The 71,886-nt window shown below is 41.1% G+C and overlaps 2 protein-coding genes across 3 annotated transcripts; both read left to right on the top strand.

The window, feature by feature from the left end:
* The first annotated feature begins 13,130 nt into the window (after positions 1-13,130).
* OBI1 (ORC ubiquitin ligase 1) lies at positions 13,131-57,280 on the top strand. 2 transcript variants are annotated; one of them, XM_055360745.2, is made up of 6 exons: positions 13,131-13,424; positions 27,580-27,715; positions 30,370-30,461; positions 32,815-33,063; positions 36,704-36,792; positions 54,445-57,280. In XM_055360745.2, exons 1-6 carry the CDS (start codon positions 13,296-13,298, stop codon positions 55,985-55,987), a joined length of 2,238 nt encoding a protein of 745 aa, XP_055216720.2. In that variant the 5' UTR covers positions 13,131-13,295; the 3' UTR covers positions 55,988-57,280. The 2 variants fall into 2 exon arrangements, with proteins under 2 accessions (XP_055216720.2, XP_004054674.2); XM_004054626.5 differs by having other exon boundaries at positions 13,374-13,541.
* A 10,707-nt stretch (positions 57,281-67,987) lies between these two features.
* On the top strand, positions 67,988-70,348 carry POU4F1 (POU class 4 homeobox 1). Its single transcript, XM_031001298.3, has 2 exons — positions 67,988-68,356; positions 69,006-70,348. Exons 1-2 carry the CDS (start codon positions 68,234-68,236, stop codon positions 70,146-70,148), a joined length of 1,266 nt encoding a protein of 421 aa, XP_030857158.1. The 5' UTR covers positions 67,988-68,233; the 3' UTR covers positions 70,149-70,348.
* The last annotated feature ends 1,538 nt before the right edge of the window (positions 70,349-71,886 follow it).

Raw genomic sequence — 71,886 nt, 5'->3', positions numbered from 1 at the left:
GGACATGCTGATCATTCAGCCTAAACTTGTATACTATGATACCGGCTCTGAAATTTTTTAGTGTAAACCACAGTCAGAAATTTATTGTACATAACAACCAGCACAAAGCCATACTTACCATTACCACATGCAACGCACTGTGTATTTGTATTCCATTCTCTTTTCTGGAAAGTTTCTTAAAGTATAGGTTGCAATCAGGTGAAGGTGAGGGGATGGGAAAGGTGGATAGAGTCAGTATAAATTACTAAGGTTCTGCGGGCTGGTGGGAGTGAGGAGAAAATACAAATCCCACATAAAAATTTTCAACCCATCCACCCTGGCTTGGGGGAGAGAGGTGAAGGAGTTTTTTTACACCTGAACCTGCTCTTGTTTGCTCTGCTGTTCGCCCACTAATTGATTTCATGATCCACTGATTGAGATGTGACCCATGGATTGAAAAAACCCAAAAACTTCCCAAGACAGCACTTCTTGTAGTGCCCAGGACTTAATATTCTACAACAAATCCTATAATTATCTTGGACAATGTGAACTAACTTTGTTACATTATATTTTTGTGTTAAAGAAATTCATTTGTTAAATGTAAATCTTCAAAATATACTACAATACTGTAATACTGTGTTGGCATTTTCTTTCATTAAAAAAAAAAAAGTATACTGAGGAGCTTAAAAAATAAAAACCAAAAACCGAAAAAGGGGCCCTGCCTTTTGACTTCCGAAAAGTCCTTCTTATACACCTGTAGTTGATAAGGAGTTTCCCTCAATGACTTTCAACATAAAAACCAAGTCTGCTTCTGAAAGACAAACTTGCACCTCTAACATACCTTCTAGAAGAAGATAGTCTCTGAGGCCCACAGGAGTAGAGGGGCTGCAGCTGATCAGTAATGATGACCTATTTCAAGAACAAACAGGTAATCAAAGGGGGAAAGTGGGAAGACCCTGAGGCACAAAAGCCTATTTTCAGTAGGTGTGTGCCCAACCCACTCCAGCAGAGAGAGCTACTGATTGCAAAGATCAGAGAGGAGAAGTCTCCTTGGTCCTAACTCTATAGAATTCTCGCACCCCAGAAGCAGCATACCCTCCAGACTCTCCATTTTCCTTTGCTCTAAAGTAACGGCTGCTAAATTAAAGATGCAAGTCACCAGAAAGGGGTTTCCTTCTTTGTAAATTCATGTATTTGCATTATTCTTTATGTATCTGTGGTGGTCAGTTTGATTAAAGTGAACCTGGTAAGTATTGACTGAACTGATATATTGCAGTTTCTGGACTTTCAAAGCTGAGAGTCAAATCTGAAGCAAGCTGAGTTTACCAACATAATGCCAACTGTGGAGAATGATGGCACCATTTACAGTGTTCTTCTGATGCTTCCATCCATGTCCCAAAGCTCTTGGGTGTCCCACTGGTCCCTTGGAATTCCTCAGCCACTTATACCCTCCCTAGAACTATAAGAGGAACTTCTATATTTGGTAGCTGTTTTTATGCTATAATTAGATTTAGCAATTAGATTGAATGTTTTAGGCTTCTTTTAAGACCTGAAAAAACCTTTGGAGGTTGTTTTGCCCAATCTCCTTGACATGCAGCTGAGAGTACTGAGGCCCACAGAGGTGCGATGACTTGCCTTCTGTCATACAGGTAGGTAAGGTGTGGTGCCAAGGTAACCTTCTACCTCCTGGATTCCCAGGGTAGTTAATGCTGAGACTGCTGAGAATCGAATGTGTAGTCAATACCCTTACAGTAAAATGTGTTTAGGTTGTCCTAATGTCCTAATGTCCCTGCCTCCATTAGTCTCCAGGTGTGAGCCACCCCCAGAAGAATATGACCTTGATTGAGATAGTTCTCTGTAGTTGAGGCCAACCCTGAAGGGGATGAAGGTTGAAGAGTGTCTGCTGACAGTTCTCCCAACAAGTGGGGTAGCAAGATCCCCCTGAAATAAAATCTATGTGGTTTATCTGTGTTCAGCACATATTTTTCCAAAAAGGGCTAGCCTGTACTGTATACGTAGACAGAGACACATATATGGTCTCACAAAACATGAGCACTTAGAGGGCAGGGCTGTTGTATTGGAAGGATGAGCTAGCATTTGTAGCTATTGAAAAAAGTCACCCCAAAATGTCAGTGGCTTATAACCGTAAAGATTTATTTCTAACTTATGTTTCAAGCCTGTTGCATGTGGCTTGAGTTTCTTCTCTATGCTGCCTTCACTGTAGGAGCCAGGCTTACAGAGAAGCCTCTACTGACGTACTTCCAGTACTCACAGCAAAAGAAAAAGTGGCATGAGGAAGTAGACACATACTTCTAAAGTTTGAATGTGGAAGACACCTATCTGTATTACTTCTGCTCATATTTCATTGGCCAAAGAAAGCACCATGATCAAGACAACTTCAATAGGACTGTAAATATAACTGTCTTCCAGGAAGGGGAGGAGAAGCAGATTTTGGTGACCACTATTATAAATTTTTCACAGCTACATTAATCTCAAGGAACACTCTAGAGAGACCAAAAACAATTCTGCAAGTCACCATTTAAGTTCATGAAGGACAGAAATGGTATGTGTTATAACTGTTGAAAGACAGGTACGAGATTTGTGTGAGGCCGTTAAGTATAGCACTTGTTAGGTCTTTGGCTAGACCCAGCAGGTCCTCAATATATTTCCATAAAATTGAATTGAAATTTGGTTTTCATGTGGATTTTCCTTGAATTTTTCTCACTATAAAGATAACATAGGTCACATATTTAGTAAAATATAGTATAATGATGATCCTTTTAAGGTTGATTTTTTTTTTACTGTTAAAACTTTTGTGGTTATGAAAGTAATTTTTAAGTTTAAGAAAATCAGAAAAGCATAAATAAAAATCATAAATAGAAAAAAGTATAAATAAGTAAGAAAAAGACATAAATAAGGAAAAAAATGTCTTGGTTCAGCCTGCCATAACAAAATACCATAGACTGGATGGCTTAATCAACAGAAACTTATTTTCTCACAGTCCTGGAGCCTGGAAGTCTTTTCAGAGTGACAATATGATTGGATTTTGCTGAGGGCTCTCTCCTTGGCTTGTAGACAGCCCTCTTCTGCTTTTCTCCTACATCCTGATATGGTGGGGAGTAAGAGAGCTCTGATCTCTCTTCCTCTTCTTAGAAGGCCACAGTCTTATAAGATGAGGTCCTCACCCTTAGGACCTCATTTATCTTTAATTACTATCTAAATACTATCTTCAGATACTTTCACATTGGGGGTTATGATATAAGAGTTAAGGAGAAATCACTTAGGCAGATAGCAAGGATATGGGAGTCCTTGGTAAGGCTTTTCTTTTTAATGGGTATATTTAAAAGGCCTTTATGTTTTTCTCTTCATAAATCTTGTTTTTCTGGAAGAGGTTTTTTTCTGTCAACTGAATTACTTTTTCCACTGTTGCTTGCCACTCTTGGTACATGCATGAAAGGCCATAGAATGACTTCTGGTGGCCTAGGACTCCTTGGGAAAACAGAAAAGACACCACAAATCCCATTTTGGAAAAAATCTGGTTTCTTCATGGAACCCCTGGAATTAGAGGTGAATAAGGACCTCTCAAAATCTGTCTTTGTCTTCTGGGTATGCTTGTCTGCTAGGCCCTGGAAATTGTATTCCTAGCTCTTTTCTTAAAGGGTCTCACCAGGAGGCCAATAATCCAATTGAGAAATTAGCAAATAAAAAATCTTATAAGAACTGGATCTTCTTCTGTTGGTCTGTGTGGTTATATATGTGCTATGAGTGTAATGTTTATTTAAAAAGAGCTCTAATTAATTGGGCTAAGAACATAAGTGCTTAAATCAAATATTTTTAAGGGAAAAGTAAAAGCTATGGTACCTTTCAGTTCACGTAACTTTAATCTTTAAAAATAAAAATAGTTTTAGAAATTATTGGTAAAATACAAATGTCTTCAAGGTGTAAAAATGTGGTCTAAATTAGGCAGGTCAGATACTACAGGTTTGCTAAATGTTTTGAGGTTGTAAACTACTTCTTTAGCCTTTAAAAACTGTCAACTTGCTTGCTTCACAATTGGTAAGGCCTAGGAATATATGGAAGCAACCATGCCCCTAACTATGCTAAAAGAAGTCAAACTTTATCCACATCTAGCACATAATTAAAACAACCTTCCGGGTTTTACATTAAAATTGAAAATTGCTAAGAGTTACCATTATGACATGTAATTGAAACTACTGAATATAAATCTACATGCGAGGTGTGTAAAAACCAGTAAAAGGTGTTTTTATTTAAAGAATATAAAAAGGCATGGAAATGTACATTTTGCCTAGAAATAAAGGATTGTCTTAAATTAAATAAAATAAAGTGAAGAGTTTAAGGAAATTGTGAAAAGATTGTAAAAATCTTGCAAAAGAAACTGTGTGTGTGAACATATTAACTAAATTCAAAAGGGTATTATATTTTTTTTCTGTAAATTAAACACTAAAATAAAAGCACAACAAGGTTGTTGGGGTTTTTTTTCTTTCTTTCTTTCTTTCTTTGAGACAGAGTCTTGCTCTGTCACCCAGGCTGGAGTGCAATGGCGTGATGTCGGCTCACTGCAACCTCTGCCTCCTGGGTTCAAGTGATGCTCCTGACTCAGCCTCCTTAGTAGCTGGCATTACAGGCACACGCCACTACGCCTGGCTAATTTTTTGTGTTTTTAGTAGAGACAGAATGTCTCAATGTTGGTTAGGCTGGCCTCGAACTCCTGACCTCGTGATCTGGCCACCTTGGCCTCCCAAAGTGCTGGGATTACAGGCATCAGCTGCCGCACCTGGCCCAAGGTTTTCTTAAGATGACAATCTGCTCTTTAGCAAAACTTGCAGAGAGTTATAAAAGGTCTGTGAAAATCTCACTTCATAGTCAAACTGGTTAAGATTAAATAGGATTGTCTGTAAGGTTTCATTAAAAATTAGGGTTAACATTAACAGCAAACTAATGCAAAGGTGAAATTTAACTTTCTCTCTTGAACAGGATTTTCATGTAATACAAAAGGCTGATGGATGGTTTTTGCTGTTTCAAATTTTTGACTCATTATTTTGGCAAAACAAATAACTTATGGTAATCTAAAATTCTATTTCATAATATCAAGTGTTTTAAATTCTAAACATATTTAACAGGTTTCCCAAATCAAACTTTAGTCTCAAGCTTGTCTTTCCTAATCCCTTAGCTTTCGGGTGCTGCAAAGGGCCCCTGGAGCATCTGGAAGAAAAGTAAACAGAATTATTTAACATGTTTAGGTACATAGAATTGCCAAAATAATGTCTAATACTCTTCAGGTTATATTTAGGGAATAATATTAGCATGTGTTCCAAAACTGTATGGGATGTCTAATGTCTAAATATGTGCTATCAGTCACAGTTAAGGTTGTTATGTTGCGTTATTGTCAACCACAAAAATAACCAAATTTCTTTGTCAATTGTGTTTCTGACTGTATCCAAACTGGACATTTTTGTCATTTACAGACAATTGTTGTCTTGTTTTAATTCTCTTCAGAATATGGTTTATAATCAAGCTGTGAAACCTTAACAGGTGCTCTAATAATTCTAATAATAAATGCAGGTTTCTAATAACAGAAAAATGTACAGGACTCATTAAAAACCTAAAATGTTTATGAATATCAAGCAGAACAAGAGTTAACAAAATGGACTAAACTAATAGAAAACTAAGGCAATATTCTTAATTTATGCTTGGAACACTGCTAATCCTTATTTTGTTTTTCAAAGTCAAGGAAACTGTCTTAAAAGTTTTCAACAACTAAACAAGTTATACTCCCATAAACAAGATTTAAAGCATGTTTGTTTCTCTCTGCCTAGTTCCTCTAACATTTGGAAACTAGTTATAAGTATTCTTAAATTACAACAATATAGTTGTTTGCATAAGTGCAACAAGAATCCATTCTCTTTTGCAACAAAACACAATGGGAAAAACTGATTGTTTTACCAAAGCTTTGACTGGAAGGGTGTGAAGCAAGCTTGACTTGCAAAGCCAATAAAAGCCTCTTAAAAAAACTGACCTCATACTCGTCTACACAGTCTCTGTACAGGGGGGTTCCTGACCTGTGGTAAGTAAAGAATGTCACTTTCTAATAGGCCAAAAACCCCATGCTTCTGGAACCTCAGGAAGAAAGTCTACCCAACTCATGTGTATTTAAAGGTACAAACCCATGTCTGGGCTTCGTTTTAAAAATCCTATCTAAGATTCCTTGTGGAACAGAGTTCCATCAAAGTCAATCAAAAAGGCCCGTATAGAGGTAATTATTCTTGCTGCACTTTATGCAAATAATCAGGCCAAGTATAAGACTAAAGTTTATTTTGCAAACAGCTCAGTCCTATCATAAGTTGTTTTTAACAAAAATGATGACTGGAGAGGGAGAAATTATTATTTTTGTTGTTGTTGTTTGTTTGTTTGAGATGGAGTCTCACTCTGTTGCCTAGGCTGGAGTGCAGTGGCACATCTCGGCTCACTGCAAGCTCCGCCTCCCGGGTTCACGCCATTCTCCTGCCTCAGCCTCCCGAGTAGCTGGGACTACACGGTGGCCCGCCACCACGCCCAGCTAATTTTTTTGTATTTTTAGTAGAGACGGGGTTTCACTGTGTTAGCCAGGATGGTCGCTATCTCCTGACCTCGCGATCCGCCGGCCTCCGCCTCCCAAAGTGCTGGGATTACAGGCGTGAGCCACCGTGCCTGGCCATAAATTATGTTTTAAAATTTATCGGCCGGGCGCGGCAGCTCACGCCTGTAATCCCAGCACTTTGGGAGGCCGAGACGGGCGGATCATGACGTCGGGAGATGGAGACCATCCTGGCTAACACGGTGAAACCTCGTCTCTACTAAAAATACAAAAAATTAGCCGGGTGTGGTGGCGGATGCCTGTAGTCACAGCTACTCGGGAGGCTGAGGCAGGAGAATGGCGTTAATCTGGGAGGCGGAGCTTGCAGTGAGCCGAGATCGCGCCACTGCACTCCAGCCTGGGGGACAGAGAGAGACTCCGTCGCAAAAAAAAAAAACACACACACACAAAAAAAACACAAAAAAAATCTTATCATACATCTGTCATTAACTTCTAGTTTCATTAGTCATTTTTAAATTCTTGCCTACATTTTAAACTAACCAAGTTTATTCCTATAAGCCAACCACCAATCTTCAGCTGTGGCTCAAAGGAAACAGAAAGGGACGGGTAGAGTAAAAATCCAGAACAATGTTCTAGTTCTGGGCAATTATCCTATCCATCCTGCCGGGTAACCTATAACCCAAAGTTTCCTTTTTTTTTTTTTTTTTTGCGCGGGGGGTGGGGGCGGGGGTGGAAGTAAAACCAAGAAAGCTTAACAAAGACAAAGCCCCATACACCCACTTACAACAGCACAACCCACAAACCATCTAAATGGCTCACAGGTAGAAAACTCTGTTGTCATGGTTATGGCCTATAGTGCCTCCACTAATAACGGTAGTCTTAATGCTCATATTTAAACCCTATATTCTAAACCTCCTTGTAAAGTTTATCTCTTCTCACCTACAAACCATCAAGCTTTAAATGGTGCTGCAAATGAGGCCAAAAATAAAACGGCTTTTCTACCAGGGACCCTTAAATCAACCCCAGGATGAGCCCTAGCTGCTGTTCCCATACCACGCCCCTCTCCAGCAGGAAGTAGCCAGAAGTCGTCGCCCAATTCCCCGAAAGGCAGTTAGTGATTCCATTCCTGAGGCAGGAAATACTTATAGGAGACAGAAAGAAATTATTAGGTAGACAGGGTAAAGAGAGTCCCCGGCAGAAAACTGTCCTTCTAACAAAAAGCAGCTAAGAAATTTTCTAACCTCATGCAGTTCAAAGAAATCACTTTTCTTCTAACAAAGAACAGCCTGAAAGAGCAGGCTGTAAAAACGCAGATAAACAGGTTGGGCACAAAAGAGTCGGGGAGTCTCCTGGGTAATCACCAAACTTCACACTCATACAATGGGCCCCAGTAAAAACAGTGGGCCTTAATAAGCACATCCCTTTCCCTTTAGGCACACTAAGATAGGGAAGCTAAAAGCGGACTCTGGGATGAGGTGGGGGCGATACCTGCAGCTGCAAGAAGATGTCTGGGAACAGACACAGAAACCCTCACTCCTACATAAGCAAAACAAAGCAGCACAGACGAAGAGTTTGCCTACGGCCGGCCGCCGTGGCTCACGCCTGTAATCCCAGCACTTTGGGAGGCTGAGGCAGGCAGATCACCTGAGGTCAGGAGTGCGAGACCAGCCTGGCCAACATGGTGAAACCCCGTCTCTGCAAAAACACACACAAAAAAGCCGGGCATGATGGCGAGCGCCTGTAATCTCAGCTACTAGGGAGGCTGATGTGGGAGAATTGCTTGAACCCGGGAGGCGGAGGTTGCAGTGAGCCGAGATTGTGCCATTGCACTCCAGCCTGGGCGACACAGCTTGACTCCGTCTCAAAAAAAAAAAAAAAAAAAGAGTCTGCCTACATAATCAAGGAACGGAGTGAATGGGGTGAGAACTGATAGAAATCTCTGCTCTATTCAGACAGCACACCTGGCCCCAACTAAATCTTTGGGCCTTAGGAAGATAAGTTCCCCACCCCCCCACTCCTCACTAGCCCATTTATAAAAACCCTAACCTTTTTTACCACGACTTGGCAACCCGCTTGAGACCCTTCTCTGTGACAGAAAGCTGTTATTTCCTTTTGCCTATTGAACTCCTGCTCCAGTCTCACTGTGTGTGTGCGTGTGTTTCCGCAACCTCAATTTCCTCGGCCGTGAGATCAAGAACCTTGGTATTTACCCCGGACAACGAGTCTGCTTCACAATGACTGGTAGCATTGAGTGCATAAAAGAGGTGTTGAGCCCTATTTCCAGGAAAAGCAAATTGAGAACTCCATGGTCAAGTTTAGCGTGCCTTTGTGGGAGTGGTACCCGCAGACAGAATGCAATTATTTGTAGAGCTTCAGTAAATAGAATGAAAACATCAGTTTTATTAAAAGGGGACTGACTTTGGGTTCCTATGGCGGAGCGGCACCTTGGAATTTCTGTTCACACATAAAATAAGGTAGGAAGAAAATGAATATGCTCTGATGGGCAACTTAAGAGACAAAAGCAGTCAGTATCTCAGAGCTGGGTTCCCTATTCTGCTAGTTTGCCCCACAACCTCTCCGCCTTGGTAGTTCCTGTTACAATATTCCTAGAAGTGATATTTCCTTCATTTATTCTCCAGCACTCAACAAACATTTGTGAAGCACCACTTAGCCTTAGGTAGAACTAAAATATTCTTTTTCAAATGACCTAATTTAAAACAATCACCCAATTTGCAACATTTAAAAATATTTAAAATTATAACTTGCTGTGTCACAATGGCCAGAGGCTAAACAAGAGAGAAATAAGAGCATCCAGAGAGAAATTACTATACAAATGGGCATTTCATGATTGAATAGAAGAGTTGGGCTCAGTTGTTCCATTTATAAAGTGGTTCATTAATAGTACAGTGGATGGTACGTCATTGGTAGTAAATAAAATATTTGTTGAATGAATAAATGAAGGCAAGGATCTTGTTTGTTTGATTCACATTTGTATACCTACTCTTACACCAGTGTCTGGCACATGAAAGAAGTTTAAAATATTGGTGTATTGAACAAACAAATAACTAATTTTATTTATTTATTTTGCAATTACTATACTGTGATTACATACAAAGTTGATGTGCGGGTTCAGTATTAAAATCTCAACTGCTACTCAAGAGGCTAGAGTTAGTTCCAAAACAGTGCCACATAACTTTTCCCACTAAAATGTAAGCTCCATGAGATGGAGTTTTGTCTGAGTTAGTTGTGCCTTAATGCTTTTAATAAAAATACATTAAATGAATGACTGCTAACTTCTAGGAGTTTTACAGTGAAAGCAGACAACATGTGTCAATCTATTCTAAAAAATCAAAACCCAAACCAAAACCCACTGTTTAAGAGAAACCCAAGATTTCTGCTGCACTAACAGGTATCTTTCATGCCAACATCTTGAGACACCTTAGTTCAGAATTCCCAGCCTGTGAGAGGACGGTACCATACCTGACATTCATGCTACTGGGCCAGCACCCTTGATTAATTTTTAATGTATCTTTATGAGTTTCCTCAGTGTTAACCACAATCCAGGTGGGGTGTACAAATTTAAAACAAACAAACAAAAGTCTTTCAGGAATGAAAAATAATGTAAGCTGAAATCAATATTTATGAAGTTGTGATTAATTGACTGACGACCAAATGATTACAAAATGTCTGTCTGAAACATCTACTCAAATTTATTAGCTTTGACCAAAAAAATTAAAAAACAATCCAAACTGGGTCAATGAAAGAATAATGCATTCCTAATCAATTTTTAATAGCACTTAAGATTTTATATTTTTTAAACTTGCTTTTAAATAATTTATCATCAAAATGAATCTGATTTAAACATGGGGTAAAAGGTGTTCCATAGCTATTTAATGGTTTTCTTAGCAAAGAAATTCAATTATGACTGACTTTTTATTACTGAGACACTTTATTAATAATAATACATCTTGCACTTACACAAAGGCATTGGGCCAACATTCTCAGAGAGTCCAGCAAGTGTGATCTAGGATTTAGCCCCAATTCTACTGTTATCTGGTGATTTACCTTATGTAGGCCTTGATTTCCTCATCTGTGAAAGGAAAGGCCTGCATAACAACCCCTAAGAGCCATTTTAGCTCTAAATGTTTATAATTCTAAGGATGTAGGACAGCTTTAGCCCATTCCAGACGTCAAATGTAATAGAACTCATCAGATCACAGGGCTGCTCAAAAAGCTACCAAGATGTGGTGATCAAAATTAAGCAGCAGTGAACCACGTAATTTTTGTTTTCCTATTAGGGTAATGGTAGGATCATTTAGTGATTTGGGCCAAACGACATCTATTTAGAACATGAATTGTCAGAAAATGGGAAATGTCCTTCACAGAGCAGAGAAGAGATAATTCCTGACCTTAAGCCACTTGCATTATTAAAAGCAAAGCCTGGGAACTAGCCTGGCATTCATCTGGACTGAGGAAGAGTCCTAATCAATCTATATTGCTAACAATATTATTTGGATATGTGTGTGCATGTGTGAGGGCATATGTGTATTGATTCATAAAACATTAAGTGAATAAAGCAGGTATGTTATGCTATGACCTTGTTTGTGCTTATGTATACAGTAATAGATGAATTAGTATGTTTTAAGGATATGTTCTAGAATGTTAATAGTGATTTCTACACTGGATACAGAGGTGAGGCAGAAATATGGAGGAACTTTTACTTATTTTATATACTTTTTAATGGCTTGTTTTTCTTAAAATGAGCATGTGTTATTTTTATAATTCTCAAAAAGCAATAGAATCTTCCATTTTGAGATTAAAAACAAGTAAAGAAATTGTTTAAAATAAAACAGCCTGGGTTTATTATAAAGGTAGGCTGTAGCAAATGAGAATATTACTATTTGTGGAACAGTAACCTATTACAGACATTAGATAAATTGGATGCAATCCCTGATCTCAAGAAACATAGCCTGTTGTGGGGACAAACACATCATCAACTATAATACAACGTCATCAGCACAGAAATGGCTGTATGGACTGTGCACTGAAACACTGAGAAGCTGTGACAATGGTATGAAATGTGGAAAGAGATGTTAGAGATAGTCTAAATTTTAATACTTTACTTAAAATGCAGGATATGATTTTTAAAATTATCTTTGTGACTACATATTGACACCCATCAACAAGATGATTTACAAGGAAATGAACTTGCCCCATTAAGTAATGGGAAATGTTTTGAAAAGAAATGTCTTTACAATAGAATACTATTGAGCCATAAAAAATAATAAAATCCTGTCATTTGCAACAGCATGGTTGAACCTGGAGGACGTTGTGTTGAGTGAAACAAGCCAGACACAGAAAGACAATTACCACATGATCTCACATGTACAATCTAATAAAGTTGATCTCACAGAAGTAGAGTGCAGAATAGTGCTCACGGCTGTAATGCCAGCACTGTTGGTAGGTCAAGGAGGGGGGATCCATTGAGCCCAGGAGCTCAAGACCAGCCTGGGCAACATGGGGAAACCACTCCCCGACCCTCGAGGCAGGCGGATCACTTGAGGTCAGGAGTTGGAGACCAGCCTGGCCAACAGGGTGAAACTCCGTCTTTACTAAAAATACAAAAATTAGCCAAGCATGGTGGCGCATGACTGTAATCCCAGCTACTCGGGAGGCTGGCTGAGGCAGGCGGATGGGATCGCTTGAGCCTGGGAGGTCGCTGTGTTGGCACCTAGTGGTGACAGAGCTAGACCCTGTCTCAAAAAACAAAACAAAAGTTGCCAGAAGCCATGGAGCTACCGTTTAGGTAGGAAGTTGTTGGGGGCAGGGATTTCCGCTGAAGCAGCCCAGGTCCAGAACCCCTTTCTCTTAACCATGAAGCTGCTTCTTGAAGTCATACTGCGTCTTTTTCACAAAGATTAGTAAAAGTTGTCCCGATGGTCTTGTCTTTAAATCTCTCAACTCACAGATTTTACTTGTTAGCATAATTTATCACATCAGCTCTTCCTCGCTTCAAGTAAGTTGCAGATGAATTCCAAATTTGTTATACTGCATTTAAGATAAATTTAGGAACTTTAAGGTTTTTTTCTTTTTTGTTGGTAGGAAACGCAACTTATAACCTCACAAATTCTCCCTTGGGGTTCAACAACACAGCGGTACATTTCATATGCAACCATGCACCTGAAATGAAGACGTTAAAACGTTAAATCTCCTTTTGGTGGAAAACCCAGAGAAGCCCACAGTAAAAATGTATTTTCAGGGAAAGCTGCGATTAAATGTATCAGGATCGTCTCGGACACAGATAAGGAGACAATCACTGTTTTCTTAAGTGAATTATTGTGCCCTCTGGAAGCACATTATATTGAGTGGAAAGAGAACTGACAGAGGTGGAAAGCTGTTTTGAAAAAAATTGAAACGTGTAGATAATGTCTTTTCTCTATGTTTTGATTACGCTGTGTTGGCGGATGTGTGGGGTTTAATAATTAGGCGAAAAACTCTCCATCCTTCACCCCATCCAATCCCCGAAAACAATTTGGGGATTTAAAAAATCGCCTTTCCGCATCTTCCTCTTCTGTCTCCATTATTCCGCTTTCCTTTAGAGTTTCCAAGATCCTCGATACTTGTAGTAAACTACCTTCCTACACATTCGCAGGAATCTTGCAGTTCCCTAATCAGTGAATTTTCTTTCTTTCTTTCTTTTTTTTTTTTTTTTTTTTTTTCAATGAAAGGAAAACCCCTTGGAGATCGCGCGTTTCGAAAGCGCGTTTTCGTTTTCTCTCCTGGGCGGGTTATGGCCCTACCGGGGCGCCGTAGCCGGCCCGCGCGTGCCCAGTCTTGGCGAGGAGTAGCGGTAGGTCGGCGGGACTTCCGTGTTGGCGGGATTCTGAACGCTGCCATGGCTCAGACCGTGCAGAATGTTACATTGTCGCTCACTCTGCCCATCACGTGCCACATTTGCTTGGGGAAGGTAATGGGTGATTGTGGGCACAGCTACAAAACGGGGTTGGATAAGTCGCTCGCCGGGGCCGAGGGCGGTCTCGTGCGGGGGCGGGGAAGGGGCGTGAGGCGCCGAGATGGGAGAAAACGCTAACCCGCGTTCTTGATGGGAGGCCGCGTCCTGGGAGATGGGGGTAGCGCACCGTGATTAATGGATTCATCTGGGCGCCTTTCGGAGGATGGTGACAGCGGCCCGTGGTCTGCCGGGAGGGCGGCGAGACGGCCCTGCCACCGCCCGCGGCCTCACACTGGCAAGACACCGGCCTCGAAGGAGGCCCCATCAGAAACGCATCGCAGGGATATTTAACTTCCCTCTGCAGCCTCGCGTGGCGTGTAGTGAAGCCCATTAAAACACATATCCTGGGAGCCTCACCTCGGTCTTCTTAGTCCTCTGTAACTAGTGTTCATCCTCTGGGGCCTACGGTGCTGTGTATTGAGTCTTTTCCATTTCCAAGACCTTTTGCCTTTATCCTGGCCTTGAGGATGACCTTTGCTCTGAATTCCTAATTTGAAAAGTAAATAGTAAGTGCTCCTGGAGGGTATTAGAATAAGAGGTGTGGCCTTTAACTCCAAGAATGGGTCAGTCAGGAGATAGAATACTCTCTCTTTGTGATGCAAGAGGTGCCTAGTGTGTTTGTGAAACAAGGTAGGGAAAGTGGTTCTGAATTAGAAACGGAGCTTTGAATATTCTAATGCATTCCTCTCCTCTTTCATTTCCATTTGTGCCTCACTTTCGGTGTTTTAAAGAGCGTTTCTTTACCGAATAGATAAAGAAGGGGAAAGATAAACCACCAACTTTTTTCCACCCTGAATTATTTTTACGTCTGTTGTGTCAGGGTGTGTGTTTACCCCCCAGCGCAGACTGAGCCGTAGACTTAGATTTGAGAAATACAAACTTCTAGAGCAAGCATTTGAGTGCTGGCCAATACGATTTGCCTGGGGTGTTTGAAGTTCTGTGTGAATTTACTGGGTTCAAAAAGTAGAAGAAAGTCAGCATTGGAAGCAACTGATAATTCTGGATAGCAGTCACAATGAAATGCCAATGAAATAGCAAATGTGCTGGGAGGTCATGTATTGGGGATGGCTTGATCAATTTGGAGAGATCAAGGATGACCTCATCGAGTATGGTGTTTGAGCTGGCATTTGCTATTACTTACTGCCTGCACGGCTAGGGGGAGGGAAGAGGCGATGTTTCTATTTGCCACAGTCTACATTTGGCTCCTGACATAAAGTTCCTGGAAATATGTGTTAAATTCTGAGTTAATTTCCTCCAACACTTGCTTTAAAGGCTGATAAAAATATTCTTGGGAAGTATTTTGTACACATTATATATAGTTTCCATTAGTTATAGGCTGTCTTTTGCAATTGTACTTACAGTGTTCTGTTTGATTTACCAAACCTATACTTTTTGTATTTAACGAGAGTTATACCTCATAGAATATAGTGATTTGCAGACTACAGAGTGCTTTTGTATGCATATATTATTTTGTTTGCTCTTCACACCAATGCTTTAAGATAGGGCTGGTTTTTCCATTTTTAAAATAAGAATACTAAATACTAAAGCTTAGAGTCTGTGGTTGAACCTCTATACTATCATTTGTATCTTCAGAATACTAAGACTTTGAGTCTTCATAGTTGAACCTCTATCATTATTACCATTTGTCTTCAGATTACTTCGTAAAACCCTCACCTAAGTTCATCCATGACATCAGGCATTTTTAGTGTTTTTTTTTTTTTTCCTGTATTGGTTAACTTTATTCTAAAATAAAAATCAGATAATAAAGATAAAAAGATTAAGACTTTTGTCTTAATCTTATGTGCCAGACTTTATGCTAAACTTTGCACATGCTTCATTTAATCTTCTGAAAACGGAAAGGATGGGGAGTTGATGTTATTACCATATTTCTACTGTTACAGATAAGGAAACAGGCTCAAAAAGGTTAAGCCAGGCGCGGTGGCTCACGCCTGTAATCCCAGCACTTTGGGAGGACGAGGCGGGCAGATCGCCTGAGGTCAGGAGTTTGAGACCAGCATGGCCAATATGGTGAAACCCCATTGCTACTAAAAATACAAAATTTGCTGGGTGTGGTCGCAGGCGCCTGTAATCCCAGTTGAGGCAGGAGAATTGCTTGAACCTGGGAGGCGGAGGTTGCAGTGAGCTGAGATCGCGCCATTGCACTCCAGCCTGGGCAACAAGAGTGAGACTTTGTCTCAAAAAAAAAAAAATTAAAAAATTAAAGAAAATTAATTAATTAATTAAGGATTTTTAAACAGGCTCCCCCCGCCCCCCCCCCCCCCCCCCCCCGGTACCATGGAAGCAGAAAGGTGATGTGACTGAGGGCCTGAGTTCTACATTCAGGCTAGCCGGGTTCTAATCTAATCTACCACTTACCACTCATACAACCTTTTACAAGTTACTTAACTCTTTTTTCTTTTTTTTTTTTTCTTTTCTTTTCTTTTCTTTTTTTTTTTCTGAGACGGAGTTTCGCTCTTGTTGCCCGGGCTGGAGTGCAATGGCGCGATCTCGGCTCACCGCAACCTCCGCCTCCCGGGTTCAAGCAATTCTCCTGCCTCAGCCTCCTGAGTAGCTGGCATTACAGGCATGCGCCACCACGCCCAGCAAATTTTGTATTTTTGGTAGAGACGGGGTTTCTCCATGTTGGTCAGACTGGTCTTGAACTCCCGAACTCAGGTGATCTGCCCGCCTCGGCCTCCCAAAGTGCTGGGATTACAAGCGTGAGCCACCGCGCCCAGCTTAAGTTACTTAACTCTTTTGAGCCTGTTTCCTTATCTGTAACAGTAGAAATATGGTAATAACATCAACTCCCCATCCTTTCAGTTTTCAGAAGATTAAATAAAGCATGTGCAAAGTTTAGCATAAAGTCTGGCACATAATGTTTAATAACTGTTAGCTTTTACGATAGCCATTGAGGCCAGCCCTCAAACTGAGGAAACCAGCCTTTTCCAGTAATTGTTCTTCCCAGTTGCTTTGTGAGGCTGGAGCACTTCAAAATGAAGATTTGCATTCCCAACCAAATGAGACCTGTTTGTTCTGGAAATTGCCACAGTACATCCAGAATTTTCAGCTGGTTCCATGTCTCTTTTCTTTTTTATAGTGAAAGCAAATTCAGTATGATTGTGCTGCTCACCCTCCTACACATATTATACTGTGAGATACTAAAACTGGCGTGTCCTCAGGTTCACTTCTGCTTCCCTGACATAGAGCATCTCTGGCCACTTCTAAGAATGTTCCTAAGGTCCTTCATGACTAGCTCTTTTTAAAAGATAATTGTTCTTGTGCCACTGTTACCATATTTCCCCAGATCTCACAGTCAGCATCTTCTCTTTTGATTATTCAACAGAATTAGGGACCATTATCCCTGGAGGGTCACAAAGTGGATACCATGAAGGGGGAGAGATGAGGGCAGGGCATTGAATCTGAAGAGATAGATGCCAGTGGGGATGGAGAGGAAGGAGAGAGAGCCCAAGTATTCACCTGTTAATGCTTTGTCTTTGCACTTAAAATTGGAGAATTTAGACCTCTGTCTCTACTTCAGTCTTAAAGGTGAATTTTCTCTACCCAATAATGTTTTTAGTTACTTTGCCAATATTGTAAGTAAGAGCTCTATGTGGCCTGAAGAAGTTAGGTACCATCCCATGGGATGATTTACGCATAACATATTTTCTTACCTATTCTTCCCTGTTTTTTTTTGTTTGTTTGTTTCTTAAACTAGTGGGCCAGCAAGCAGAAATGTAGTAATGATCTATCCCAGAGTATCTGTTAAGTGACATTTTGATAGTGCCACCAGGCTGTTACAAACCGGTTTACCTCTAGATAATTCCAGGGTTTATCTTTTCAATTGGGACTCAAGCTGTGAAACCAAATTATGGCATGTAATGCTTTTTATTGGCCGTGCATGCATTTTGCCATGAGTGAAAGCCAAATGTGGCCCGCAGTTGGTTTTATGAAAGGGTGAAGGAGATTCTCAAGAGAAATGCAAAGCAACTAATGCTTTTCAGCATTAATGTATCATATTCAGTTATTTCTCATTTGACTTTGAGTCCAGTTTTGGGTCCTACCCTTTAAGATAAACAATAAACCAGAGTATTTTGAAAGCATTTGGGGGAGAATGAAATTGGGATTGGAATGTAGGTGGACTGGAGTAGTGCTGGAATGAATGGATATGATAGAGAATCTTTAAATAATTAAAATATTTTTCATTTGGAAGGGACTCAAGCCTTGTGTGGCTCCATAAAATTATGATTTCTACTTAACATTAAGGGCAAGTGTTCTGGCTGAAATAACCAGAAATGAAATCAGCTTCCTTATAATGCAGGAGTTCCTGTGTCTTGGAGTATCCTCTAGTAGACTGACTGTTTCCCATAAGGAATGCTATCAAAAGGATCCCTTCTTTCAGGGATGCCTCTCTGCTTCTCACCCATATTGTTTATTTAAAATATTGAACATATAGGGCTAGAGACAAAGCCTTATGCAACTTAGAGTCCTCACTCTAGGATGACAAAATTCATTAATCACTGTTCACTTGGAGCTGTTCATTGACCAGCAAGTCATCCACGTCAGTACATGGAGCCCATGTTTGAGTCCTGATTGCCTCTCAGTTCCCAAGAGTGGATTTAAGAACCAGCCTTGTACATAATTGTCATAAGTAATTTGCTTTGGAAAAAAGCCATATGGACTGCAAGTTCTACATTTTTCTCTTTTTTCCAGTTTAAAATAAGTTTGAAGGATTCACTTTCAGAAAGTATAACAATATTGCATTTTATACATAGTGTATAATAAGTTAATTCAAAAATCGTAGATGTATCCTAGTAATTATCAGGGTTGGTATGTAATAGCTGACATACTTACTTGACAAATACAATTCCAGTTTATCCCAAAGCATTTCTGGTAGGGACGAAGGTAGAAGAGAAGAGATGTATCATCTCTCCTTTTACCTAGACAGGAATGGGGAACCAGTTCTATAGGCATTAAGTGACTTATTTCACACAGGTTTTTTTTTTTTCCTTAAGTTATAGGACCTAAATTCTGGCCCAGAGCCAGGGATTTCTAAAACATTACCAAGAGCTATCCAGGAATTTTGTTTTGGAAAGTTTCCAAATTCCTAATGTTGAAGTAGTGGTGCCCCTACCATAGTCATTTTTACACTGAGGACTAATCCTTTTCATAGTCTTTCCAGGTCTTCACTAGAGAAACCAATAAAGTTTTGACAAGGTGCAAGAAAGAATAATATTCTTTCTAGAAGCACAGTTGGCTCTTGTCTCTAGTGAGGGGAGGATGCCAGAAGAGCAGGGGAGTTGGTTTTATAATAGATATAATTGCAAGACCAGTTGGTAAAGTTCATCAATACCGTCTTCACTCCCATCACCTCCATCAGTGTCCAGGATCTCACTTCCTTCAGGCACATCATCCTGTATTTATTTCTCCCAGATTATTGTTCACTAACCCTGCTCCAAGGAAGAAAGAACTGTTTCTTAGTTCAAAGAACACATGATTTTGCAGTTGAATCACATTGAGTACAAATGCTAGCTCTACCATTTATAACCCGTATCATTATTTCTTAGAGTCTGAGTTTCCACAACTGAAAATGGATTTGATACTAACAGCCCCACTAGCTTATTAGTAAGATTCCTTTGAATATCCCATACTAGTGGTTCTCAACTAGGTGGAGGTAGATTTTGTCCCCCAGGGACATGGGGCAGTGTGTGGAGACATTTCTCATTGTTTTCAAGGGGCTGCTACTGGCATCTAGTAGGTAGAGCCCAGGGATGCTGCTAGCCAGACATCCTATAATATGCAGGGAACCGCCTAAAACAAAACTTTCTTCAGTCCAAAATGTTAGTAATGTCAAAGTTGAGAAACGCTGTTTGAAGCCAATGTGTAACTCCTAGTGGGTGAGTCTAGGATGATATGGATATTAATGAACAACAGCCTTAGGCATGTCTCTGCCCAAGTATACTTGCTTTTTTAAGAAAGGGGATTTGGTGGTAGAGTGGACTCTCTTAAGACTGGAACATATTTAAAAGAAATGAAATATCAGAGTAACAGATTGTAAGGTTAATATATCTGCCCCAAGAACTGCCCCCTCAGGCCCATTCCAGTAAGAAGAGCCCATCCTTTACACCTGGAGGATATACCCTAGGGCAGGAGTCTCCAGTCTCCGTCAGGTACTGTTCAGTCAGTGGCCTATCAGGAACCAGGACTGCACAGCAGAAGGTGAGCAGGGAGTGAGATAGTATTACCACCTGAGCTCCGCCTCCTGTCAGATCAGAGGCAGCATTAGATTTTCATAGGAGCATGAACCCAAATGTGAACTGTGCATGCAAGGGATCTAGATTGTGTGCTCCTTAGGAGATCTAATGCCTGATGTTCTGAGGTGGAACCCCCCAGTCTGTGGAAAAATTATCTTCCACGAAACCAGTCCCTAGTGCCAAAAAGGTTGGGGACCGCTCCCTAGGAAACCACTTTAATATGCTTACTCCAGATGAGTTTGGAATTGTATGTCACTTACCATTGCCATTTTTTTGTCTTGTATTTTTATTTCATGAGTACTGTTTTATTGCCACAGGTCTCATTTGAGAGTAAATTGGATAGAAAGTCTAATAATGTGACAAATGATGACTTTTTTTTTTTTTTGTCTTGGGAAGATCTTATTAAAGAAAATTATGTGTGTGTTTTGTTCTACCCAGAGCAGGATCTGGGTAGAAGAGGGTGGGTGCTAGATTCTTTGTGTTTTGCTACCACAGATTACAGTCAAATATATAACAAGTAACTTGTTTTAGTAGTTCTTTAGAAATTTCTATTCTCCTAAGATAAATTCATTGATTGCGTTGTCTAGAAATCATCATCTGATAAATACTCATTCCAATATTCATTTCCAAAGAAATGAATTAGTCACCTGTTTCCGAAATCGTCCCAACACAAAGGTGGTGATAATACCAGGTATCCAACAGTGCAGAAAACTTTCCTGTGGGTGACATTGTTAATGACTCTTAGCAGACAGAGCCAAGCAGTCGGCCTGTGGTGGTGGTTCTGTATCATTTTGGCGTATTAAATGGGAAGGTTAAACTTTTGCTTTTTTACAGTTTGACAGTGGCTGTTAACCTTTTGCTGCTTGAAGCACTTTTAGGATTGTTATCTCAGCCTTTCATTATAGTACATCAAAATTCACTTTTATTAATCTTGCAGTTGTTGTTAGAGATGAGAAGGACACTCACCCTGTTGTCAGTGAGCCTGAAATCTAATAAGGAAGACAGGATGTAAGCAGTTTCTGAGTACAGCACAATGCAGAAAGAGGTGAACATTAAATAAATGAACAGAGAGTGCCCTATCAAAGACTTGGTTAATTCTGAAAAATATTAATGAAAGGCTTGCAGAGGAGGTGGCATTTTATTTGCATCTTAAAAGGAGGGAAGGAATTTTTTTTATTACTGTCAGGAGAATGGAGAGACCAGGAGGATATATCAAGCTGAGAAATGGGAGCTCCATAAATAGGGAGCCCCATAAACAGGGAGCCCCCAACGTTCATATTCTTATTGGTGAACATAAGTAGACCTATGAGGTTGAAGTGTGCATTGTGTCAAATATTGAAATGGTAGATAAAGGGAAATGGCTGTTTAAGAATTAGATTATGTTCTTTGAAGGCTATACCTCGAACTATGAGCAGGAAAAAAATCATTACTGTTTTGTAGGAGAGGAGTGAAAGCTGCTTATTCATATTTTAGGAAGGTAGCTCTGGCATCATTGTGAAACATGTACTGAAATGAACATTTGGAAGCTTGGGAGGTGGTCATTGCAGTAGATCAAAGATAAAAGAATGAGAACCTTAAATTCATTGGAGTGAAGATGCACAGGAAAGGATAGATGAGAGGTGAAAGAATGTTTGGAGGTAGATTTGTTATGTTTTGACTATTCTGAGATGTACTTTTTTTTTCAAATTATAACATCTCTGGAATCTGATTGTATCTTAACAATTGTAATTGACAGTTTTTCATTCTTAGTGATACATAAAATATTGGTGAATCTTCAAACCTGTGGCTTCTTAGACTTAATGTATAATACCAGCATCTGGTGACAGTTTGGATGGTGAGGTTAAGTAAAAAGAGTGATTCAGAGATAGCTCTGTTATAGCTCAAGTGGAGAAATAGTGATCTCATTAACTTAGGTGGGAGGGTGTGCAGGAAGAGGAGCAAGTGTGTAGTGGAGGCCAAATTATGGTTGAGACAGCTGCAGGATCCTTATATGTAGTTGGCTCCTAGGCACTTGGATATAGTAATATTACCTTTTTTTTTCTTGAGGGATTGCTATGTAGAAATGTCTGTGCTGACATCCATTATATTATCTTAAACCTGAATGAAAAGGTTACTAGGTTAAGCCACAGTTTTCAGAGGCAGAAACTGATGCCCACAGTAGCTAAAGGGCTTACCCAAGGTCAGACTGCTCAATAAATGGCAGAACTGGAGTTGGCCCCAGGTTTGTCTGTCAGAGCCTAAGCTCTGCCACTTACTGAGGTCCAGTTACAGAGGGAGACTTGGGAGTTGTCAGCATAGAATAGATGTTAATGCCATGTGACACATGAGATTGAGAGAGAAAATAGAACACATCAGATAAGATGGCCCAGAACAAAACATTAGAGAAAGCAGTTATACCACCTTTAGTATCTTGACTATAAGCATCCCACTCTCTGATCCTGTTTCTATCATACTTATTCTCTACCATTACTTCAACCTCATCGAAACATTTTTGTTGACCCTATCACTTTTTCACTGTTATCATTACCACTTATGTACTTGTTTCCCTTATTATTCGTGGTCATTTGTTATCATCAGTCCCTGTCTCTTCCTCCTTGGCAAAACCCCAACTCTGGGTAAACCAAACTACTCATCTACTTCCTGCCTGAGTCTCCACAGCTAAATATTGATAAGAAAAATACACACCTACGTTAATTAATCTTACTTTGCATTAGAAACCACAGACCTGGAAAAGGAACTCAACAATGTATAGCAATCTGCTACCTATCCCTAGTAAATTTGCTTTCTCACTTTTCAAAATTACTGCTTTATTCTCCTGTCTTCTCAAATCTGTAACCCACTTCCCTTCTCGTTTTCAGCTGATAACTTCACCTCATATTTGATGACAAAAGATAAGCAGCTGAGATAGTGGGAACATGAATTTCCTCATTTTTCCATCCACAGATCTTCCAACCCCTTTGTATTTGTTCACACACCCTCTATTTTCCCTTCTGTTGCAAAAGAAGACAAACCCTCACTCCTGTATATGCCAAAATGTCCTTTTGTGCTTTGGATCCCTTTCCCCTCTTGACTTCTTACGGACTTTGTTGCCTATCGCTGTAATACCCCCATCACTGTTCCTCCATCACTAATATCCTCTCTTTATCATTCCCATTGGCATTCCTAACCGTCGTCTCATTTTTATGCTCTCTCCTTTACAGCAAAACATGAAAGAATTGTCTGTATTTTCTGTCTTCACTTCTTCATCTTTCATTGTCTCTCAACCTCCAGTCAGGTTTCCATCCCCAACATTCGCTGAAACAGTGCTTGTCGGTAACTGATCACAGTGACTTCCAAGCAGTTAAATCCCATAGTCACATCTCAGTGCACATCAAACTCAATCTCACATCAATGTTTTACTTATCTGGCCGCTGCCTCTCTCTTGAAAAACTTTCTTGCCTTGACTTCTGTGATATCATATTCTCCTTTCCTACATCACAGGACCCCTCCTTGTCAGTTTCCTCTGCTGGTTGCTCTTCCTCTTCCTTTGCTTGCTGGAGTGCCTTTTCTCCAGCTGTTTTGTCCATTCATGAGATCTCCTCCAGTCCTATGGCTTTATATGCTCATATCTTTTATGGCAGTGACTCAAAACCTGCCTTGCTGAACTTGTCCACTTAAAAATGGGCTTAGCATCACAAATTTAGCATAGCTAAAACAGAATTCTTGATGTTTACCTTGTGCGAAATCTGCTTTTCTTGTCTTTGCCACTTCAGTATATGATAACACCAACTACTGAGTTGCTCAAAACCACTTCATAGATTGGGGAGATAATATTTAACCTTTGTTGTGGGAGCAAATATATGAAAAATACTGATTCTTTTTTTTTTTTTTTTTTTTTTTTTTGAGATGGCGTTTTGCTCTTGTTGCCCAGGCTGGAGTGCAATGGTGCGATCTCAGCTCACCGCAACCTCTGCCTCCCGGGTTCAAGTGATTCTCCTGCCTCAGCCTCCCAAGTAGCTGGGATTACAGGCACACGCCACCACGACCTGCTAATTTTGTATTTTTAGTAGAGATGGGGTTTCTCCATGTTGGCCAGGCTGGTCTCAAACTCCTGACCTCAGGTGATCAGCCCGCCTCGGCCTCCCAAAGTGCTGGAATTACAGGAGTGAGCCACCGTGCCTGACCTACTGATTGCTTTTAAATGTGTTTTTTTAATGGAAAGATTGGCAGAGCATCTTGAATCCTCTCATATAACGTGCACACTTTTATGTCTTGAGCATTGGCTTTTATCCATTTTCAGATGAGTTTATAACTTATAAAAAATAACTTACTATAAAAGTAGATAACAGTAGATAACTTCCTTTTTTACCTGAGCTTCCTAATTTTGGGGCATATAGTACTTCTAGGAATATTGCAGGGATATGATATGTATGTGTGTGTGTGTGTGTGTGTATGTTTGGGGGAAGTTACAGGATAGATAAGGCAGTATCTTCTTGGTTTGGGATTTTTGTGCTCTTAAAAGATTTCATGACATAAAGATGAAATTAAAACATATATGAATATATTATGGTCTGGACTTGCAAATCACATGAATTTTTAAGAAAAAAAATAGAACCTACAAAGAAAGTTCAGGTTTGTCTGCCATTTGAGACTCTGACCAGGAATACTTTATAGATAAGCGTTCACTCCTGGCTGCTGGTAGGACCACTTTGGAAGAAGACTTTGAAACACTATGGTTCATGATTTTTTTTTTTAATGAATCTTGTCAAACCAGTTGAAATGAATGCTTAGAATTAAGTTTCTCCAAGAAGTTTAAATCTATTCCAAATGATCTTTGTTTAGTTTTCTTGGGTTAGTGTTCATAATCAAGGGAGAACCAGAATGTTCAGAAAGCCAGACTGAGACCAGAGAGCTCTTTGTAATGAGACTCAAATGATTACTTGCCCATCATTGAAGGGAGCCAGCCCCTCCACACCTGTGGGTATTTCTCATCAGGTAGGACGAGAGACTGAGAAAAGAAATAAGACACAAAGACAAAGTATAGAGAAAGAACAGTGGGCCCAGGAGACCGGTGCTCAGCATACGGAGGACCTGCACCGGCACTGGTCTCTGAGTTCCCTCAGTATTTATTGATTACTGTTTTACTGTTTCAGCAAGAGGAATGTAGTAGGAGAGCAGGGTGATAGTGGGGAGAAGGTCAGCAAGAAAACATGTGAGCAAAGGAATCTGTGTCACAAATAAGTTCAAGGGAAGGTACTGTGCCCGGATGTGCACGTAGGCCAGATTTATGCTTCTCTCCACCCAAACATCTCAGTGGGGTAAAGAGTAACAGAGCAGTATTGCTGCCAACATGTCTCGCCTCCTGCCACAGGGCGGTTTTTCTCCTATTTCAGAACTGAACAAATGTACAGTCGGGTTTTATACCAAGACATTCCATTCCCCGGGGCAGGCAGGAGACAGAGGCCTTCCTCTTATCTCAACTGCAAGGGGCCTTCCTCTTTTACTAATCCTCCTCAGCACAGACCCTTCACGGGTGTCAGGCTGGGGGACGGTCAGATCTTTCCCATCTCATGAGGCTATATCTCAGGCTATCACATAGGGAGAAACCTTGGACAATACCCGGCTTTCCTGTGCAGAGGTCCCTGCGGCTTTCCGCAGTGCATTGTGCCCCTGGTTACTCAAGAATGGAGAATGGTGATGACTTTTATCAAGCATACTGCCTGTAAACATTTTATTAACAAGGCACATCCTGCACAGCCCTAGATCCCTTAAATCTTGATTCCATGCAACACATGTTTCTGTGAGCACAGGATTGGGGCAAAGTTACAGATTAACAGCATCTCAGGGCAAAGCAATTGTTCAGGGTACAGGTCAAAATGGAGTTTCTTATGTCTTCCTTTTCTACATAGACACAGTAACAGTCTGATCTCTCTTTCTTTTCCCTACCGTCATGAATAGCTATGCATCTATTAATTCTCTGAGAGGTGGGGGCCCCTTTTAAATTAATGAATACTCAGTAGATCCTTTTAAGGCAGACATAGAGTAGCACAAGCATTTTCTCTGAGAAAAGTGGTTTGTGGTGGTTCTGCCTCTTCATTCTCCCTCTACTTACTCTGCTTTCCCTTGACCTAGTCTTCCAGTTCCTAGTGCAGAAGGGTTCTATACTGTAATTACTATTAGGGAAATATTGAAAATGGCTATGAAATGTTTTGAGTCCCACCGTGAAGATACCATGTAAATCAAGTGATAAGACTACATTTTTCTGTGCTGTTTTTGTTTGTATTGCTAAATTTGTGCTATTTCAAAAAATATTTCCTTCTGACAACTTTCCCAACTAGTTGAATGTTAATACTATCTTAATAGCAGTTAATCATTCAACAAACCTTTGTTGAGTACCTGCTAAGTACCAAGCTATCTTCTAGGCACTAAAGGTTTAGTTATGAATGAGAGTAAAGAAGTTCTTGCTCTCATGGAGTTTCCATTCTGATAAGGGAGATAGACAATAAATATGTAAACACGCATATAATATCAGGTAATATAAATGCTGTGGAGAAAACCAAAGCAGCTTCTCTTTTCTTTCTTCCTCCTGATAAAACAACTACAAACAGTCAACACACCCAGTTAACCCTGAGCAAGCTACCTAATTTCTTCATGCCTTTGTTTTCTTATTTGTAAAGCATATTTACCCGGTTTACCTCACCAAGTTGTGGTATTTTTAAAAAGAGAGATGGAAAAGGGTTGGGGTGGTGAAAGATGCATGTGAAAGCCGTTTGTAAAATATGACTACAGGCCAGGCGCGGTGGCTCACGCCTGTAATCCCAGCACTTTGGGAGGCCGAGGCGGGCAGATCACCTGAGGTCAAGAGTTTGAGACCAGCCTGACCAATGTGGTGAAACCCTGTCTCTACTAAAAATAGAAAAATGAGCTGGCGTGGTGGCAGGCGCCTGTAGTCCCAGCTACTCGGGAGGCTGAGACAGGAGAATTGCTTGAACCCAGGAGGCAGAGGTTGCAGTGAGCCTAGATGGTGCCACTGTACTCCAGCCTGGGTAACAGAGCGAGACTCCGTCTCAAAAAAAAAAAAAAAAAAAAAAAAAGCTATAAATGTATAAGGTATTATTATTTGTGCTTGTTTAAATGGAGCCTGGAGTCAAAGATTTGTGTATTTGGTGTATCTCAGTAATTCTGTCTGCATTATTTGCTGTTTAGATTATAAACTACTTGAGAGTGAAGCTCATGCCTTTTGGGTTGTTTTAGCTTTCATTACTGTTTGGTTTTGGGGAATTTCTAGTAAAATATCAATACAATATTTAATAGTTGCTGTTACTTTGTAACACAGTGGAATGAATTGAGAAAAGGATTTGGGCATCAGATGGATGATTGTGCTAAATGATATTTTCAAAAACCTAATCCTGCTGTTCTATAATGCTAAAATAGAAGAGTTTGAGCAAAATTGTCCCAGCCTTAGTGGAACAAAAAGCATTTTCTTTTTGGCATGAATTCTGTGGTTTAGGTACAAAATAAAGCATTTGATATGTCAAAAGCTTCAGTCTGCATGATCCAGTATCTCAGCTAGTATCTCTGTTAAACATGTGTAAAAAGAAAAGTGACCAACAGAAGCAGTGTTTTTAAAAGCCCTAGATATCCCTTCTTAAAAACCTACTCTGCTATAATCTAGAGAAGCAGTTTGCTGTAAACTAAACCATTTGATCTTCTAATTATGACTGTCGTCCTGTACTAAAAGTGATGTTTTTGTTTCAAAGGTACGTCAGCCTGTCATATGCATCAACAACCATGTATTTTGTTCGATTTGTATTGATTTGTGGTTGAAGAATAATAGCCAGTGTCCAGCTTGCAGAGTCCCCATCACTCCTGAAAATCCTTGCAAAGAAATTATAGGTAAGGGCCTGTTTTATATGTGCATAGGAATAGGTTTGAAACAATCTCCAAATAATGTATATTTTGAGGAAGACTGAAATAGACTATTTTCAGTGATGCTATTTGGCCAACATAATACTGAGTGGATGAGTAATTTGTGTAATGTATGTGTGGAGCAGCTGGGGCACAAGGCACTGAGAGGTGCTAAGAGGAATAACCCTGAGAGCCTCACGGAACTTACATTTTCATAGCAACTGAACCAAAAGAAAAGCAGCAAGTGCTAAGGGCCCCAAAAAAAGCCCAGAGAGTTCAGGCAAGAAACTTCAGCTAAGAACACTGAGAAGGGCTTCATAAAGTAGGTGGCCTTTAAGCTGGACATTTAAATTTAAGGATGGGTAACATTTCAACGGTGAAAATTAAGGAGGGCATTTCCTGCAGGGAGAATAGCATGAACTAAAAAGTTTAGATACAGGAAAACCCAGAGCATGTTTTTAGAAATGATCAGTAGTCTACTTTGGGTCCGACTACTGAGATAAGATGAAAGGTAAATTGAGACTTTAGTGCAGAGAACTTTGAATGACAGCTAAATCAGGGACTTGCTCTAGGACTAAGAAGAAGGGTGAATTGGGCATGATGGTTTTGAGCAAGGGAGTGGTATGATCCAAAATGTGCTTTACGAATATTACTCATGTGGTAATACATAGGTTGGACTATAGGAGTAGACAGGATGTGAGTAGGTCTGGTAGGAGGCTTTTGCCTAGGTGATAGAAAATGTAAGTTTGGATTAAGGGTGAAAACAAATTCCATGTCACATTAATATTGGTGGGGTGGGGGAGGAGTAAAACTTGAACTAGAGGATCCTTGAAAAGGAAAACTTCTAAAGAGCCTTTTTAGAGTTTGGTTTTTAGTCTACTCATACAAGTTATTTATTTTAGGTTGCAAAAATTAAAATGATTTCTACTTGTTTTTGCTATAGGAAAAATTGAAAGTAAATCTATAATTAGCCAAGTATAGAAAACATTTTTCAGAAAACTTAAGAAGTCATTGTAATAGTCCCAAGTTAGAGAAAATGGACTTAAATAAGATTTTTTTTTTTTTTTTTGAGACAGAGTTTCGCTCTTGTTGCCTAGGCTGGAATGCAGTGGCGCGTTTTTGGCTCACCGCAACCTCTGCCTCCTGGGTTCAAGCAATTCTCCTCCCTCAGCCTCCTAAGTAGCTGGGATCATAGGCATGCATCACCATGCCCGGCTAATTTTGTATTTTTATTAGAGACGGGGTTTCTCCATGTTGGTCAGGCTGGTCTCGAACTCCCGACCTCAGGTGATCTGCCCGCCTCGGCCTCCCAAAGTGCTGGGAATTACAGGCGTGAGCCACCGTGCCCAGCCAAGATTTTTACAAAGGAAATAGAAAGGAATATATATGCTACAGAGCAAAAGAAGAACTAGTAGGACTTAGGAAATAAGAGATCTGAAGGAGCAATCAGAGTTGGCTCTTGGTACCTGGGTGAAGTCTGGTAGAGGACTAGTTCTCTGCTGTGTTGCATGCTACGGGGTTAACCTCTATCTGTTTTTTTTTACCTGCTGAATTTCACCAAGGAGTCAAGTCTTTTCTTGTAGAATATGAGCTTTGATGATTTGAATATTTTCCCCCAGCTTTTCTTCTCATCCCATATCCTACCTTTATTCATTCATACCTAAGTGATATTTCATAAATTCTCTCAAGGAAAATAGTTCATCCATTTTTGCATTTGGATAGAACATCCTGAAAAAGAACACCTGTAAAATACCTTTGCTATTATTATAATGCTAAGAAGTACAAAGAAGGTAACCAGAGCATCAGTGAAGAGCTCTCAGGAAGAATTCATTGTGAGTGCATTTGTAACAAGTCATGACATAGAGTTAATGCCATGACTTACAGTCCATTGTAACTAGCCTGTTAGAATCCGTGAAAAGACACATTAATCTATATACATAGGTATATAGCAGTAATACTCTTTTTTTTTGAGACGGAGTCTCGCTTTGTCGCCCAGGCTGGAGTGCAGGGGCGCAATCTCGGCTCACTGCAAGCTCCGCCTCCCGGGTTCATGCCATTCTCCTGCCTTAGCCTCCTGAGTAGCTGGGACTACAGGCGCCAGCCACCACACCCGGCTAATTTTGTTTGTTTGTTTGTATTTTTAGTAGAGACAGGGTTTCACTGTAGCCGGGATGGTCTCGATCTCCTGGCCTCGTGATCCGCCCGCCTCAGCCTCCCAAAGTGCTGGGATTACAGGCGTGAGCCACCGCACCCAGCCAGTAATACATTTTTATATAATCTCTTGGTTAAATGTAAATGTAATAATTGGTTTTATTATTTAAATATAGTCTAGTTTTCAGAATTTGAAGTAGTCCAAATGTGATTGTTACAGCCCTTTCCTCCACTGAGTTTGCTGTGATAAGATATATAGATATGTAAACACAATATGATGTGTTACTGAAGGTATTTCTTATGGTGTTATTTGATATATTTTTTTTTCCTCAAGATTAGGATAGAGAAAAGGCCTAGATGTTAGCCCCAAGTGTGTATGTAAGGGGAAGGGTAGATGTGAAGCTGGGAAGCTATATGAAACAATACGAAAAAGGATCATTTTCATTCTTCCCGAATCAGAATGAAAAATTAGGATTTTTTTTTTCCTACAGGAGGAACAAGTGAAAGTGAACCTATGCTAAGCCATACAGTCAGGAAGCATCTTCGGAAAACTAGACTTGAATTACTACACAAAGAATATGAGGTAAACAGTAATCAAAGTTTAAAATTATGTGAGCAGTGAATTCAAGGTAAAAACTGACCTACCTCAGTCCCCAGACTTCTTAGAGTAAATATCCAATGAAATTTTATTTTTAAAGCCTATAAAAAGAAATTGTTTGATAAATTCTTTTTCTTTTTTCCTTTCGTATTTTAAATAGAGGAAAGAGATTTTTTGTTTTAGTTTTTTTCTTTTAAGTACCAAGGAAAGGGGGAATGGGATTCCAGAAAAAAGGAACAGATGGAAGCATTTCTTTCTTTTTTTTTTTTTTTTAAGTTAAAATTTGTACCTCTACAGACATATCATTTTGTATTTGCTTCCTCAAGGAGTTGGGAGAAAAAGGAAATCTCCTTGTGAAAACCAGTCTGACCTCTGCAGTCATCAGTTGCTTCTGCCTATGAAGTTACTGATGATTATAAGCCTGATCAATACTAGTAAAGTAAATACTATACCTTATGTCAACTGCCAGCACAGAGATTTTAGTGTAAAACATGCTGTTTCCTAATTATTGTCTAATGGTGAATGAACAGGATGATTGGACATGGTGATGCTATTTTTACAAATAAATTCATGCTAATAGAATACATACACTTTTGAATAGTACATATTAAGCCCAGTTGTCATTTTATGTTGACTAAAGAAGGAGATATTATTGATCCCCTCTTGACTCAAAATATCTTTCAGTTTAACTGTATACATGGAAGGTGCCTCAACTGCCTCAAAAATTTTTGGAATGCAGTGGGACATAAATACATGATTGAATATATGTTTATTCATATATGTGTTCCTTACATATATGAATTTGTTTGTTTTATGAAAATGCTATTTAAGTTGAAATGTATTGCAATTTAAAATAGTAAGTAGTACTATCTGTGTGACATTTAATGCTAAAATGTATTTTTATATAATGAATATTTATCATACTCAGATAGTAAACAAATTAATCCTTTGGGAGATCACTTGAGCTACTTGGGAGTTTATTTTCTAGAAGAATTTTTAACAACCTCAATTTAAGGTGACATATTTATTATAGATGAATAAATGGCATCATAGTAAGAAGTTCTAACCCAAATGTTTAGTGACTGGTTTTAGGATAATAAACAGTTCCAGAGTGGGAAAGCTAATACTTGCAATAGTCACAGTAGTAACTGAAGAACCAGAATCCAGAAAAGTTAAAAATTCAAAATTAACTACAGATATTATTCTGGAATGAAAAGTAGAAGGAAATGGTAGATGGTTTCACTCATACTTCAAATATAGAAGTGAAAATATAAATATCAAAACCCTAACGATCCTCTTTTTCTTTTTTGAGACAGAGTCTCATTCTGTCACCCAGGCTGGAGTGCAGATGGCATGATCTCGGCTCACTGCAACCTCTGCCTCCTGGGTTCAAGCAATTCTCCTGCCTCAGCCTCTCAAGTAGCTGGGACTGCAGGTGCCTGCCACCACACTCAGCTAATTTTTTGTATTTTTAGTAGAGGCGAGGTTTCATCATGTTGGCCAGGCTGGTCTTGAACTCCTGACCTCAGCTGGCCCACCTGCCTTGGGCCTCCCGAAGTGCTGGGATTACAGGCATGATCATCTTGATAACTCTGTACAGTCAGCCCACCATATCCAAGGGTTCATCATCTGTGGATTCAAACAACCAAGATTGAAAATTAAAAAAATAAATATATGTAAAAATAATGCAGTTTAATAACTATTTGTATGACATTTACTTTGTATTGGTTATTATAAATAATCTAGAGATGACTTAAAATGTATGGAAAGATGTACGTAGGTTATATGCAAATACAGCACTAGTGATTTTCCATCAGGAACTTGAGCATCCATGGATTTTGGTATCCCTAAGGGTCCTAGAACCAATCCCCTGTAGATGTGGGGATGAGGTGGGGACAAACTGTACCTTTTTTTTTTTTTAACCCGGCCCCCCTCAATGTACTTTCAAATTCCCCTCAGTAAAGCAGTTTAATATGCCTCAAGTTTTTTGTTTTTTTGTTTTTTTTTGAAATGGAATCTACTTCCCTGTTGGAATTCATGTGACTTTTCTTATTTTCTGGATGATAAATAGAATCAAAGATTGGCATTTTTAAAAATCACAACTAACATTGAATTAAAATGAAGGCAACATAAATCCCAATTTTTATCAGTCAGGCCACATTTTGAGAATTTAAACTGCATGTGACTTTCTCCCTGCAAAACTCTTTTGATGTGTAAAGAATCTGTGTATCTACAGAATTTTAAGTACAAAATTCAAACCATGTTGGCTTCAGTTTAGCATATGTATGTATGTGTTTAGTGTCTATGCCTGCCTCATGACTATGCAATGCTTTTTCAGGACGAAATAGATTGTTTACAGAAAGAAGTAGAAGAGCTTAAGAGTAAAAATCTCGGCTTGGAGTCACAGATCAAAACTATTCTGGATCCTTTAACCTTGGTGCAGGGCAACCAAAATGAAGACAAACATCTAGTCACAGATAATCCAAGTAAAATTAACCCAGAAACTGTAGCAGAGTGGAAGAAAAAACTCAGAACAGCTAATGAAATCTATGAAAAAGTGAAAGATGATGTGGATAAGCTAAAGGAGGTAAGTTGTAGTTTTTAAAAATCTATTATGGTTGTTTTTAAAATAAGTACCTTCAAAAGCATAAATAGCCATATTATCTTGACTCATCATCAGATGATTTGTGAGGAAAGGACAGAATCTCTGGATGAGTATTTATATGCAATAAGAAGACTTTTTCTCATTTAAATATCATTAACTGCCAAGAAATATCAGGTGGTTCCATGTGTGACTATAATTAGAGACGGTTGTGCTTCTGTATAAGATTGCATCTTCTTCTAGAAGAGTAATACCAATTTAAAGGATGTGTTTCTGTTTCGTCCTCTTTGTGGTTTGCCATAGGTTTTTTAAGCTTATATCAGCGACTTCCCCTGTGTACCTAAAAACAAACACATACCCATTTTCGCACCAATGAAAGGAAAAGTTTTGACCTTATCTTTTCTTTTGCTACCACTCTCTTATTTTTAAGATTGTAGATAGATAAAGGCTTGGTGACTAATTCCAGGACAGCAATAAGCAGCTGCTTCAGACTACTTCATGCAAAAGAATGTTGTGATTTGTGAAACTGGTTCATTTTTTTCAGTTTTTCTTTGAACAAGATACAGCATGGTGAAAAAGGCAAACCTCTAGGATTTTTCAGCCTAGAAAGGGAGATAAGATCCATGCCATCAGCACTAGATGTTACAGTCAACTCCTACAACACCATCTTGACCCAAGTGACCAGCCTTTAGCTTGAGTTCAAGTTTATCCACAGTGGAGTCCTCTTGTGCTGAAAGGAGATGGCTTTGTAGTACTCAGTTCTACAATCACATATTCAACTATTTGCATTTCCTTAAAATACTATTCCCGTGTGAAATTACTAAATCTTATCTCTCAAAATTATTAATGAGCTCCATATGGTATTTTAAAGGAGTTCCCCTGTGTATTGGCTCTCAGGTCCTCAGGTTAAGTAGCAGAGAAATACTTGCAACTTACATGTAAGCCATCTTCTACATATAAAATAAATGTTGTTTGGGCTCAGAAAAGGCCAGGGTGAGGAGAAGAGAGAGCTTAGTGCTTTTAGATAAAAAAGAAACTACAGACATAATTGTACTGAGTTTGTTATAAGTGTGTAGGAGGGAGAAGTGCATAGTTTCTTTGGGTATTGATGACCAGTGTTAGTACCTTGATTTGTTAGAAGACAATAGGATACTAAAAGGAATGCCAACTGGGAAATTACAGTATTTATCAATTTGCCTTGTTCCTTTAATTTCCCTGGTTCTTCTTGAGCCATTGGTAAGCACTATATGATCTCCTTTATAGTTATTAAACTTCGTTTAAAGTTTTGGCAGTAAATATTTCTTAGAACGTGAGGCTTATAAGGGTGATATGAGGGATGGATATTAAAGAAGAATACATAAAGCACAGTTAATTTTCCTTTGCTCTTTTAATGGTCAAATGTTAAATTCAATACTCAAAGCTACCCTGGGACTTCAGAATTCTTTGGGATATTGAATAAGCCCATTTTCTATGCCTAGTGATGCTAGTAGGTAATAGGTTATAAACTGGGACATAAGTGAATGAAAAAACATGGACTGCAGAGACAAAAACTAAAGTGTGGAGTAATAACATACTCAACATAATCAAATACAGGAATACAAAAGATTCAGAATAAAGGATTACTTAGCATGAATGAAGTGGACTTTTTTTCTGATGTTACCTGGAATGGGTGAGTTTTGAACCATCATGAAGCCAGTGTCATTACCCAATCAGTGTTGAGAATGCAGAAGGGTTAGCTGAAATATTCATTATTCTTTTAGGTGCAAAAGGTAGGCAGAACTCTGCCCTTCATAACTTTTACTCACCTAACCCTCTTGAACTTGAAAAGATCTCTGATAGTTGAGGAACTAGCCAGCCTATAATGAGAAGTATTAGAGAGTCAAAGGACTGTTGAGAGACTGAAACATAGCCATACAGTAGTGGTGGGGGGCAGGGAAGGGGAAAGGAAATCAAATGAGTTTCTAATTTAAGCTTGTCATCATCATCAGAAAGCATTCACTAAGTGCCTCCCCTTATGGTGCTGTGCTTGAGAGCTTAATTCATTGTCTGCATATATGAGGAAGTAAATGGCTTTCCTTATATCTTCAGAGAAGCAGTAATGGTGTTTATCAATCACTTAAAGAATTAACTCTCCACAGTCGTGGTTGGTGTGCATTCATGAAGATAAGCAGGTGCCTAGAGCCCAGAGGGAACCTGGATGGGTCTAAGTCAGGGAGTTAGACTTTATGCCCCCAAATAATGTTCTCTACCTTATTTCTCCTGTGATCCTTGTGCTGCAGCTTATGTGGGTAAGTAAGTAATACAGTCAGAAGTTCTTGAAATTCATCAAAGTAATAGCCAAATTTTTGAAATAAGTTTCAAAGGCTTCTTGGTTTAAAACTTTTTTGGTGACAGTTATTCTTGTGACCCATTCACTTTAAATGTAAATATTCTGGTCAAAGAATTTCCCTTTCCCAGGTTAGTGAGGTTGGTTTCTAGTCTAGGGAGTGTTATTTTTCTTTGTAATACATAAAAGCAATGAGTAGGGAATTTAAAGGAAGTAGCTTCTAAGAAGACTCTAAAATTTAAGCACACTAGTTTTCAGTGTGTCCAGAATCAGTGTTGAGCCTCTAGATTTTCTAGCAATTGGTGTCCTGTTAGGTAATTTTTAGGTGTTATACAATTCAAGAAAGAAAATAATAGTTGGAAGGATTTTTTTTTTTAATCAAAGAACAATTCGTAGAATTTATTAGAAAATACTGATCCAGGCCTGGCAAGTGGCTCATACCTGTAATCCTAACACTATGTGAGGCTGGGGCAGGTGGATCACTTGAGGCCAAAAGTTCAAGACCAGCCTGGCCACTGTGGCAAAATCCCGTCTCTACTTAAAATACAAAAATTAGCTGGGCATGGTGGCACATGCCTGTGGTCCCAGCTCTTCGGGAGGCTGAGACAGGAGAATCACCTGAACCCTGGAGGTGGAGGTTGCAGTGAGCCAAGATCACACCACTACACTCCAGCCTGGGCAACTGAGCAAGACTCTTTCAAAAAATATAGATAGATAGATAGATAGATAGATAGATAGATAGATAGATAGATAGATCGATCCAATTTTGAGGGCCCTAGAAGTTGTGAGCCAGAACATTGGAAAAGCCTTTTTGAAGAAAAAAAACCAAGTGGTTAAATCATATTAGATTTGTTATCACTAGAAAAAAATTTTTAAACAGCACTCCAGAAATCAGTTTCAAAGCTCAAGAATTAACTCTTCAGCATTAGTTTGCCGATATTGCATGTGGTATAATGTTACCTTGCCTAGAATATTCAGTTATGTGAAAAAGAAAAAAAATCACACATACATTTGCCATTAGTATGGTCCCTTAATGACGCTAAGCTAACTAACATAGTTTTGTTTATTTCCCTGGACAGGAGATTTGCAAAGTGCTTGGGGAATATGGTTTTAAAATGCTCAGTAGTATTCAGTTTCTGAAGTCATTCCCAGTAGTGATTTTAAGTTTCTGAAGGCCATGTTCTACTATTCAGTTTTCTGATATTATCACTCTAAAAAATACAGATGGCTCATGTTGTAATTTTTACAAGGCACTTTTATTGTAGCTTTTGCTTACTTATTTTCAATTTGTTATTTTAGGCAAATAAAAAATTGAAATTGGAAAATGGTGGTCTGGTGAGGGAGAATTTACGACTGAAGGCTGAAGTTGATAACAGATCACCTCAAAAGTATGTATTTTGCTCCCAGAGCAATGCTTCAGATTATGTCAATATTTTAGACTAGGCTGCTGTGAGGGTTTGTTTTTTGTTTGACTCTTCTTTAATCATGTAGATTTAGGTAGAATGTCTTGCCTTTAAAAGTCAAGTTTATACTTTGTGTTGTTGGTAAAATTTTAGTCTCGGTTAAGGCTAATTTTAAAGAAAGAATTTTATGCCTGTACTTTTTTCTTATCTGGTGAATAATGTGACCTAACACAAGTGAGCATTGACTTGGTTTTACATATAACTGTTTAATAGTACTAACATAGTAGTGAGATTAAGGTAATGCCCTTTAGCTATTTTCTTAGATAGTCTTAGTAATAGTTAATGTTCATATAGTTCTTTCTCTTTGCAAGATACAACAACCTGTAATGAAGAACTATTATTCTCTATTTTCAGATGAGAAAATGGAGGCATAAAGAGTTTAAATTAATTTACCTAAATCTTCACAAGTGGAAGTGTTAAAAATAGCATTTGACCAGGGGCCGCGGTGGCTCATGCTTGTAATCCCAGCACTTTGGGAGGCAGAGTTGGGCAGATTGCCTGAGGTCAGGAGTTCAAGACCAGCCTGGGCAACATGGCAGAACCTCGTCTTTACTAAAATACAAAAAAATTAGCTGTGCCTGGTGTTGGGCACCTGTAATCCCAGCTACTTGGGAAGCTGAGGCAGGAGAATCACTTGAGTCCGGGAGGCAGAGGTTGCATTGGGCCGAGATCACGCCATTGCACTCCAGCCTGGATGACAGAGCGAGACTCTGTCTCAAAAACAACAAAAAGAAATAGCATTTGACCTTAGATAGCCCAGCCCCAGAGTCTGTGCTCTTAACCATTACACTAAAAAAAAAGCCTATCTGAAATAGAATTTAGGACATTGTTCATTGAATTTTTTGCTGATTTAAAACTATACAATTAAGTGAACTTATTTTTCCCTTATGGAGTAGTTTTTATTCCATTCCAGACGATAAGAATTTGCAAGCATTGGACTGCTTAACAGTTTGTCTGTTCAATATTTTAAGAAAGAGTTGGGATTTAAGGGTTGCAAATGGAGAAAAGATCGCAGACAGCACTTAAGGTTCTTCTTTTTCTAGAAAAAAAAGATGACAAATGAGAAGACAATATGGCCCCCAATGTCCAGCAACTTCTCTGAGGGATGGCACATGAGAACGCCACACTTTCTTCCCATCCAACCACTGGACTTCATTTCTTTCTAATGGAAAAAGACAATGCAGGAATAAGCAAACAATGGAAATTTATCCTACCAGAAATAGCTCTCTGCTTGTCATTTGAAAAGGAGGAAATGTTGCCCTTGGTAAAACCAGATGTGGTATCAGGAAATGGCAGAAGCTAACCATAATTACTGGAGGCAGAGATAACTAACCAATGAGAAAAAAGCATGGCTTTTACGTTTAAATAGTTTCTTCCCCTGTGCTCTCCAACCCCGTTTTTCTTTCACTTCAGATAATGTCCTACTTTGACAAATTAGTGAAATAAGCTTAGGAAGTGTTACTGTTATGTAGTGGTTTGAATCTCTACGCCTATCATTTATTGGCAGCTTGCCTTGCCAGTCACAGTAATGCTTGTCCATTAGCCATTTCCCACAGCATGCTGAATGGAATGAAAGCTATTTTGTTTGTAGCTCTTATTTCTTGAAAACTTGCCCACCAGGTTTCACATTTAATGACAGCCACAAGGATGTGTGTTTTAAAATATCCGTGGCTCAAACTAGATAAAGAACTGAAGAATCTCACCTGAGGGAACTTGGCCTCTGTCTGCTCTCAGAAAAGGAGCTGCACATCTGAATCCAATATAACTTTAGGATTTTTCCATCTTTAACTTCCATTGCTTCCCTTCAGGGGAAGTTCACTTGAAAAGCGATTTGAGCTGAAAACCGTATTCCAGATCAATTTGCAATGCATTGAGGTATTAAATGCATTGCATTTGATTTATAGCCTTGTTTACTCTGCATCACCAAACCCTAGTGGGATTCAGAGAGAAGCTGACCACAGCTGAAAATACCCAGATCTGGTTCACCTGAGGAGAGCTCCTATTTGTATGGAAAAGAATAAGACATTTCAAGAGTTCACAAATAAATGCAAGCAAATAAAAATCACTCATTCCATTTTAATCCCTTGGTTTAGGAAATGTCTTGACTAACTATTTTTCTCTTTTCGGCTTGGTTAGGTGTCAGGGTATACTTTTTTATACACTTGGCCTTAGTCTCCAATGTATCCTATCAGTTGAGCAGAAGTATTCTACAAATCATACCAAAGAGTGAGCTTTAAAGTTTAGACCCTAGAGAGGGAAAAATATTAGGAAGGTGTATTAGCTCAGATTGTCATAACAAAACGTTATAGGCGAGTGGCTTGAACAACAGATTTATTTTCCCACAGTTTTGGAGGCTACAAGTTCCACATCAGAATTTGGCAGGGTCGGGTTGTGATATGGGTTCTCCTCCTGGCTTGCAGATGGTTACCTTCTTGTTATGTCTTTATATGGTTGTGGGAGAGAGAGAAATCTGGTCTCTTTTCCTCTTAAAGGAACACCTAATGACCTCATTTAGCCTTAATTGCTTCCTAAAGATCTTTTCTCCAAATACAGACACATTAGAGGTCAGGGCTTCAACATACGAATTTGGAGGGGAGGGTGAGGACATGGCTCAGTCCATCACAGAACATATTTCTTTCTAAGATGCTCCAACAGATACCATGCTATTTTCCAAAAACTTGACTAAAATCTGGTACGAACAAAGGAGATTTACATTGGTCTCAAGAACATGGTATTGTATAAAAACGAATATATTTTACATACAATCTTTTAAAAACAATAACATAATCTTTTAAAATGAAGGTGTTGGTTATCATTTGTCTCCTCTGCTGTAGTGTACCTGGACGTTTTTCCTTCCTCAATTTTAACTTAAAAGCCCTCTTGAGCAATGTGGCAGATAGCCTACTAAGCATGTTCTTCTAGGTTTCAATAATATTCATCCTGTTCGTTGCCAAAAATTCATTGTCCTAATATCCAAACTCGTGGTCCAGAAAAATGCAGTCTTTTCCTTTGGCTTTATCTATTTAGCCACTTTCTGAATTCTTATTATGCTTCTGAATTTATTTCACCTGGAGGAAACCACCTGTTTGGCCCTTCAGTTTCCCCTAACTTGGACTCCTAAGAGATTCGGATTTGATCTTCAGAGCTCAAGGGGTGGTGATATGACCTTTAAGTTTACAAGAGTAATATGTGAAGAAGACTTACTCCACTTGCCAACCCAGAAATAATGAATTTTTTCTTACTTAACATTGTGCTAGATGCTTTGAACAAAATAAATACTCTCTCTGACCCCTAAAGAAGGTTGGGTTCCCTTGCTGTGATTTCTTATTACCTGTACTTTCCCTTAGCACATGTCACAACTGCTAATAATTAACACTTTGTGTAATTGTTTTATGACTTTGTTCTGTTTGAGCCAGGGCTATAATATGTAGTCACTATTGCAACCACTGCATTTTATAGGATTCTGGCTCCCGTGCTGCTCCTACTACGTATCTATTGAGTAAATGAATGAAAAAAGCATAACTCCTATGACTGAGGAAACATACAGACAAATCCAGAATGTGGGATACTCAGTAGGAAAAATGACTAGGTTTCTTCATTAAGTCATTGAGGGAGGGTGCTGCTTTACAATAAAAAAGAACTATGAAACATAATAACCAAATGCAATGTGGACTTGTTAGCATACTGATTAGTAACAAACTGTTGAAAGACATTTTAGAGGCGGCTGGGTAAATTTGAATATGAAGCAAGTATTAAATGAAATAATAGCAAGGAATCACTCTTAATTTTGTTTAGGTATCATGATTACTTAAGAAAACACCATTTATGTTAGTCCTTTTGGGCTGCTATAACAAAATACCGTAAACTGATTGGCTTATAAGCAACAGAAATTTATTTCTTACAGTTCTGGAGGCTTAGAAGTCCAAGATCAAGGTGCCAGCTGGTCTAGTGAGGCCCACTTCCTGCTTCATAGATAGCTGTGTCTTTTTGCTGTATCCTCGCATGGCAGAAAGGACAAAGGAGCTTTGTGGGACATCTTTTTAAGGGCATTAATCTCACTTATGAGGGCTTGAACCTTTTGACCTATAGGCCCCAGAAGCCCTTACCTTTAAATATTATACCATCACCTACTATTGGCCCTGCCCCAAATACCATCACTTTAGGGATTAGGTTTCAACATAAGAATTTATGGGGGACACAAACATTTAGTCTATGGCACCATATTTTCTTTTGGAAATGCATCCTAAAACATGAACTATAGAATACTTTGGCAAAAGGCAAAGGATATACATATAAAGGAAATAAGACAAAAATCTTGATAATTGTTAAATATGTGTTATGAGTAAATGGGAGTTTATTATGTTCTCCCTACTTCTGTGAATGGTTAAAATTTTTTATATTAAGGAAAAAACCCCAGCAAAACATGGTCCCTGCTTCCAGAAAAGTAGTTAATGAAGGCATGACATGAAAATATATGAAACAAATGCTAAACAGATACTAAGCCAAATAATAGAGACAGCAGTATGGGTTCAGAGAATGATGGTTAGGTTGCAGGGTTAATAAGGAAGATCTCTATCAAAAAGAACTTAAGCCCAGCTTTGAAGGATGGAGATTTCAGGGAGGAGAAAGGCATTCTGAGTGAGAGAAAACAGCATGTGCTGTTAGGAGTACTAAGCGGTCCCTTCAGCCCCAGTCCTTTTTCTCCAGTACTAGTAGCCACATATCGTGGTACTACTCAGTAAGCACACTAGCTTTCTTCTCAAATTTACCAGAGCAAAGGTCCATGTAATTTTTACATCTCTCTACTGTGACCATCATCACTCTATTTTTATAGCTCGGTAGCATGACTCCACTACATCCACCACTTTCTACTCTAAGCAGAAGGGCCTGTTCTCAGTCTGAATATTTAGTGGGGAATGTGAAGCGTGTCACACCCCCACATGGTAAGAAACATCAAGAAAGGGAAGAAGCTGAAGGGAACACTTAAGTACTGGATTTCTCGTATTCCTAAATTCCCTTGACTTTAATTACTACTCCTAAACTGTGCCAAGCTATGTGGATATACTTATCCTTGGTAGAGTTAGAAGTTCGTTAGTGATTTTTTTAACTTGAAGAGATGTGAAGAATTGGCTTGTAAAGCATTTGAAAGTTCTGTGCTCTCTCTCCATGTCTCTGTTCAGTTGTGCCACTTTTTTTTTCTCTAGCCACTTGAGGCAGGGATCATGCTATGTCACCAACTATTATGAGGATTTAGTAGAGCCGGTATTTTTGTCCTCAGCTACTAACTCACCTTAATAGTATGGGATATACTATTAGGTCATTTATATCAAACTTGGTTATAATTGAATTAATGGCTTTTCTTTCTATAAATATATATGCGGGAATGTTACGTGTTCTGTCATTGTGTCTTTAGTGAGATCTATGGGTTTGATAATGTCTGCCTGAGTGCAGTTCATTTTACTGTACAGCAACCCCAAGGCTTGTCATTATGGACAAGTCTTCACCAATGCCTCAGCTCCTTTTGGGGGAGGATAAAGGCTCTAGATACTCTGGGCAGTAAGTAATATTTTCTGTTATTAATATATGAAAAGAAGTGTTCTGAAGAGGAAGGAATAGACTTCATTGATTGTGACCTGGGCTTGCTTCCTTTTTTGCTCTATTTGTATTTCTTGAGCCATCAGAAATGAAATTTAAAGTCAGTTAGCTTAGGGCTTTAATAAGCCCTAAGCTGCCTATATGTCAGAGATTACAAAACAAAATCAAAATCTTTGACTTCACATTCTCTCCTGAACTGCAGGTTCATGTTTTCATCTATCTTTTTTGTGCCTTTACCAGAGATTCTATACCTCAAATTAACCACAGAGCATGGTGGTTAAGAGCTTAACTCTGGAATCAGACTTCCTGGGTTCAAATTTCCCTTCTTCCATTTTGTCCCTCCTTTCCCTACCCAATTCATTTTTCACCATACTCAAAACTGTCTTTTAATAAAGTACATATCAAATTATTTAAATCTCCTGCTTAAAACTATTCAGTGTTTTCCTAGAATAAAATCCAGACTCTTCACTGGCTAGTCTGCATCTGCCACCTCTTCTTCATCTAATTCTTAACTCCTCCATCTCATCCTACTCCAGTTCTACTAGACTTTGTTTCTAAAACATGCTGTGTTTATTTCCGTTGCTTAGAATACTCTCCTTGCAGATCTTTACATGGCTGTCTCCTTCAATCCTCAGATGAAGGAAAGCCTTTTCTGATCATTCAATCTAAAGCAGCCCTTTCACTCAGCACCTTCTACTGCCTTAGCAGAAGACCATAATAATAAAATCATGGTTGGGTAAAACAGTAGAGCAAGGTGATTGTGAACACAAACCTTGGAGCCAGACTCCATATGACCGAACACTAATCTTGCCTACTTACTAGCTCTGTGATTTAGACAAAGATATTTAACCTTTCTGTATCTCAGTTTTTGTCTTCTGTGCAATAGGGTTAATAGTACTACCTATCTTGTAAGTAATAGTAAGAGTTAAATGAAACTTAAAATACCCTTTTAACAGAGTCCATAGTGAGCAATTAATATTATAGTATTGTCTTCACAGCCATTATCACTGTCTGAAATTATCTTGTTCATTTAATTGCGTGACCTGTTTGTTGTCTGTCTCCTCCATTCTAAACTCTAAGCTCCATTTTAAACTAAGCTCCTTGCTGCCTATCCCCTTCATTTCCAAAGCCCCCAGTATCTGAAGATACCTGATAAATATTTTTTGAATAATTGAATGAATAAACAAGTAAATAACATTGGATAAGTTAACCTTGAAGTCTTTTTTTTAACATAAAATGAGGGTGCGTTATTATGAGGATTAAAGGAAATCTATTACCTTGACATGATGTGTCGTATAACGAATGGGAAGACAAAATAATATAAATCTTCTATAAAGATACATGCTTGCATATGTTTATTGCAGAACTATTTATAGCAAAGACATGGAACCAACCCAGATGACCATCAGTGATAGACTGGATAAAGAAAATGTGGTACATACACAGCATGGAATGCTATGCAGCCATAAAAAGGAATGAGATCATGTCCTTTGGAGGAACATGGGTGAAATTGGAAGCCATCATCCTCAGCAAACTAGCACAGGAACAGAAAACTGAACATCACATGTTCTCACTTATGAGTGGAAATTGAACATTGAGAGCACATGGACACAGAGAAGGGAACAGCACACACCAGGGCCTGTTAGGGGGTGGGGGCTGAGGGGAGGGAATTTAGAGGATGGGTCAGTAGGTGCAGCAAACCACCATGGCACACGTATACCTATGTAATAAACCTGAATGTTCTGCACATGTATCCCTATTTTTTTTTTTTTTAGAATAAATGAAACAGGTAGAGGTGGGATGGGGGAATGTGTATGTCTAAAAAATCATATTCATAATCCCCCATCCCATGCAAAAGATCCGCTTTGTTCCTGTCCTTCTTAATGACTTTAGTACTTTAGTATGTTCTCTATAGCCTACCTTTTTAAAATGCCTCTGTAATCCATCTTCTCATTTTCACTAGTTTAGATCCATATTATTTCTTGCCTAGCCTGTTGTAACAGCCTTTCTACTGCTTACCTTTCTTTCCTGTGCTGTCACCCAGGCTGGAGTGCAGTGGCACCATCTCAGTTCACTGCAAGCTCCGCCTCCTGGGTTCATGCTATTCTCCTGCCTCAGCCTCCTGAGTAGCTGGGACTACAGGCGCCCGCCACCATGCCCGGCTAATTTTTTGTATTTTTAGTAGAGATGGGGTTTCACTGTGTTAGCCAGGATGGTCTCGATCTCCTGACCTCATGATCCGCCTGTCTTGGCTTCCCAAAGTCTGGGATTACAGGTGTGAGCCACCACACCTGGCCCCAATATTCTTGGTCTAGTATAAAAGGGTCTTTACTATATAACTTCAGTTTGATATCCTTGCCTCTTCTCTAGCCCCTCCCTTCTTGTGCTCTGCTCTGGCTATGCTGAATTTCTCATTGGGCCCACATTCATCATACTGTATTTTCCCTGGTTCTCCACATTAGCTTCTCTTGTTTTTATTCTTCCTGGTTAATCCCTGTCTGTCCTTTGAGATCTAGCCCAGTTGTTGGTTTGTATGTGAGGCCCTCCATAATTTTCCTAGACAGAGATAGCATTTTCCTCTTGTTCTTTTGATTACTCTTCTGATACCCTGTTGTTTTAATGATCGTGTTGTATGTTGATCATTTCCATGACTGTCATACCCAGTTAATCTGGCAGCTCCTTGGCACCAAGACGTATTTTTTAAATGCACATTTGTGTATTTGTACAAAATACATATATATGTGTGTGTGTATCTTCTTTTTATGGAGTCTTACAGAAGGAAAGAGTCCTTACACTCTAATACTTGAAGCTTAAAGTACAAAGGATGTAAGAGAACAGGAAATCAGAGATTCCTGGAACTTTCTCCACATTAGAGCAAAGGATTTCTGGAAGCTTTCCTCTTTAAGTTATGCCAGAGATTCAGAGTTAGAAAGAGAAGCAGAGGAGGTGATAGTAGGGACTTGCCTGGCTACAGTCTTGAGTTTCTTGTCTGCATCTATTTACTTGAACCAGATTTTCCTTCCTTTACCTGTCTCCATGCTGACTCTGAGCTGTGCAGTTAGTTCCATTTCACAGGTCTGCTCGTTCTAAACTATGTCTCAAGATGTGCTAGTAATGCTCTAACCTTTTGGTTCCTCATCAGCACCACTGGTCTGGCTGGCTCTTGCTGTTGTCCCTTCTTGACCTATTCTGGCCTTTTTTGTTTATCACGATTCTTCTCTGACAAATATGGTGATTCCTAGTATTTGACCCTAGCCTGATCCAATGACTGATTCTGCTATGCCCTTTGGTTTTCCCGGAAGGGGAACTTGTAGACTGTCAGGGGAGCCTGATGATACCCTGGGGCCAGACTGTGACAGCCAGTTGTGCTCAGGCCCCTTGGCTGCCTGAGGGACCCTTCTCTGGATATTCACTTAATTGGGGATAGACAGGTACTGCAGTTTTCTGTCAGTTTGTCTTTATTGTATTGATAAGGTACTTGGGGAGGCGGCAGTGCATGCTAATGACTAAGCAGTAAGGTTGTCAGAGAGATTATGAACTGTTTGAGAAGAGGAATGATCACTTCTACTTCCTTTGTTTTCCTTCTTCATAGCCCCTGAGCACACATTAGTCCTCAATAACTGTCATCTGAGTAATAATTACAGGGTATCTAGATCAGTTTTTTGTTTTGTTTCGTTTTCTTTTAGATTTTGTTTCATGCTGAGAGAGAATAAGAGATAATTTAGTTAAGGTGGAAAATGTATAGACAGGTAGATACTAATCCAGAGATTTTTAAGTATATTTTTTATCAACAGTAGTTGCACTCTTTTACAGTATTGAGATTTTGTTGTTAAGGTTATTTTATTTTGGGAAAAGATGTAAGTCCTTTAATTTCTCTTAGAAATAAAAAGATATGAAATAGCATGTCTTAATGTTCTCTCCTTTCCATGACAGATTAGAATCCCTGCTAATGTCCTGCAAATTTCAAGGCTGATCTTGGTTGGTTGAAGGGAGCAGAGGGGAGAAAATGAGGGCATTTCTGCATGGAATCAAAATGAGATATATTTGTCAAATAGAATAGAATTTATTCCACAGTAAAAAGAGTAGTCTGTCCTCACAGGCAATGCAGAGAAAGTAGTACTTAGAGTTAGGCATCCTGTTTTGAGCAACTTTGCCCAGTGTGCTGCCCAGAGAGAAGGAAAGAAACCTTGGAAATGGAGGCTTACTAGTTGCAGATTCCAAATAGAAGGCCAGAGACCATGTTCCAATTGCCATAGAAGCAAGTAGGGTGAAATTGGCCAGCATGGAACACAGTTTAGTTCTGTATTTCTCCTTATCCACCTGCTGACCCAATACTATGTGGGTCAGCCCTTAGAGGTTTACCACAAAAGGGAGCTGTCTGTTCCTCTTCAGTTCACATATGCTGTTCAACACTCAGGTCATTTTTATTAATTTCTAAGGCATCTCAGCTAGAATTTTCACCACAGTTTTTAACTACAAATGCATAGTTGGTTTAATAAGATAAACACACAAAGAATTTCCTTTAAAATTTTGTTCTGCAGTGAGCCGTGATCATGCCACTGTACTCCAGTCCTCCAGTCTGGGTGACAGGATGAGATCCTGTCTCAACAATAAATGAATAATATAGTGTTAATAATATAAGCTATTAATTATTAACCCTGCTCTTCATTTGAAAACTTGAAAAGCAAACTCTACTTTGATTTTTAAATGGTACTTTTAGAAGATGGAGGGATAAGGAATTACTGCAAGGGCATAATTCTTTGTCTTGTTCCCCAGTCTTTATCAACTTTGTCTTTAAGGGTGAAATTCTGGCATTTTTTATTCTTGCAAATATTGGAACACTTTCTGTTTTGTGATAAAACTAAGATGCAACATAACGTAGCTTGTATTTTTTTATTTCTCTTAATTATACCCTGAGAAATAACCCATGTGATGTTTAGGCCTTGAAATTTTGTATTTAGTTTTTCTCATTTCATATAAAAAATATCTTTTACTTGTAGTTGAAGATACCTGCTGATTGTACATGAACCAGGCAAGTTTATCATACATACTTTCTATACATAGCACATTTAAGTATTATGCTTTCAGCTCTGTTTCAAACTTAGTCTTTGTATCTCTGGTTAAATATTTGGGTTGGCATTTACCAGGGTGGTCTGTCAATGCTGTACTTTCATGCAAGGCCACTTTAATAAATGATCTTTTAAAATTTCAAAATATTACTGGATTTATGCCTAAAATATGGTGGTTGTTTGATAAATGTTTACTGAATTTGTGCATACATACTATATGTCTTCCTACAATTTTTGTATTTCCTCTGTGTTTCTATTAGCCAATGTATGTACCAATAAATAGCACAAGAATGCTAGTTCATTGACTCTGTATACACATTTTGCCTAGAAAAATCTAGTCTACATTTTGATATGAAATATAAATAAGTGCTGATATTATTTAAGAAGGGCCTTATGTTCAAGTATTTAATACGATTTCAGACATGGTGTATGGGTTCAGAAGGACTTGGATTCAAATCCTATTCCTGCCGCTAAGCCCCTTTTAAGCTTCTCGTTTCTCATTTTTAAAATAAGAATAATGGATCTTGCTTCATAAAGTTGATATGAGGATTAAATGAGGTAATATATATCAAGCATATAGCACTGTGCTTGATACCAAGTAAACACTTAATGAATTGTGGCAGCTGCTTTTCTTTTTGTCATCATCATTGTCAATAGTAGTCAGTTATGCAATGTTAAAGATGTATTTGTTACACTTACTTTTGGTAAATTCCAGCCAAAAGTTCACTTTCCTTTTTTTTTTTTTTAAATGTTCTCTTTCAGTATATCTCATTTAACATTTTTGTGGAACCAATGCGTGTGACTAGGATTGACCATAGATAGTACTTTTATGATTAACAAATTTCTAGGAATGTAGCAGTTTTGTAACTGACAGCTTAATTTTAAAAACAGAAAACTCTCTTGAGGAAACATTGGCAAATTATACAGCTCAGCAACAGTATAAATGTATGGGTTGCTTCCCAAAACTTCCCTAGTAGTTTAAAGACAGAATGTTTCCTCTCTACCCTCCCAACACATATACAAGGATGGGTAATGCACAAATGATCCATAGGAAGCAGGTGAGAGAAAAGAGATGCCAGAGGCTTTGAACCTTTTCCCCCACCACCTAATACAGTTTTGAGTTTCCTACAGCTCTGGTCCTCCCTGTCCACTTTTCCTAAATTGTGCCCCACCCACCCTGCACACATGTACACGAGATAGATACCAGTACCAGGGCCTTTTCATTTTTCTTCCCACTTCTGTCAAAACTCAGATTTCTATAGGGCTCCTGTTAAGGCTACTCACTTACTAAGTGTAATCAAAAAGAGGAGTTAGGAAACTCAGAGAATCTGAAACTGGTAGATTGTGTGTTGGGAGATATAATTAAGAAAGGAAAGGGCAAATGGAAAGCTCTTCTCTCTGAAACCTTACCTCCCTGTGTTTAAAATAAAAAAATACTTTCCTGATATTTCTGAAATTCAGGAAATGAGAAGCTACTATGGCTATGTAGACAGGCAAGTACACAATAAAATCCATTCTATGAATGGATCATTCTTTCTCAGATTAAGTGGCAGTTCTTTAAAAAAAAATATTTGAGACACATAAATTTATTTGGTTTTGTCCCATATCAACCATTACTTTATGATGCCCACTTGCAGCCTTGATTTCCCAGGCTCAAGCGATCCTCCAGCTTCAGCCTCCTGAGTAGTTGGGACTACAGGCGCATGCTTCTGTGCCTGATATATATATATATTTTTTTTGGAGAGACATGATCTCATTATGTCGCCTAGGCTGGTCTTGAACTGCTGAGCTGAAGCCATCCTCCTGCCTCACCTCCCAAAGCATTGGAATTACAGGCATGAGCCATGGACCAAAGCAGTCTTAGTAATTAATGGGAAAAATCACAATTGTTCGATGACCTTTAGCAACTTTGTCAAAACATTTAACTCTTATTGTTAATTACATATGTATATGGATAGGCAAAAACAGTAAAAGTAGTATTTAGTACATTGATATTTATGCAGTACAATTTGAAACATGAGAAATATTGAGAATTCGTGGTTTTTTTGTGAAAAACTTCTGGAGAATAATTTGAATAGTGCTTCCCTTCTCATATAATTTATGATATGAAGCTAGCATCATTTCTGATACCTTGATGAATTTTCACACTCCTAAGTTTGCATCAACTTCCAGCATTTTATCCTTTGCTCTCAATATCGTGAAAGAGCTCCACATTGCTTTAGTGCGAAGTGTTTTGTCAGCCTGTCATTTTCTCTAGACATCTTCATCCTTTTCACCACCACTTTTCTCATCCATGTCAATAAGTTTGCCTCTACAAAGTGCTTCTGGCATATCTAGAATTTCTTGAATGGACTGACCTTGTTGTAATATTCCCACAGTCAGTGATTTCTTCCATAACTACATTTACATTTGATTTCAGTTTCACTTCCAGTGTTATCATTGTTTATTTGTTTGTTACACCTTCATCTTTGTTGACCAGTTCTGTCGTTTCATTAACTGTTTTTGTGAAATGTCGTGTGGGTTTTTTACTGGGAGACAAGGAGCAGCCCAGCTGCACACTTTGCTGTCTGTATGTTAACTGAAAAACAGGTAAATGCACAGTGACTAATCACTGACTGACCTTGAAAGAAGTGACTTGATGGGTCACTGATCATGAAGCACGTCTATTATTTATGTAGTGTTTTTTGAACTGAAAAGCTAGAAGTGAAGGTTTTACTTCATGCAGTTACTCATTAATAATGGTGTGGTAACTGAAATTTGAACCATGTTGTTGGGTGACTTGTAAATTAAACCATGGTAACTGAAATTTGTGCATATTGGAACCATATAAAGCAAGGATATCAACACTGAAAACCTGTCAGATAGGCCACACCACAAAAGCTGGTCCAGGTCCAAAGATTGCTTTCGCTTCGTTTCATTACCTCAGCTACCAAGTGAGGAAAACATATAAAGTCAAAGTTTGATGAGGCAAGTGGACTGACTTCCCCAATGTCCCCCTTGTTCCTCAAGAAGGCATTTCTGAATTTTGGCAGTCTTGGCCACCCACTGGGCTTGCTGCATTTACCCATTTTGTTGGAATTGCCATTGAGAACCAGAAAGGCAAAGTGAATTGCTCAAGGATAGTAGCGTAGCACTAGAGCTTATTAGTTTTTTGGTACTCAGGTGTGGTATTCTTTTACCACATTTGTTTTCTTCAAACATGTCTTGTTTTTCTGTGTGATAGACTATGAGAAAATATGGTCTTAGGAACTTTTTGTTGTTAGAGATGCTCTTTAGTTTAGTTATACCACCTCAAAGGAAGTCCAGTAGGACTTCCATTTCTCTTTTACTAGGGACAGAAATGATCTTGTATCTCTTAGAGCTATTTGGACAAGGGGAACTGGCATCCTTTTCTCTCATCCAGAATGTATGTATCAGTTAATATTGCAAGCTGAAAAATCCTTTAAGCCTCTGTTAGATTCTGGCAGAATACAGTTCTGATATCAGTTGTAGCTCCCAAACTGCTCTACAGTGTTTTTTCTGGCACAATGAAGCCTTTGGCCATCACTGCTACTTTGAAAATCAAAGCCTTTTGGTCTCTAATGGAATGTTTATAAAAATACTCCATTTTGAAATTTGCTCAAGAAAAGGAAGTACGGTAAATGATATTAGAAATCCCTCCGGCTTGCCTTGGCATAGCTTCATTTAGTGTTGTGTACTCTGAATATCTAGAATTAGTGTGAATACAAAAGTATTAAAACACAAAGATAAATAAGCTCATATCCTCCTTCTATGGAAGTATAGCATCAGATACTTATCCCTAATTATTATTTCTCTATAATAAGGTAAATTGCCCTTTGCCAAATTTAATATAGTTATCTTGGATAAGCTGAAAATTTCCTGACACATGTCAAAAGTCTCATCTATTTGCAGTCTTACTAAGGTGAAGTTTTTTGGGGTGGAGCAGTATAGAATGCCAAGCCTGTAGCAAAAAAGGCTGTACTGTACATATGTCAGTCTCTGTTGCTTTCCTGGGTGTCAGTGAAATAAAGTAAACAGTCAAATGTAGTAAACAAAACATGTTTACTTTAGTAATACAGTGACTGTCATAATACTTAACATGTAAAAGAAGGCCAAGGACCTTTAGCTTATCCTGTGGTGTCAACCCTGTCTCAATGTAAGGCACTAGTGTATCTTAAAGTAAGAGAATGACTTTTATTCAAGAAATACACAACAGGCAAGTGCCATATACCAGGAATTGTTCTAAGAATCTGGCAGTGAATATAAGACAAACTACCTGCTCTCCTTGAGCTTCTATTCTAACGTGGGAGAAAGAAAGCAAATAAATTACATGAATTGATTAATTGATCCGTTGCATGGCTTTTAGTATACATTTCTGTCAGTCTGCCAACCAGCACAGGTCCCTTATTAGCATGGGAGAAGGGCCTGATCACTGAAAGTATTATAGATTTATAGAGTATTGAAAGGAAACTTAAGGAAATTGGGGGCAGTGGCCTTTTAGAAAACAGCCTAACTCCATCAGTGACTTCTGCTTGTTTGTCCCTCTCATATGTGATCTGCTACTGGCCTTTGTTACTTCTCTCTGAAATAACACAAAAATTATGTTTAGGGCTCTCATTGACTTCAACTCCAAACCATATGTTACTTCTTTTAAAAACATAATTTCTAAAAAAAAAAAAAATATATATAGAGGCAAATACAGTATCTTAAGATGATACTATATTTGAAATTCCAAGCTAAAACCCTGGAATAAGAAGCTGGTAATATTTTGGGAAGCATTCTTTATTTTTGAGTAGTCTTTCTGTGTGTAGGCCTCTAAGTTCCCAAAGATATCCTTTGGTAGCAACTGACTTACTATTTAGTAGCATTATTTGATTTTAAGTCATTTGATTTTTTTATCTGAGGAGATACCTTTATTATAAAAAATTTTACTTGAAAAAATTTATCTTGATAAGCAAATGTAAGGCTGTCACTTTTGCTTATTTGCATTAAATAAACATACTACACAGTTTTTCCATTTAAAAATGTGGATTTTTTGATTGTGCCAGAGTAGTTACAATCAAGAACTCACAAACATTTGTACTTAATGTACTGGAAGGTCTTTGCCCACTTTTTAAAAGTTCTCTTGCAGAACTACAACTCTGTGAAGTACTACATTTATAAGCCAAAACATTTTTAACAAAGAAGAAAAATTCCCATCGTTCATTTAACCAAATACAGTAGTAAACTTTGTCTTTAAAATGGGGAGGCTTGGTATTATTGTTGCTTTTGTTTTTGTTATACCTGTGGTTTTTGCTGTGTTTTTTTAGAAGTTGAAGGGAGCGTGCTCTCTCTGGGAGTTCAGTTAATTGCAGTGAGTAAATCAATATTCAGCAATCATGTCTTTTAAAGCCCTTTCTAATCTTGAGATTTTATGATTCTATATTTATCTTTGCCTCTGCTTTTTCCTTCAGTGATAAGAGTGCAGGGATTATGTAGGGGTTGAGATGGGGAATGAATTGGGCTAGTGGTTTAGGAGGTGATGGGCATTAAGTGGGAGTTGAAAACATGTTGTGGTTGATTCTAAGAAGGGCAATTGCTATTGGCTTCTGCTTTTTTGGTAGTTTTTTTTTTCAGTACTAAATACATGTTCTTAATTGTAATTATTTTTCAAATTAGGGGAAAAAAGGAAGAAAAAGATAAATCCAAAGATAAAAATAATTTTTGAAAGTCACCTTCTCATAGCTTCCTCCAAACAGACAATCCCTTAATTCTTAGAAATGGGCCAATATATAAATCATCAAAAAGATGATTAAGAATAGGCTTTGAAAAGAATTTTGGAGGAGATAAGGTATTTTTCATGGGATTATGTTATTTATTGGCTCATGTTATTTATTGCTTATGTTATTTATTGGCTCATAAGTTTCCTGAAAGAATTTATTTTTGGTGATAAGATTGAATTTAAGGTAGATATTTTATGTCCCTTGGAGCTAGACAGTCTTTTTTATCTTTTGTGTTCCCAGCCCCAAATATACCACCTAACCTATACTAGGTACTCAAAAATTGTTTCCTGAGCTTAACACAGTACTCATTCTTGATGGAAATAACAGCAAGATAATCCCGGTGTAAAAGGAGTAGACTTTTTGTGAATAAGGGAATTCTTTTTCAGTCACTCTCCAAAATGTTCTCTTTCAGAAAGTGTACAAAATTTTTTTTTTTTTTGCCTAGTATATTGGAATCACAAGCACTGACTTCGTATTTCAAAGTTGAAAGAAATGAGATTGATGTCCCACACAGCTGTAAAATGCCAAAAATAAGTAGTGCTGACATAAATTAAAGGCGAGTGCTCTGAAAAACCACAGAAAAGCTTCAGATCAAGGGTGGCTATAATTGAAAGGGCCCAAATAAGTATTTAAAACTACCCCTCCTGGGACTGCTAAGATTTCTGAATTTCAAATTGGCATTTTATGTTTGACAAGGTGACATTGTATAAGAAATGTATTGTAAAACACTGCTGTATGATAGGAAAATGATTGAATGTAAATATTTCAAGATGTAGACCACTGTTCAAATGTTATCATAAATCTTTGCCATTGTTTTAGGGGATAACTCTTCATGCATATATGAGCTGAATTGATAGAGCCAGCTCTTCGAGGGGAAATCATCAGCACATTTCTGCCTCTCTGCTACCATAGATCTGATTTAACCACAAAAATATCCTATTAGGTTTTGCTATTATTATCATGTGTTTATTATTATGTAAGTGGGGAAACCATTTTTTGAAAATATACATCTGGCATTTGCCCTACTCATTGAGTGGTCTGAAATGTCACTGTTAGGTGAAATTAGAATAGCCTGGGACAGTTTGCACTCTCAAACCTTGAAAAGAAAAAAGCTTGAGTTGTAAGATTAACTATCTTTCCATTCTTTGTAGGTTTGGAAGGTTTGCAGTTGCTGCTCTTCAGTCCAAAGTAGAACAGTATGAGCGTGAAACCAATCGCCTCAAGAAAGCCCTGGAACGAAGTGATAAGTATATAGAGGAACTAGAATCTCAAGTTGCACAGCTAAAAAACTCAAGTGAAGAGAAGGAAGCTATGAATTCCATTTGCCAGACAGCACTTTCTGCAGATGGCAAAGGGAGCAAAGGCAGTGAGGAGGATGTGGCGTCAAAGAATCAAGGCGATAGTGCTAGAAAGCAGCCTGGCTCATCCACCTCCAGTTCTTCTCACCTAGCAAAGCCTTCCAGCAGCAGACTGTGTGACACCAGTTCTGCAAGGCAGGAAAGTACCAGCAAAGCAGAACTTAACTGTTCTAAGAACAAAGACCTATATCAAGAACAGGTAGAAGTAATGTTAGATGTGACAGATACAAGTATGGATACTTATTTGGAAAGAGAATGGGGGAATAAACCAAGTGATTGTGTACCCTACAAAGATGAAGAACTTTACGATCTTCCAGCTCCTTGTACTCCTTTGTCCCTTAGTTGCCTTCAGCTCAGTACTCCAGAAAATAGAGAGAGCTCTGTGGTCCAAGCAGGAGGTTCCAAAAAGCACTCAAACCATCTCAGAAAATTGGTGTTTGATGATTTTTGTGATTCTTCAAATGTTTCTAATAAAGATTCTTCAGAAGATGATATAAGTAGAAGTGAAAATGAAAAGAAATCAGAATGTTTTTCTTCCCCAAAGACAGGATTTTGGGACTGTTGTTCCACAAGCTATGCCCAAAACTTAGATTTTGAAAGTTCAGAGGGGAACACGATAGCAAATTCTGTTGGAGAAATATCTTCAAAATTGAGTGAGAAATCAGGCTCATGTTTATCCAAAAGGTTGAATTCTATTCGCTCTTTTGAAATGAACCGGACAAGAACATCCAGTGAAGCATCGATGGATGCTGCTTACCTTGACAAAATCTCTGAGTTGGATTCAATGATGTCAGAGTCAGACAACAGCAAGAGCCCTTGTAATAACGGTTTTAAGTCACTGGATTTGGATGGGTTATCAAAGTCATCTCAAGGCAGTGAATTTCTTGAGGAACCTGATAAGTTGGAAGAAAAAACTGAGCTAAACCTCTCCAAAGGTTCTCTAACTAATGATCAGTTAGAAAATGGAAGTGAATGGAAACCCACTTCTTTTTTTCTCCTCTCTCCATCTGACCAAGAAATGAATGAAGATTTTTCACTCCATTCCAGTTCTTGTCCAGTAACTAATGAAATCAAACCCCCAAGCTGCTTGTTTCAGACAGAGTTTTCCCAGGGCATTTTGTTAAGCAGTTCACATCGACTATTTGAAGATCAAAGGTTTGGGTCATCTTTGTTTAAGATGTCCTCAGAGATGCACAGTCTTCATAACCACCTTCAGTCTCCTTGGTCTACTTCCTTTGTGCCTGAAAAGAGGAATAAAAATGTGAATCAATCAACAAAAAGAAAAATCCAGAGCAGCCTTTCCAATGCCAGCCCATCAAAAGCAACTAAAAGTTGACTCATTAGAAAGGTGTCATTTGTGGTTTTGTCCTGAGAGAAATAGAAAAGTTGTTAAAGTTACCTTTTTTCCTCATAAAAGTTCTATACAAATTGGAATTGATAATCTTTAGTCAAATATCAAGTCAGGATGGTGGATTAACCTGTACCCAGAATGCTTATTGTTCATTTTGAAAAGACTTTGTTCTTTTCATTTTTATTTGGGAGTCTTTGTGACCAGAGAAGTTAGGGAGGAGGTTATTTTTGTGTTTTGGGGTTGGTTGGTTGGTTGGTTTTGTTTTTGGTTTTGTTTTTTTACTGAATTTGATATGTATCTCGGTTGGATGTACATTGTTTTTTAAAAAATGTTATTTAACTGTTAGATACAGTGGCCTGTTGATAGCCCCACTTGTCTTCAGAACTTGGATTTCTTAAATAAAACTTTTAGTGTTGTCTATACACTGCTCAATAAGACACTTGAGTTTAAGCTTTTCCTAGGGTGGAAATTATTTTACCTGTCCCTTTTTATTTATGTTTAGTGATGGCCTAGTTTTTCTGCAGGGCCATGATGGAGAAATAGCACTCTAGCCTTAGTCCAATATTGATTTACTTTTTTTAGATTTTATGTATATGTTTGCATTTTTTAGCATTGTATTTTGTCCAGTTTTGTGAAAATGTTCTGCTAGTATGAAAGAAAACGTTTTCTATATGAAGACATTTGTTTTATGTTAGGTAGCTTACATTTTCTCCTCTGTGTGTGTGTGTGTGTATGTATGTGTGTAAAATCAGAAATTTAGCATACTATGGAAAGAAGGCATGGAGCACTTGGGTTTAGAGGAACCTAAAACATCATAGCTTCATTGTTCCAGATGTAACAGGTTTGAAAGAGCTCATCGCCAAGTTCTTGATCCACTTGCATTCCAGGGGAGTTCTCTTTTGAGTAGTATGTTTCTTGTTTGCATGTTCCTGTTCTTTGTGGAAACTATGCATGGTAGCATTTTTGCTTGCTGTGTTTTCCATACTTAAGAAAAAGAGGTTTCAGTTGGCTGATAGAATATCTTTTATGTAGGACAAAACTTTTCTGTGAAGAGTGTTGAGGGGGTGAAGATAGGTAAGAGGTAAGCACAATTTTTAATTTAGGCTCTGAAAAAGTGTATTGTTCTAAACGTATTTGGTATGCCTATATAGGTCTTTAAAAATGGGTTTGTATGCTGTTTAATGTGCACTGAACATTTTACATTAATATTGTACTGTTTTACATTAATACTGCATGCTTTTCTATGTGAATTGAATAAAGAATGTCATAAGCACTGTATTCCTTGATGTCGATGATGATTCTTTGTCTCATATATTGAATTAGCCTATAAAGACCAGGAAAAACTACTTTTTTTTTTTTTTTTTTTGAGACGGAGTCTCAATCTTGTCGCCTAGGCTGGAGTGCAGTGGCATGATCTCTGCTCACTGCAACCTCCGCCTCTCAGGTTCAAGCAATTCTCCTGCCTCAGCCTCCTGAGTAGCTGGGATTACAGGCACCTGCCACCACACCCAGCTAATCTTTGTACTTTATTAATAGAGACAGGGTTTCGCCATGTTGGCCAGGTTGGTCTCGAACTCCTGACCTCAGGTGATTCTCCTTCCTTGGCCTCCCAAAGTGCTGGGATTACAAAAAACTACGATTTCTTAATTGATTTTATAATACATTGACAAACTATGGTCCATGGACCAAATCTGGTCTGTGGCTATTTCCCAGGCTGGAGTGCAGTGGTACAGTTATGGCCCACTGCAGCCTCGGGTGGGCTGGGTTCAAGCCATCCTCCCCACTCAGTCTCCCACAGATCTGGGACTACAGGCACGCACCGTGTCAGGCTGATTTTTTAGTTTTTGCAGAGACAGCGTCTCACTATGTTACCCAGGCTGGTACTGAATTCCCAGGCCCAAGTGATCCTCCTGCCTCAGCCTCCAAAAGTGCTGAGCCACCACACCTGGCTAATCATAAAATTCAGTTTTATGCATTTTAATCTTTTTTAAAAATCTCCCTTGAAAGGCCTGTGAGCAAAAAATGGAATTTACAGTTGTAGATGGTTTTTAAAAATCCATAGATTATTGCATAACACAGGAAAATTAAAGTCACATTTCATTGTTTCTAAATAAAGTTACTTGAACACAGTTAACACTCATTTGTTTACATATTACCTACAACATCTAAAATATTTACTGTCTGGTCTTTTACAAAAAAGTTTGCCGACCCTTGTTATAATAGACTGAGGATTCAATGAAACCATAAAAGTGACAATTTACATTTGTGATTTGAAGAATCATGTCCTCCACTTATAGAAGTAATAGCCGCTGTGGCTCATGCCTATAATCCAAGCACTTTGGGAGGTGGAGGCGGGCGGATCACCTGAGGTCGGAAGTTCGAGACCAGCCTGACCAACACGGAGAAACCCCCATCTACTAAAAGTATAAAATTAGCCAGGCATGGTGGCACATGACTGTAATCCTAGTTACTTGGGAGGCTGAGGCAGGAAAATCACTTGAACCCAGGAGGCGGAGGTTGCGGTGAGCCGAGATAATGCCACTGCACTCTAGTCTGGGCAACAGGAGCGAAACTCCGTCTCAAAAAACAAAAAAAGCCAGAAAGAGCTAATTTAAAGCAGAATTTTGTTTTATGTTACATATTTTCCAATCATTTTTCTGATATGTTAAAGCTAATGGATACATTCAGAGCTATTGTCACTTTAAATGTCTTCCATAATATGACTACACGTTAGAAACTCAAATATAGAAATTAAAATTTTTCTGTCACAGGTTAAATTTAGGGGTGGTATGATCTAAATCTATGTTCCTCCAATTCACATGTTGTAACACCCAAGGTAATAGTACTAAGAGGTGGGGCCTTTGGTAGGTGATGAGGTCATGAGGGCTTTGCTTTCTCTGAATGGGATTAGTGCCCTTATAAAAAAGGCCTGGGTGCCAGGCACAGTGACTCAACGCCTGAAATCCCAGCATTTTGGGATGCCGTGGCAGGCGGATCACGAGGGCAGGAGATCGAGACCGTCCTGGCTAACACAGTGAAATGCCATCTCTACTAAAAACACAAAAAATTAGCTGGGCGTGGTGGCGGGCGCCTGTAATCTCAGCTACTTGGGAGGCTGAGGCAGGAGAATCGCTCCAACCCAGGAGGCGGAGGTTGCAGTGAGCCGAGATCGCACCACTGCACTCCACCCTGGGTGACAGAGCGAGGTTGCAAAAAAAAAAAAAAAAAAAAAAAGGCCTGGGGTAGTTTCCCTGCTTCTTCTGCCATGTGAGGAGGACACAGCTAGAAGGTACCATCTTTGAAGCAGATAGTGAGACCTCACCAGAATCTGCTGGTGCCTTGATCTTGGACCTCCCAGAACAATGAGAAATAAAATTGTATTGTTTAAAAATTAGTCCAAAGCATTTCGTCATAGCAGTACGGACGGACGAAGACAAGGGGTAAGCCTCATTGTACTTCTATCTGTAATCAAGGATGTGTCTTTTTAGTCCAAATACACACTGACACTGTGACATGGATATCTGGAGTGTGTAACGTGATTTACTAATGACTAACCTAGGTGAAAGCATCTATGTTGGACTAAGGTATTTTCCCACTGCTTATATTCAGAAACATCCCTCCATTCTCCCTAAAACAGTATTCCATGTATTAAATGTGTGCCATTTATTTAAAGGGTCTAATCTGTGTAGGATTTTATTTTAATCACACATCCTCATTTGTACTCTTTACCACTTTACCATAATGTGATGTCATGGTAAATATGGTGGTTTCATAGATTTTTAAATATATCTATTATGTACACACACTCCAGGCAAAAACAAACAAAAACCAACCCTATCTTATACTAAAACTAAGTATCTTGCTAAGTTAACCTCTATTTCATCTAATCCCTTCTTAAAACTTTGTGAACCAAGTACTATCGTCCCCAGTTTACAGAAAAACAAATCGAGAAAGAGTAATAACACAGCTGGAATAGATATGAACCATATCTTGGAGCTGGGTCTGTGGCTCTAGAGCTTCTGTTCTTCTCCCTTGTGTAATAAAGAATTCATATTTATAGACTAAAGGACAAAGGGATTTGAAATTTTCCAAGAATTATTTTTAAAGTATTTTGGAAGCATTAGCATGTTTATTTTTTATTTTTACATTTGAGACAGGGTCTCTTAAGCTGGAGTGTAGTGGTGCGAACACAGCTCATTTCAGCCTTGACCTCTTGGGCTTAGCATGTTTCTTTTACAGTAGCATTTAGTTCCTGAGTCTGACTACTAAACAGAAGCTCAACGGTGGGAGTTGTGTGTGTGCCACTTAATAGATTCACACTGACTCTGACATTTAGATTAAGTTAACCTTCCTGTCTTGGTTAATTTCACTAAGGCTATGATAGAAAAAGATGTACTCATGATAAGGAAGCAGACAGTTCATGTTTTTAGAAAAATATCTTTTGACTGCTTAAAATGCTTTGGCTATGGGAATGTGACAGGATGCTAGCGGTTTTGTTTTTTGGTCATGACTTAGTATTCATCTTTTATTTTTAAAATCATTCCATCCAAAAATGACAAGTCTTTTTCCTGTTTTATGGAGTTAGCTGACACATAAAAAAAGAACATGGTACAGTAAGATTTACAGTGCTTTAATTTCAAGTCTGCTTTGTTTCCCAATCATCTCTTGGCCATCTACATTGGTTTGAAAAAACTACTGAAAAAGACAACTTGGTCTTGAGTCTATGATGTTTCAGGAACTTCTTGTTTCTACTTGAATGGTTTTCAATGATTCAAAGTGAAATACATACACTAGATTTTTCCCCCTTTTGTGCCTTTGGATGGTATTTGTAGAGAGAATCAAACAGATTAACTGTTTATGGGATGTACTTTATTAGATTAGAAGGGTTTCCCAGAGCCTCATAAGAAGGTCTTTCATTCCCATTTGTGGGAGTCCTACAACACAGCTTTTGCCTATCACGATGTAACCTGATCCTTTTAATAATACTTGGCAGAGAAAACCTTTTAAGCAATGATCTCAGAGTGCACAGTGAACGTTTATTGCCTAATTCTCGGAACCCCACTCAGCTAGGAAGCATCTGTGAAGATGCAGATTTCTTTACAGAACCCACCTGGAGTGCAAGTTAGGGCGATCTTCAGTTTTATATGACTGAGACAGTCTAGAATGCCTTGAGTTGCAGCTCCACCTCAGAAACAAGGCGGATTCTTAGGCCTGCTGTGTCTTTTTCTTTTCATTATCCTAGATTCTAAGTGTTGTGTCTTAATAAGGAGCAGACCCTCTCTAATAAATGTTAGCTTATTGGTATGTAGAAATGTGGGCCTTATGCGACGTTTGTAATTTGGGGATATAAAGATCCTTTTCCCAAGAGATTTGGCTTGGCCCTTTACCGAGACTTACTGGGAGGTGGGAGGATGCAATTCTAATGCATTTTGATACTTACATTATTTGTGAGTAGAAAAGTGCCCCTGTTGGGGATAGCGTGGAGCAGTGAGGAAGTCTGGCATCTTCACAGACGTGTTACTCGTACTGGGTCTTGAGGGGTGAGTAAGAGTTCTGCGCGGAAGAGGACACCTCTCCTGCGTGTCGGGCTGTGCTGGAGGATACGCCTATTTAGCCTGTGTCTCAGAAGAGGTGCTGAAGAAACCATTCCTTAACATCAGGGCTCCTATTTGAAAAAAGTTTTCCCGGATTGCTCCAGCCTGGGTTTACACGTTTGGCTTTGCTCCGCCTCCTCTCGGAGTCCCCAGAGGCTCTTGGGCTTGCCCCAACCTCCTGAGCCGGCGGCCTGATGGCGAGACAGTGGCTCCCTGGGCGCTGGAAGGTTTAGGCGGTGGCGAGCTGGCCCATCATCTGTCCATTAAGACGAGACTTGACCTTTTGAGGGGAGGAAGGGGCGACCTCGCCTAACCCACCGGGTCATCTTTGTGTTTGGGTTGGGGAGATGGGGTCCGGCCCGCCAGCCTCGGCTCTGAGCCTTCTCTCCCTGGGATTCCAGCGAACTCGGCCTTCTCGGATTCCCGCCGCCGGTGCCGGCTCTTCCCTTCCCCTCTAGCCCCCACCGGACCCCCCACTCCCCAGTCTCGGGAAGACAGACGCGCCCTAGCCCTTCCAGCCCGATTTTCCCACTTTCTCGGGGGCGCTCCGGGCTGGTCCCGCCCAAGCTCCACCCGAACGGCCCGCCCTGCGGTTTCCTTTCATTTTATTACTACTCGTGAAACCTGGCGATTAAGACGCGAAACCAACAAAGAGTTTTCTTTCCACCTTAACCTTGCACACAATCCTTTAACAAATTAATTAATCCTAATGAATTAACACTTCATTTATTTAAACGCGCTACAGTTCATGAATTAAATTTTCATGCAGTGATTAAAGGCTGTTAAAATATGCATGATTTCGTTAAAATTTTATAATAAATCAGGGCAATGTGTTACATGACAAGGCAACTATTTCCCAGTCCCTCGCAAGGGGCTTTGATTTGTGCGGGCGGCGGGAAGGAGGGGCGGCTGGCGGCGGCGCCGGCGAGCGTTGGAGCGGGGCGACAGGACCCAGCTCCGCACTCTCGGGTTTGGACTCGCGTCCTTGCGGTTTTCTCCACAGCTTCCAGACCCTTTTGGGGATCTTGCTCCTGGAGGCAGAGCGGAGCCTGCGGAGAGCGACAGGCACCCGCTTCCAGGTCCTCGGAGCCGCGCTTGTGGGGGGCTGGGGGTCCCCTGCTGCCCATTGACTACCGCAGAGCTCCCTCCACCCGGAGCGTCCGTGCGTTCTGGTGGCAGCAGACGGCAGGCGGCTATCCGCGGAGCAGGAAGGCGACAGAACTTCCCGTGTCCTTGCGTGGGGTCATGGGCAGGCGTGTCTGTTGTGGAGTTTCGTTTGTTTGTTGTTGTTCTAACCCAGGACCTGGAAGCCCCTTCTCTGATCAGCGCCTTCTTCCAGCTTTGAATGCGGCAGGGCCCAGGCGGGGCGGGGACGCCTCTGCTCCTCCTGGGACCTAAATCACAGGAGTCCTTGGCCGCGTTCAGCCATAAGACATTATTCACTTGGGCTGCGAAACTCCTGGCAACTATTAAGCAGGGGAGGCCCAGCCCTTGTTGGGACAGAGACGTAGTAGTCATTTGTCACCCGTAGGGCTTTCACAAGGTAGGTGGGTTTCATGTCCACGGAGAGATTAGGGTGGAGATATATACATAGGTCTATATCTATAGATATAACGCCAAGAGTGACAATAGTCAGCAGTGAACTTTCCTGGGACGCATCATCTGGGTCGCTAGGTCATCAACGACATCTCAAGGTGGTCTGGTTAACGTCCAGGAAAATGTCCCCAAGGGAAGTTGCATTTAAATTAAACGACCAGACGAAAGAAAACAGTGTATTTCCCACCAGTTTCCTTGAGAACCTCCTCTGCCGGTCCCAGCTGAAGCCCAGTCTGAATGCCTTAGAAGCAGAGATGACGACGAGCCCCAGTACCGCCAATCACTCCGGGCCTTAGGGACCAGAGGAGGAGAGAGGCCGCGGGAGCTCCGCAGTGCCAAGCAGAAAGGGAGGACGACGGTCTTCGGGAAATCTCCGAGCCTAAGCGACCCGGAACGTGGCCCAGAGAACTCCAACCTCAGCTCTGGGCTGGGTCCCGCGGGCCTCGGAGGGCAGGCCACTGCCCAGGATGGCCCCCAGTGAGGCCAGCGAGGAGCCCAGTAGCTATCGCCCGGGAGGTAGCGGACCAAGATGCGCGACACTGGGATCAAAGCAGCTCAGGCATGACCCTGGGAAGGCGGCCCAGAGGGGAAGCGAAAGTTCCACCGTCCTTTCTCCATTCCTTCCTCCATTCCACCCTTCAGTGTCAGAGCCCAGGGCGCCGTGACAGCCCAAGGGCAGCCCCTGTTCCGAGACCCGAAGATCTTACCCATATCCTGCTCCCCCGCTGTCTGCCCTTTAACTTGTGCTTAAAACAACCTAAGTGGCCTCTAAAGCCAGCCGACCCTGGGCCCTGGGGGCTTCTCCTGCATGCAGGGCGCTGGCTGCGTGGTGAAATGTGCCTCCTTTCAAACTAAACAATTGCCTACGCACAATGTAGCTCCCCGAGTCTGCGAGAAGCACAGCTCCGGCTTTGGCCACCAGAACCCGAGGTGGCCGGGCCTGCAAGTGGGGCAAGAACTCCGGTTTCCAGAAGGAGCGAGGGGCCCGGCCCCCTCCCCTGTATACCCACTACCGCCACGCACTTATGTCGAAGTCCCTCAGACCCGATCCTGAGTCCCTAAACCCCGACAGACAACTCGGGTTCAACCCCTCGGAGGTGAGAAGGTGGGGCGAGTAGTGGCTGCGGAGTCAAATACTAACTTTCTCCGCACCCCGTCGGAAGGAGGAAGTCAGTGCCCAGGTGGGCAGCAGCTATCAGGCGCGCTCTCCAAAAGTGGAGGATGGGAAGTTGGCGGTTCAGGTCAAAGGTGAGGAGCGTTCACCCCAGACAGTGCGGATCCTCGCACAAAACCTCTCCCGCCAGTCCTCACGCCAACCAACGAAGGTCTGCTCCCTTAGGTCGGGAAAAGGGCGCTGCCAAAGGAAACGGGAAGTGAGGCCTGCCAAAGGAGGAGGAGAAAATTAATTAATGAGGGAAAGAAATGTGTCTCTGATCCAGATGATAGACTCCCTGTCCCTGGGGGCGGAAATTCCTTGGAAATCAATAGCTGTGCATTCATTATCCTTCTCTTGATAAAATGCAAAGCTATGAGATGAGGAGGAGGAGGAGATCTGTGTTGGTCATTAAATAAGAAGGAAAAAAAATTGCCCAGGAATCTATGCCAAGTCTCAGACCCCATGTGGGTATCATTAGCACAGGCAGGGGCCAACGAGTTACAGCAGTTGCCAAACCAGGAAAACAAAACAGTGACATATGGGTGAGCTGAGCCCAAGCCTGCCACCTTTTCCTTTTACGCATCAGGAGGAAAGTAGGGAGAGGCTTGATATGGTCCAGGGAACTGCCTGCAGATGTGCCAGCATGCCCTATTCTTTAGCCTGGGCTGAGAACCAACGAGGATGAGGCATGATAACTGTCCAAGCATCACCCGCTCCATATTTCTACACATCCCTCTCATCACACCTGTTATACCTGTGTCATAGATGCCTTTTATCCGTGGCTGCCCCACGCACATACACTGTCACCTCCTGCAGGGCAGGTACTCATATTGTATACCTCATTTTATCTCCAGTGTCTTGTACTGGGCTAGACTACTGCTCAGCAAGAATTTGAGGAAGGAAGATAAGGTAGCAAGTTAACGAGGGAGGAGTGAAATAATTGGCTCCTGAAAAAGAACAGGCTGGAATCAAAATTTACAGCTCTGCCTGGGGAAAACACACCCCTCCTTTTTAAGGAGAATGTAGACCCCCCCCATCCCCCCACCCAGGGATCTTCCTGCAATCTCCAACCAGCCCTGGATTGTTGAACAGCCCCTAGGCCACCACCTCTCCCCCAGGCTACCCGAAATTGGCCTCTCTTCCTTCCTACACACGTGTTTTTTGGTGGGGTACTTGTCCTGTGACAAATTCTGCACTAAGTGCTATAGTGAAGATGGTTGTATCCTAGATGGGCTTCCTATCCATGGTGGGAAGGGGAGGGAGGATTGTACCCATAGCCCTCATGTTTCTGGTCCCATCAAAACACCCAATACCCCAAGCAAAGATCTGGCCTCACCCCAAGGTGGGGTATTCCTGTTGTCGAAAGAGAGGTAAACAGGGAAGGAAATCTTGGTGGGACTAACTCCTAACTTCAGGCTAAGGTGGCATCTCTCCGCTGGGTTTAATGGAAGCCTCCCAGGGTTGGAGGGTGAACCGAGGTGCCTTTTGGGTACTCAGGAGCTCACCTGGCTCTCAGAGGCCCCGCCCGGCCACAAACCTGTACTGTTTGCCTTTCTGTCGCCCCTGTACCCTTCAGGGTCCCTAAAGACCAGCGCTTCCTTAAGAGGGGAGGGGCAGGTTCCAGGCCCTCACCCTCTGTGGGGGCCTTTTCTTTCCCGCGAAGAGAGAGCGCAGGGAACGGCCACCAGGGGTGTCAGGAAGGATTAGGTTAAGCCCGGACTCCCGGTGTGATGACTACCGTAGGACTCACTCTTTCCCTCTAGCGACGTCCTGCTCATCGTCCACTCCCCGTTGAGATAAAGTTGCATTTAGCGCTCCCAGGGGACTGCATAATGGATGGAACCAGCTCCTTCTCTCACCAGCAAGTGAACATCCTTCTCACTTCCCTCTGGAGCTAGAAGGAAGGGAGGGGGTGGGGGGGAACATGAAAAGAAAGAAAGAAAAAGCCATGGTGACGCCTGTGGGCTCTTCTTGGAATCTGAGTAGGTGAGTGGGTATGCTAAACACACATGCATTTGTGCAGAGGAAAGATAAAATCCACGGGAACGCAAATTTAGGTTTATAGAAATGAGATCTGCTCTTTGGTGGAAATACAGACCTCCTTGGTGTGGGAGAGAACAGAAAGATTATTTATCTGATCTCTGCTTTCCATAAGCAGCCCCTTGCTGCTCTCCAGCTCTCTTACCGCAGATGTGATAACATCTGGGCTGTTAGGTTATTATCACCGCGAGCAAGTGCTCCTTCCCTGGGGACTTTGGCACCTGAACTGTGGCTCCCCTGGGAGGCTCTTGATCTGCTGCCACATAAGGGCCATATAACAGGTTGGCTAATTGATTTATTCTTTTTAGGTCTTAATTTCACAATAATTTTTTTAAAATTTAAAAACTGGACCACAGCTTGTACCCGTTCTTTCAAATTGGCTTGATTTAATATTTTTGAATCAAGCTTTCCTGTAAGTTAGTTTGATCTGTCTCCTATTGAAAAAATATATATAAGCAGGCAGAGATATGAGGCAAAAACCCAAAAAGATGGAAGGGAAAAGAAAGTTCTCTTTTCAACATCTTATTCCCTTTTCTGTGAAGCAGTTTTCCTGGAGTTCCCAGCATAAAGTGTGTGTGTGCGTGTGTGTGTGTGTGTGTGTGTGTGTACGCTGAGGGGAGGAAGGATCCCAACTACACCCTGTTAACTGTTTTTTCCTTTTGATTACTAGAAGCCTTAGATCACCCGGAGCTCGTTTGAAACGTGGGTTTGTACACGGTTGAAGGAGACAAACAATAAGAGAAATGCACAATTTCATTTCAACAGCTTTTCCCGAGTAGAAAGCACACGTTCCTTGTGGCTCCTAAGTGGCTGTCACTGGCGGTGCCTGACACAGTTATATTCACAACAACAACAAAAAAGTATGCGGAGGAAATTAAATTATATGGAAATCAATAGCGTCTGACTGCTTCAAACAAATGTCTGTCACCGCGATTATTCTCCAGGAACCTATTTATAAACCTTTAAAGAAACAGGTTCTTGCAGCAAAAGACAGCACCTTTTGCATTTCTGTGTTGTTATTTATACTGTATACAGAGGAATGCGCGGGCATAATTTAACGTAGAAATGTCCAGCCGTATACATTATACAACAGCTTGTTAGGCATCCCGAAGAGGAGGAATGCCTAAGTAATGCGCATATATTCAAGGCTTGCTATCAGGGGGAAGAAACATACACACACACACACACACACACACACACACACACACACACACACACACACACACACACACATAGAGGGGCGTGCGCGCATCTCGTCTTTTTTATTCTAAAAGGTGCCCACCCTTAGACAATAGCTGGACCTTCTGATCTTTCCAGACCACGGTGGGAAAGGTGAGGCGGGCAGTGCGCATGCCCGGGTAGCTACAGGTGCATCACCTGCGCTGTCCTTGCTGGTGGTCACTATAAGAGCGGCTCCCACGCGCTGGTCGCGGCCGGGCGAGCGCGCGCGCGCGCAGACGCACGGGGCCGCCGAGAAGGAGAGCGCGCGCCAGACAGACGGAGACAGCTGATGCCTGTCAGCGCGGTGGGGCCGCGAGCTCTCGCGAGAGCTCCCCGGGACGGCCGCGAGAAGTGGGGCTCAGGTGTAAGAGTAGTGCATCCCGTCGGCGCGCGGGGCTAGAGCTGTCGGAGAAGCGGGACCGCGAGGCCGGCGCGCGGCGCTCTGCGCGGTCTGAGGGAGCGCCTGGCAGCAGCAGGAGCAGCAGCAGCAGCCCGCGGCGCGGCCGCCGCCAGCCGCCGCGACCGCCGCGGCTGCAGCCTCCGAAGGGAGGCCGGGTGAGCCGGCGTACGCACTTTCCCGCGGACTTTCGGAGTGTTTGTGGATATACATGCCAAGCCGCCACGATGATGTCCATGAACAGCAAGCAGCCTCACTTTGCCATGCATCCCACCCTCCCTGAGCACAAGTACCCGTCGCTGCACTCCAGCTCCGAGGCCATCCGGCGGGCCTGCCTGCCCACGCCGCCGGTAAGCGCCCCACGCCCGCGGCCCCGGCCCGCGCGCCCGCCCCTCCCCGTCTCCGAAACGCTGCATGTCGGGGGCTGGTGTGTGCAGGTCCCGGTGCGGGGAACTGCGGGCAGGGGGTGTAGAGCAGTCCCGCAGCGAGGCACGTTTTGTCCGGCGGCCCTTAATGTCGTGTTCCTGTCTGCCTCTGCCTCCGCGTCAGGCGCCTGCGATCGGAGTGGGGAGCGCTGGGGCCAGGACTCTCGACTTCCCTCTACTTTCTCTGTTAATTTCACGCCTCAGAAAGGCGGTCTCTGTGCGTGCTCGGGTGTGTGACACGGGTCCCCAGCTGCGAGTTACATTTCCATTTCTTCTTTTCCCTCTTTTTCGTCTCCCACGCCCGTTTCCGGAATGTGTTGTGTCCCCCTTTCTCCCTACTTCTGTCCCCCTCTCCACGCTCCCATCCCTTCTCGTCTGCCCCCTCGCTGGTCGTCAATGTGCCCCCTCTCCGTCTTTCCCGCTCTCCACTGCCCCCAAACCCGTTGTTATTTTGGTTGCTTTGTGTTTGCCCTTCGCATGCTGTGCTTTCCGGCTTGTGTGTGTGTTTCTTCTGTTGTTTTGTTTTGCTCTTTTGGTTTTGTGGTTTTTTTGGTTTGGTTTGTGTCGCCTGCAGCTGCAGAGCAACCTCTTCGCCAGCCTGGACGAGACGCTGCTGGCGCGGGCCGAGGCGCTGGCGGCCGTGGACATCGCCGTGTCCCAGGGCAAGAGCCATCCTTTCAAGCCGGACGCCACGTACCACACGATGAACAGCGTTCCGTGCACGTCCACTTCCACGGTGCCTCTGGCGCACCACCACCACCACCACCACCACCACCAGGCGCTCGAACCCGGCGATCTGCTGGACCACATCTCCTCGCCGTCGCTCGCGCTCATGGCCGGCGCGGGCGGCGCGGGCGCGGCGGCCGGCGGCGGCGGAGCCCACGATGGCCCGGGGGGCGGTGGCGGCCCGGGCGGCGGCGGCGGCCCGGGCGGCGGCGGCCCCGGGGGCGGCGGCGGCGGTGGCGGCCCGGGGGGCGGCGGCGGCGGCCCGGGCGGCGGGCTCCTGGGCGGCTCCGCGCACCCTCACCCGCATATGCACAGCCTGGGCCACCTGTCGCACCCCGCGGCGGCGGCTGCCATGAACATGCCGTCCGGGCTGCCGCACCCCGGGCTGGTGGCGGCGGCGGCGCACCACGGCGCGGCAGCGGCGGCGGCGGCGGCGGCGGCCGGGCAGGTAGCAGCGGCATCGGCGGCGGCGGCCGTGGTGGGCGCAGCGGGCCTGGCGTCCATCTGCGACTCGGACACGGACCCGCGCGAGCTCGAGGCGTTCGCGGAGCGCTTCAAGCAGCGGCGCATCAAGCTGGGAGTGACGCAGGCCGACGTGGGCTCGGCGCTGGCCAACCTCAAGATCCCGGGCGTGGGCTCACTCAGCCAGAGCACCATCTGCAGGTTCGAGTCGCTCACGCTCTCACACAACAACATGATCGCGCTCAAGCCCATCCTGCAGGCGTGGCTCGAGGAGGCCGAGGGCGCCCAGCGCGAGAAAATGAACAAGCCTGAGCTCTTCAACGGCGGCGAGAAGAAGCGCAAGCGGACTTCCATCGCCGCGCCCGAGAAGCGCTCCCTCGAGGCCTACTTCGCCGTGCAGCCCCGGCCCTCGTCGGAGAAGATCGCCGCCATCGCCGAGAAACTGGACCTCAAAAAGAACGTGGTGCGGGTGTGGTTTTGCAACCAGAGACAGAAGCAGAAGCGGATGAAATTCTCTGCCACTTACTGAGGGGGCTGGGAGGTGTCGGGCGGGACAGAATGGGGAGCTGAGGAGGCATTTTTGGGGGGCTTTCCTCTGCTTGCCTCCCCTCGGATTTGGAGTGTGCGTTATCCTGCCTGCGTTTGGGGAGTCCCTTCTCACTCTCTTTCCTCCACCCATTCTCTGATTTTCCTGCCTTTGCTGTCCCCTAGCCTTGAGGACTGGGGTGCTGGGTGTGGGGATTGGAGTATAGGGTAGGGGAGAAGGGGGGGAGCATTCGGGGGAGTGGGGAGTGGGGGGAAGGAAAGCGGAGACCCGAGCAGGGGTTTTAAGGAGCAGGATGGTTCTGGGGTTTGGGTGGGGGGAGACGCGGGAAGGGTAGGAAAATGGACTGTTTCTGACCAGAGACACTTACCTAAATATCCTGGGGACCAAGGAACTATGTACAAAAACAAACCTACCAACCACCAAAAACTAGACAAATAAAGACAAACTAAAACAAAACAGAACAAAAGCAAAGGAAACTGCTTTAGAAATTTTAACTCCGGGGAGCCATAATCTGCAACTTCATTTTCCCCCATAGAAGAGAAAAAAGAGCACCACCATTATTACCACCTCCCCAACCCTACACACACGAACTGAGTCGAAAAACAAAAACCAAACGAGCGAGAAGTTGAAGTTCTGGGTATCAAAGCTAGTTGTTCTGTCTGCGTGTTTAATTTTTCCCTCTCTCACCTCCACCCCATCCATATCCTCTTTATTTCCTCCGTTCCAATGAGAGGCCTATGGCTGCTCTCCAATCCCGGGAAGTGAGTGGGAGCACAGCTGAAAAGAGAGGGTCAGGGGGAGGCTGGCTGCTTGCTTAGGTGGAATCCAAGTTTTCCCGTGGCCCTGCCTATACTCTGGTGGCCTGGTCCTGTTGGGGTGGGGGTCTTTGGAGAGGTCTTTGAGCTAACTAAAAAGCAGAATTCCGGAGCTTCGAGATATCTTATTCTAGGAAAATGAAACAATTTTAACAACAGTTTTTTTTCCTCTTATGTCGAAGATCTAGTTTTAGACAATTTCAAAATAAGCTTTTCCCACTCATAGAACTTTAACTTGCCCTTTCAGTTTTATCTTTTTTTTAGAGAGAGGTTTAAACTACTGATTTTTCCTGTTGATTCAAATAGACTAATGGGGTGAAAGTTATTAGGAGAGATACTCTTTCCTGTTTTCTCCACTGGACGAGACTCATCTTGCTCTTCTAGGTCCCGTTTCTTCCTCTCTTGGAGGACATGAAATTATAGAAATGTTGAGAAGTTCCTGCTTTCTTTTGCGGTAGGACTTGGCTGTGAGAAAATCACCTAAATCCCAGAAAAGAGGAAGACAGATTCAAAGTGCCCCCACCCCCATTTGTTTCAAAGAGGTCTGCATGTTGGGGGAAAACAGAACAACTGTGTTTCCTTTTACTTGTTCTTATTATTCAAGTCATTTATTACTGGGGATAAATGTTGGGTAGCAAGAACTTTAATTTGCACTACCAGTCTCCCAAATAGAAAATCATGTATAGTATTTCATAGTAATAATCAGGTACCTTACAAGCTGCTGGTGGATTTTAAAAAATTAAGATAGTTGAAGGTGGTTAGGTAAAATGCCTGCTTTGTGTACAAGATACTCTTTGGATCTCTCGTAGAGATGGTTTGTTACCATCCTTTAATCATAACTAAAACATTGAAAACAGAACAAATGAGAAAAGAAAAAAAAACCCTGCCGATTAACAAGACTGAAA

This window comes from Gorilla gorilla, chromosome 14, assembly GCF_029281585.2.
Source record: "Gorilla gorilla gorilla isolate KB3781 chromosome 14, NHGRI_mGorGor1-v2.1_pri, whole genome shotgun sequence".
NCBI lineage: Eukaryota > Metazoa > Chordata > Mammalia > Primates > Hominidae > Gorilla > Gorilla gorilla.
Note: the sequence above shows the minus strand (reverse complement) of the source record. Positions and strands in the feature narration are given on the sequence as shown.

Coding starts and splice junctions, on each gene's coding strand:
- OBI1 (XM_055360745.2), top strand. CDS start 13,296: ATGAAAGGAAAACCCCTTGGAGATCGCGCGTTTCGAAAGCGCGTTTTC. Junction 13,425..27,579: donor AGTCTTGGCGAGGAGTAGCG/GTAGGTCGGCGG, acceptor TTTGTTTCAAAG/GTACGTCAGCCTGTCATATG. Junction 30,462..32,814: donor TACTACACAAAGAATATGAG/GTAAACAGTAAT, acceptor ATGCTTTTTCAG/GACGAAATAGATTGTTTACA.
- POU4F1 (XM_031001298.3), top strand. CDS start 68,234: ATGATGTCCATGAACAGCAAGCAGCCTCACTTTGCCATGCATCCCACC. Junction 68,357..69,005: donor CCTGCCTGCCCACGCCGCCG/GTAAGCGCCCCA, acceptor TGTCGCCTGCAG/CTGCAGAGCAACCTCTTCGC.